A 72,089-nucleotide genomic window follows, 5' to 3' on the forward strand; every position below is an offset into this window, starting at 1 on the left:
AAAACCAGTTAGTCCCTCCGGACATAAATTAGAGATGTCACATCACACACTCCAGACATTGTTTGTTTGTATTGCATACTCTCTATCTATTTATCACCCTTTAACACTTTCCTCTGCTTTTCTCCAATTGCTCTCTTCTAGGCAGATGATGAGCTTGTTTCCATGTCATTCAAGATAATGCCTACTTGCTTTCTTTTACGAAATTTTCTTGCACATGACTCTTCAGCTTGTATGTTCTGCTTCCGTAGAGATATAAATTTTAATTCACGCTCAGATAATAATTAAATAAAATAAGCATTTGTAAAGAAAAGATTTTGTCATTCGATGTTACATATTATCTGACGGAAAGATCCTAGACAATTCTTGGAGAAAGGAAACATCATTGATAATCATTTTTTGCAAATAACACTGAATCAAATAAATAATAAATGTTTTGTGCAATTTTTAAAAGTAGAACTCGTTCAATGCTTTCATTCACTGACGGCAAAGTCGTCTGACCCACACCATTATCCATAATAGAACAAATCAATATAATAGGCTATTATAAAGAATATATACAAAAATATGAAAGAACATTAAATTACCATTACAAACCCATAAACCATTAAATAGTGAAAATAGATATAAATTTGTAAATGTCTCCCTACAAACACCACAACCATAACCAAAACAAAAAAAATTCTTACCTGCAAAAAATAAGTAGTTGGTGAGTTGCAAGTCTATAAATTTGTAAATGTCTCCCTACAAACACCACAACCATAACCAAAACAAAAAAAATTCTTACCTGCAAAAAATAAGTAGCTGGTGAGTTGCAAGTCTACAACATCTCTCAGATGATCAAATTGTTTCTTAATTTTATTCTTCTAATTAGTCAATGGATTTACTTGCATGCATAATTTTTCTATTTGAATCCTTATGTTTCCCTATATTTGAGACTTAATAAAATTCTTGTGAGTAGGAAATTGATTCAAGAGTTACATGTGAAGAATTTGGCAAAGTAAATGATGACAATCAAACTCAAATTTTATATGTCTTGAAAGCCTTTTATCCTGATGGCATTAAATTAAAGTTCTTTCTCTATTTTCTGGTGATCTCTGGAGCAGAGGTTGCTTTGCATCGACCTGGGATACATTTAACTTGTGTTGTATCTGCAGAAATATGTATCATAGGTCGATCCAATGCAACCTCTGCTCCACCAATACCAGATAGAAGAAAAAGAACTTTAATTTAATGTCATCAGGATAAAATGCTTTCAAGACATATATTAGGTATAAAAGGAAGCCTACCCTATCATTTGAAGGGGTTTACCTACAATTCAAGTGATCTCTTAATTATAAAATCAATTCAATTCCAAGTGAACAGGCAATCAAGCATTCGTCAAGAATTGAAGGAGAAATCAAGTTAATAAAGATATTTAATAGAGGAGATATTTCATAGACATATCATCTTTTAAATTAAGAAATGGGTAGGAGATTAAGAATACAAACCTTCCATATTGAACACTTCAAGGTATATTCAAATTACAAGTTACATTTGTAGGGTTTGTCCTATTCAAGCTAGCTACTATTTCAACACATTCTAACACATGTATCTATTTATATGCAATAATTAGTAGTAGTTACACATAGACTAGCATGGTACATAAGTTCTTTTCTAATAGTTCCCTTCATATGCAATTATTTCAAAATTATTTATCTTGATGGCATTAAATTAAAGTTCTTTCTCTATTTTCTGGTGATCTCTGGAGCAGAGGTTGCTTTGCATCAACCTGGGATACATTTAACTTGTGTTGTATCTGCGGAAATATGTATCATAGGTCGATGCAGTGCAACCTCTGCTCCACCAATTCCAGATAGAAGAAAAAGTACTTTAATTTAATGCCATCAGGATAAAATGCTTTCAAGACATATATTAGGTATAAAAAGAAGCCTACCTTGTCATTTGAAGGGGTCTACCTACAATTCAAGTGATCTCTTAATTATAAAATCAATTCAATTCCAAGTGAACAAGCAATCAAGCATTGAAGGAGAATTCAAGTTGGTGCAGGTGCATTTGGAAGACCAAAGGACTCAATGAAGCCATTAAAGACTTTTGAAGGTCTTAGGAGTGAAGATCCAATAAATTATGATGTCTTAAGGTCCATTATGGCGAATGTAAGAGTGGAGAAATTGCTTGCTAAGGAGCAGTAGTAGCAAATCCGCCTTAAGGAGGGGCACATTTTATGATTGACAGTGTTTAGACATTTCAAATGAAAGGTGAATCCATCATCATTTGGATGGTATAGTGTTTGGAAGAGGGGTATATGAGAAACCCTACTTTTAAGGGTTTGTGAGAGGCTAAATAAGGGATTTTGCATCTAAGAAGGTTAAAACTTGTAAATAATTGCATTTCCTTAGTTTTGAATCATATACTTTCCAAAGCAACCTTTTTATAGTAGATTCTGTGTACCATCCTAATCCAAAAAGCATTCATTTTGTCTACATCTAATAGTCATTACTAAAATCAGTTTAAAGTGTATTCATTTAGGGACCTTTCATAAAATATTATCAACTTACACATCATAAAAGGATCTTAAAATATTCATTGTTTATAATGATAAGAATTTGGTTGTTCCATACACCTTCCTTTACTATTTTAAAAATATCATCGACCAAAATATTGTGCAGCAGTAGTATGGAGTGTATTTCATCTATTTTATGCCTAAATATTTCATCATACCACTTTCTTTTCAAAGGCAACTGATCGATTGCCATGTTTGGGTAATGCATTCCAAATAGATACAGTTGCATACCATTTATCTGTCTTGATTAAAGACTTTTATCCTGATGGCATTAAATTAAAGTTCTTTCTCTATTTTCTGGTGATCTTTGGAGCAGAGGTTGCTTTGCATTGACCTGGGATACATTTAACTTGTGTTGTATCTATGGAAATATGTATCCTAGGATGATGCAATGCAACCTCTGCTCCACCAATACCAGATAGAAGATAAAGTACTTTAATTTAAAGTCATCAGGACAAAATCCTTTCAAGACATGTATTAGGTATAAAAGGAAGCCTACCCTATCATTTGAAGGGGTTTACCTACAATTCAAGTGATCTCTTAATTATAAAATCAATTCAATTCCAAGTGAACAAGAAATCAAGCATTCATCAAGAATTGAAGGAGAAATAAAGTTAATAAAGATATTTAATAGAGGAGATATTTAATAAAGATATCATCTTTTAAATTAAGAAATGGGCAGGAGATTAAGAATACAAACCTTCCATATTGCACACTTCAAGGTATATTCAAATTACAAGTTACATTTATAGGGTTTGTCCTATTCGAGCTAGCTACTATTTCAACACATTCTAACACATGTATCTATTTCTATGCAATAATTAGTAGTAGCTACACATAGACTATCATGGTACATAAGTTCTTTTCTAATAGTGTCCTTCATATGAAATTCTTTCAAGATTAATTAGTTGTATCTACCTTCTTAGGTTATGCAAATGGAGATTAGATTAGGTTATGTATCTACTTTCTTGCTTTGTAATTCTCATTGTGTTTAATAAATTTTTATCCCTTTGGTGAAAAAAAAGGAGGTTGATGATAAATATCTATGTTGTCTATTAGTTGATTCCCATTGCAAAAAGTGGTTAATGTTGATACAAAGTAACACTAACAGGAAACTTTGATGACAATCTAATACACATCACTATTGAACTTACCCCTGTCTCATATAACCCTATGTTGGCTAGGCCCCACAATAATTAGAAGATCCTAATTACTATTGTCCTAAACCTTGCATTGACCGTCACAATTTCACAGTGAGTTGAGTTAATTAGTCCATTAGCGAGATTGGGAAAGAGTTTGGTATTGAGTTAGGTGTTGGTGGAAGGTTTAATGTTAGAGAGTGTTGTGTGAAGAAGAATGGCCACGAAAGGAGTGACTGTCCTAAGTGCTTGAGACTGTCACAAAAAGTGAGTGTTGCAGTAGTGAATCCTCCTTTGACCTTTGTGTGTTTGGGAGGGTAAAGACCCATGGGGGTATATGTTGAGTGGTTGGGAGGGTAAAGACCCACATATCAACTATCTACTTTGACGTCCTAGGATGGTGTCCACCTACTCTAAAATCTTGTGGGCACTCTCTATCTGATACTAACATATACATAACATGTGCCTCTCATATAACCTTATGTTGGCTAGGCCCCACCATAATTAGAAGATCCTAATTGCTAAAAACACTAGATTCTCCCCTAAAAGGTTTTTGAGTCATAGAAGGCCTAGCTTGACATCCCTATAGTCTCTCATACCTAAAATATCCTTGTGTCGATGATGGTCAAATGTGACTACCCTATGGCCCCTACTATGCTCTAGTAGACCTTTGTCCCTAATATTGATACTATTGGGTTTTGCTTTGTAAATCATATAGTAAGTCTAGATTATCCTTTGAAGGATGGGGAGGCCTATGGACACTTTAGTCCCTTCATCAAGGTTACAAACTTCTCTCATGCCTCTTGTGTCCTCCCATGTACCTCCTTTTCCATAAGAGACTTTACCATAGAAACCCTAAGGTCACTTGGATTGGCCATGTGTAGGAAAATTGAAATTTTGGGCTTTCCACCCCTAATGAAATAATTGACAAGTAACTTGTCTTGAATGTAATCTACAAACTACAAGAACTCCAAAAACTAACTCTCATGTTGAGCCGCTATGAAACCTTATTATGTAAATTGTGAAACTCATCTATGCATCTCTGTCAAAAATATTTTGAAATAGAACACACTTTGAAGCACTCCAAAATGGTATCTAGAGAGGTTTTCCAATGTGAGTTGGTGCATTTTATCCTCCTAGTACCACAAGGTGGAAGCAAGTCCTCTCAAAAATTGCATTAGGTTGCTCACATATAGATGCAACCCAAAGCATAAGTCCAAGCTAAGTAACCAAGACTTATCCTCAACCCCATTTGTGGATCTTAAAAATGTAGAGGATTGGAGATGAAGCAACTCTCAAATATGATCATTTGGCTCATGATATGTGCTTGCTATAGTCTATACCTCTTGTATTTATGCATGATGAGGCTAGGTTATGTGTATTGATCAATATTCTATCTCCTGTATGTGTATTTCCCAAATTCAAGGCGAACTCGTAATAAGCTCCCAAGATGCAAGTATATGCTCCTCTACTACAAGTGGATCCTCATGGCTTGTAATATTTGAGGTCCATACTTGGGCTACTCATCTTGGTGAGAACTCTCAAAGTGATATGACCCTTCCTTCCATTTCCTACACCCTATTTTCTAACCCACACCTCATAACCTTTACCTCACTTCCTATCATTATTACCTTCCATCTACCTTTCATATCCCCTATCTTAACCTCCTCCACTTTCCTACATCCTATCCTACACCTTAACCTCATACACACTTAATTTTACTTCACCTACCTAAACCCATTCCATCCTTCACATCCTTTTATCTCCCCCATTCACTTTCCTACCTTCCAAACCCCTAACATATCCTAACTTACTCTTTCACCATTACATCATTCATCACTTACCTTCCTGTCTTATCCTAACCCACACCTCATAACCTTATACCTCTCAGCTTCCATTTTATACCACCTTCCTAATGGTACACTTATGCTCCCTTCCAAAACACTGACAAAAAATAGCACTCGATCACTACACATTTCTCTCACGGTTCTGCAATAGGGATTTTCTGTCACAACCATATATACCAACATCCATAATTAGGATATATTTTACATAATGGCACTCGATCATGCAAGTTTAGGTCATCCCTCTCCTTAATTAGGATATATTTTAAATATGGAAAGTAGTGTTAATATGTTTCAGGCTAACTATATTGTTCATTATTTAAAATGCAGTGTTTAATTAATACATGATTGTAGGATTGTTCAACGGTTTAGGTCTTGTAAGAAATTATTCTTTTAAATCGATCATATCATATTACAAAAACCTCTCACCATCTCAGCTATTGGCAATTAATCTGATAAATATATAATAAACTTTGAATCTAAATATTTGAATATGTATAACAATGGCTTTGCTGATTATACCCTACCTTTTTCCTGCAACAATCAAACCATTCCTACATCCTGTAGCGATTAAACCCACAGGGAACTATGTCCGCCTCCCTCCTTCATGTTCATCGGGGTATGGCCCCTACCTGCATGTTCCCTATTGTGATCCCCTAATATGCCCCGAGACAACGCGAACTAAGATACCTTGGGAGGGCCTTTAGGTAGGCACTCGTTCGCTCGACCAGGAAGGGATGCTTACGTGAATAGTTGTGGTTGAAGCCAATGAAGATGGATGGAGATTCGATAGTGAGTATCTAGGAATTCGGGTTGTTTCTAGTGTGGCTCTGCTTGCTTCTTTAGGTCAATAATTCCCATTCGTTGGGAAAGCACAGAACTGAATCATATTCCCTCCACTTCCAACCTGAGCTGCAGAACTGGTTGGTTTCACACCAATGATCTTCCCCGCCATGATTAAACCCACAAGTTCGCTGCAGAGGCGGGATTTTGTAATGGCAGAGGCGGGATTTTGTAAAGAGGCGGGATTTATGAAATGACTTGGTCTTTTCTTCTTTTTTTTAAGTAATGCATGCGGTCGTTGAAATTTTGACGAACGCGGGCACTTTTTCTAAAAAAACCCAAATGTCATTACCAATTCCTTCTCCGTCGAAACCAAATGTTGCATTATCGTCAGAATTTCGACGAAATCGGGCATTTTTTCAAAAAAAAATCAAATTTCATCACAATATACCTTCTCCGTCGGAATTTGAGGCCAAATGTATTAGTGATTGGTCTTTGTTTGAAAAGTCGAATAAAGATGTATTTTCCAATAGGATATAAGGACTCAACTAGGTGTATATGTTCAGCATCTCCAATGCTGATTTTCTTATTGTTTGGATTTTGTTGATCATCAGATGGAAATCCAGCTCTAGAACCCATGAATTCAGGTATAGCCTTATCATTTTCAAAGAAATCCAATTGTGGTAGGTTCTCTTGCCCCCAGTCTATCAAGTGTGGGTGTATGAGGCAAATTGATTCTAGTTCTGAAGTTGTGACATGAGTGGGTGTTATGCCTATTTTTATTGATGCACTTGAAGAGGATGATGAAATCAACCATGCGTTGATCTCATTAGTTGGTGTTATGCTTGTTTTTGTCACTACATTAGCATTTGATGATGGCACACATATAATTGCTAACAAGTTGCTTTGTGTAGGATGATCTAGATTGGTGATTTCATTGATAAGGGGTTCATGAACATCTTGTGTAGAGGGATTGGGATCACTAGGAGAAATGGTAAGTTCATTTGAGAAGGAATATTGTGAAGAACATGGAGGATTATGACATGGAGATGAAGGGATGGAGGGACCTTGATCAAGATTTAGAGAAATAATGGAATCTTGTTTAGGACATGCAGGTAAAGGTATGCTTTGATCTTGTCTTGGAAAGGGATTATCAAGAAGGATGGAAGGGATGTCTTGATCTTGTTTAGGAGGTGGATGTTGGATGGGACTTGAAAGGACACTTTGTTCTTGAGATGGAAGGGTTTGATTATGAATGGAATAGAAAAGAGTGAGGGGATCATCATAAGATTCTTGGTTGGTGGGATCTTGATAAAAAATTGGGTAGGATGGAAGTGGTTGTTCTTGATCTTTATTTTCTTCAGGACTCATTTCTTCTGATTTTGGATCATCATCTTGACACAGGGAAGGAGTTTGGAAATGCATGGGAGATTGTTGGAATGTTTCAACATTTTGCCTTGATGAAGAAGGGTTTTGAATGAGATCCTCTGAATCATGACATGAATTAGATTGGATTTGTACGATGGATAACGATTAGGAGGTTATGTTATTAGATAAAGATGGCATGGATTGGTCTTGTGTGACTTTAGGGGATGATGAAATGGTGGATATATATGGTTGATTTGGGATTTGTTTGAAAGGGATTTGATTTTGGTTGAAAGGAGTATGATTTTGGGTGAAAGAGGTTTGATTTTGGTTGAAAAAGGTTTGATTTTGGTTGAATGAATTTTGATTTGGACTTTGGTTGAAAGGGGTGCGATTTGGGTTGAACGAGGTTTGAATGTTGGGTTGATATGAATTTTGATTTGGACTTTGGTTGAATGGGGTTTTATTTTGGTTGAACAAGGTTTGAATGTTGGGTTGATATGAATTTTGATTTGGAATTTGGTTGAATAAGGTTTGATTTTGGTTGAATGAGGTTTGAATGTTGGGTTGATATGAATTTTGATTTGGAACTTGGTTGAATGGGGTTTGATTTTGGTTGAATGAGGTTTGAATGTTGGGTTGATATGGATTTTTATTTGGAATTTTGCTGAAAATGGTTTGATTGTTGGGTTGATATGATTGGTATGATTGATATAGTGGGTTTAAAGAAAAAGAAGGTCTACATGACTCTAATGTTGGTTGAACTGAGGTAGGAGAGATTTTATTGAAGAATGAAGGTTGGCATGTTTGAATGGTCTCACAAGAAGAAGAAGGTTGGTCTATTACTGATCCCCTCATGGTCTTCACTTCTCTCATCATGTTTTCTAACCAGCCCCTATGGTTGTCAGGACTAGCCATGTCTGTCACTTGTTGTTGCAAAGTTTTGATTTATTGAGCTAATATTTCTATTGATGGCGATGAAATAGGAATGGAAGGGATGAATCCTCCACCTTTACTACGAAATGTATAATTCCAATCCATGGTGTTTGTTTGTTTGGTTTGGACCTAGGATCATAAAATGTAAGATATTTTCTCCATTTCTCTGATTGTCATAATGTTTGATTGAACTTGACCAACTTGTTTGAGTTGAGGTTGAGTTTGATTGATCCTCTGATTGTGTTTTGGACGTTTGGGGTATGACTTTCTAGGATGATTATGAAAATGATGACGAACTAAGATAGACGTATATGAGGTCTAGACAAGGACGTATATGAGGATGATAATGAGGACTATATAAGGACTATGCAAGGATTTAGGACGATAATGAGGACGTAAATAAAGACCTATGCAAGGACTTAGGACGATAATGAGGACATAGGTGGGGACTTATGCAAGGACTTGTGATGATAATGAGGACGTAGGTGGGACTATGCAAAAGCCGTAGGACGATAATGAGGACGTAAGTGGGACTATACAAAAGACTTCCTAGGGTCACAAGTATGTAAGGACTTTAAGTTTTTGGTTTCAAAATGGACTTTGTTTTTGGTAACTTCGTGCATATGACAAGTTTTGTAGTTTTTCAAATCTGAGAACAATTGCTTGGAGGTATGTATAGCTGACTGACTCAATTTTCATACAATCTCAGAAAATTTGGAGATGCATGGGATAGGGCCTGAAATAGCCCAAGGGATTGACTCAATACTGGTCTAGCACATCGATACATAAAAAAGAACGGAATACAATCTTAGGCTTGATAGTGGAAACCATTCAAGTGAGGCCCTTACAATAAAATACCGAGAAAAAATGAACAAATCGAGAGTTTGGTAGCATTGGCTCCACTCCACAGCACACACTTCTTGGGCAAGCCAGTCTCTCTTACCCCGAAGATCCGAAGATCTTATAGTTGATGGATTCCTATATCATAGTGTAAGGTACATGAAGGGTATCTATGGGGTACGATCCGCACTCCCAGAATCACTGAATGTAGGGTTTTTTGGCAACTAGATTGGTTCATAGTATTAGGTTTCGAGGGGTCCCGATCCAATGATGGATTCTCAGAGCAAGCCACTTAAGGCTTTAGTTGAGCTTATCGGTACAGGGAAGGCCCCCACATACGTCGAATTCACTCAACACTCTAGCCGCCTGACCAGTATATTTATATAGCGGCTCGAAAAACCCGCTTGAGAGTATGCTGGGAGAGATGATATCCCCAACGCATCCCAATTCGAAGTACCTCTATGGGGTTATGAAATCCCCAGTTAAAGATACCCCTCACTACGTAGAATAAAAGAAAATTTTGGATGTCGTTGTCACCTTCCTTCTTTCTCCCAAGACCCCCAAGGCGGGTGGAAAGTCAGTTAGTGCAACGGTAGGTCCACCCCAGACATAATAAAAAGTTCTTTACCTTAAGAAAAAGCAAAATGATTTAATCTAATGCAGCCTGATTCAAGTTCATTTTATAGCCCAAATTTAGGTGTTAGATATGCATGTGCATGTCTATTTTAAACACCAAATCCAAGTAAGAAGGCATATATGTCAATTTTAACCATTTGTTGATTTTAAACACCAAAAACCAAGTGTGAGATACATGCATGTCAATTGTAGCCTATGTTCATTTTAAGCACCAACAATGAAGTGTGAGATTATCCATACATGTCCATTTTAACTGTTGTTGATTTTGAGCACTAAAAATGAAGTGTGAAGTGTGCATGCAAAAATACTAATCTAATCCTCTCTGCAAAACCACCACAAGCTGTAAACAAAAGATTAGTAATAAAACCAAACTAACAGAAAACAAAAACTCAAAATTTGACAGAGGCGAATGTGTAATTTTACCTATGAGATTGAATGATACTTACAGACCGAATGCGTGAATCTGACAGAGCGAATGTGTGAATCTGACAGACCGAATGCATGATGATATCTGGTCGATTGTGTAGCACTAAGAGGTCAATTGCATGACAAAAGGCAGACAAAAACAAAAGTTAAAAAATAAAAAATAAAAGGAAACTAAACCCGATCAAGAACCTGCAAAACCAATTGTGAAGCCCTAGCCAAATCCCTCATCATCCATTCAATATTGATTAGATCATATTTAACTATATAAGAAAGAACTAGGCTATTATATCTGTCTAAAGCCAGTTGTTCTTCTGAATCCTGTATCAATTTTTCTACCTGGAGAACCTTTTGATAGAATTTGGCTTCTCTTCTTTGTTGTTTTGTCCTTCTTGCATCTAAAATCCTGAACTGTACTTTTCTTGCCATAAACTGTATTAATCAAATCATAAAATAAAAATCAATTTGATCTCGGATTAACCAAATTTAAGATAGAATTAAACAGAACAGATAACAGACGGAAGAAAAAATTAAACAACAAAGCTTCCTGCGATTGCGCGATCTGGACAGGGCGATTGCGCGATCTGGATAGGGCGATTGCGTGACCTTGTCAAAACGAATGCGTGACCCCGAAGGGTTGAATGTGTGATGATGTCTATGTGATTGCGTGATGATTAATGCTCGATTGCATGATGGAAAAATCTTTTTCTCAAAATTCATGCAACCTGCAAAAAAAAATGAAAAATCTGCACAATCTGCAAAAATTACATAGAAAAATAAAGAAGGTTAAGTTGTTGTTAATTCACGTCGGGTTCACCAAAATGTATACATGTAAAATTCATCTTAAAACAAGTAATCAATTAGAAACAAGGGAAATCACGAATCCCTATCTAATCAAAGAATCTTAACAAATAAGACAATGAAATAACACAATCAATCAAATAGGAATTAAAATAATCAAATCAAATCAAAACTCCCTATCCCAAGATCGCATATTGCTTCCATTTCTCTTCTCCTCTCTATGGTATGATGGCTCTCAGGTATTGCGCTGGTAACCTGCAAGTGACACAAAGATTCGAAGTTCGTGATTATTGAAAATGGAGATTGAATGCTCAATTTATAGATTTTTGGAGAAGATTGATTGAAAGGTAGAACAAATTGATCAAGAGGTGGAACTCAGGTGAGCTCACATGAAAATTGATAGTTGAACTGTTGATTGTAGGAGTGAAACTCAATAGATTGAATAGATTAATTGAGTTAATTGATTGAGATAAAGTTGACTGAAGGAAGAAAAAAAATGATTGGAGGAAATAAAGAAGATGACAAAGAAAGCTTAATTTAGAAAAAGCTAACTAAAAGATGGAAATAGAGATTGGAGAGATAATTGATTTAATTAATTAATTGATTTAATTAATTAATTTAGCATGTGCTTGCATTTAGACTTGGATTTTCAATTTAATCTTTGCATGAGATTTTAATTCAAATAATTGAATTTATTTTAATTCAATTTAGCATTTGAATATATTTAGAACATAACTTTGATTTTCAATTTGGTTTTTGAAATCATGCACATGTATTTGAATTTGGAAGAAATTAGAAGAATATGAAATTAAATGAAATTAGAATTTGGGGATTTGGAAATGGAAGAATTAATTAGTTAATTATTTAATTTAAAGAAACTATTTAATTATTTAGAAATGGCATTTAATTAAATAATAAAGAATATTTAATTTAAAAGATAAAATCATAATTAATTAAATAATTAATATTTAATTAATATTTAGAAGAGAGTTGAATGATTAGATGATTAGAGGATTGAAATTGAGAATTAATTTATTTAAATAATAAAGATTATTTAAATTGGGGAATTAATTAGAATTAATTAAATAATAAATATTTAATTAATATTTAGAAAATGATTAAAATGATTAAATGATAGAATAATAAATAGAATAATTAGTAAAATGATGAGGAAATATGAAATTAGAAGAAATTAAATAAAATGAATTTAGAAGAATAATTAATTAACATAATTAAATAATTAAAGAATTATTTAATCAATTAGAGGAATAATTTTAAATAATTAGTACATGATCAATGAGACATTTTTAGGTGTCTACACTAGCAACTCATTTATTTAATTAAATCAATAAACTCAAGGGCATATTAAATAACAAATTATGCCAACACAAATAACATTATTTACTCAATTTTAGTAACTATTCGAATAATCGGAAGCACACAAAATGAGGAATGATCAAACGATGACTCACAAATGAAAAATACCAAATCACGATGACTCGCATACCGGTAAGATGGGAAAGACGACCAACCGAGAACACTCACATGAGTGTAACTGCGGGTCAAGTTAGCCTCCAACAAGTATCTCCTCCACTCACATTGGACAAATAAGGCACGCTTAGACCTATGAAACCAGGTGGAGTCGATACCTTGTACCTACCTAGTACTTGTACCTACAATGTCCTACATCAACGAACCACACGTGCATATAGACAAATATATATAAACAGACATGACACGCACATCGATGAAGGAGAATCGCGATGTTCCCTGTCTCACCGGAGTGAGTGAAGGAAAAGCATCCCCTCGCATCCCATACACTTGCAAACACGAAACATACAGATAACGCATCGTACATATAAAGTAAATGTTTCAGTCCATGTCAGTAATCCATAAAATCACATTTAACATAAGTAATGCAATACTACATGATAGCATACACCACAAATCAAGTTAAAGCATGTAATAATATCACATAAAGTCTGAATCAAATATAATAATAATGTATCCACTGAACAGTCTACTGAAGTCAAACATAAGTCTAAAAAGTTTGATCGAGAAGGGGTACTACATCTAATCCCTTGGATAGATGATCTTTTGGACCAGCTTAGAGGAGCCAAATTCTTCACTAAAGTTGATTTGAAATATGGGTATCATCAAGTACCAATTGATCCAACAAATGTTTGGAAGACCACTTTTAAATCTAAGGAGGGTTTGTTTGAATGGTTAGTTATGCCTTTTGGCCTAATGAATTCCCCAACCACATTCATGAGGATGATGAACGATGTACTTAGACCATTCATTGATTCTTTTGTCGTGGTATACTTGGATGACATTATCATTTTCAACAAAACTTGGGAGGAGCATCTGCAAAATGTGGAACAAGTCCTTTCAACTCTTCAAGATCATGGACTTTATGCAAATAAAGAAAAATGCTCCTTTGGTATGCATAGCATTAAATATTTAGGATACGTCATTGACAATGAGGGTGTTCATGTTGATCCTGAGAAAATACAAGTGATTAAGGATTGGCCTACTTCTAGAAATCTCACAGAGTTACATAGCTTCCTTGGGTTGACAAATTTTTATCGCAGATTTGTATTTCAATTTTCACATCTGTCTTGGCCTTTAAATCAGTCATTGAAAGGAGGAGTGAAAGCAAAATGTCAATATGTGCTCAACAACAAGAATTCGAGGAGTTACAACAAAATTTATGTTATGCACCAGTTTTATCTCTTCTTGACTTGCAACAGTCATTTGAAATACAAACTGATGTATCAGAGTATGCTCTAAGAGTAGTCCTCATGCAACATGGCCATCCACTTGCATACCATAGTGAGACCTTTTCTGATACAGTGTGTAAATATCCCACCTATAACAAGGAGCTATATGCCATTGTTCAAGCTTGTAAGGAATGGAAACATTATATTTTGGGAAAGGAAACTATCATCCACACAGATCACAAGCCTCTTCAATTTTTGCAAACACAAGGGAAGTTGCAGAATGATAGACACCAAAGATGGTTAGCCTATCTTCAACAATTTCATCTCAATATTCACCACAAGAAAGGAAGCACTAACAAAGTAGAAGATTGTTTGAGCAAGACTCCAATTATAGCTATAAGTATGGTGCTAGAATCATGTGGTCACCAAATTGAAACTTGAGCTCATTTGTATGGGCATGATAATGACTTCACTGATGTTTACAATCATCTTGTGGAGGTTAAACATGTCAAGGATTTCTATTTGTAGGATGGAATGCTTTGCCACCTTGGCCAAATCTGTGTGCCAAAAGAAAAGCACGAGAAGTTGATATGGGAAGCTCACTACAACAAGGTTGCAGGTCATTTTGGAATAGGTAAGACTACGACTATACTCCAGAGATATTTTTATTGGCCAAAAATGAAGAATGATGTAATTTCATACATTCAAGCTTCTACAAGATGTGCTATTGCAAAGCTTGCCAATTGTAAGTTAGGTTTATATTCACCACTTCCTATTCCAAAAAAACCTTGGCACTTAGTTTCTATGGATTTTATGTTTTGTCTTCCTACCACCAGGCGATGGCATGATTGCGTGTATGTTTTGGTAGATAGATTTTCAAAAATGGTAATAATAGTGAGTTGTAAAAAGGCAATTTTTGCAGAGGACACTACAAAACTCTTCTTTGAGCATGTTTGGGTTCATTTTGATCTTCCAAATAGCATTATTTCAGATAGGGATAGTAGAGTTCTCAGTAAGTTCTGGTCTTCACTATGGGAAAATATGGACACAAATTAACAAAGTCTACTACCTTCCACCCTCAAACAGATGGTCAAATAGAGGTGGTAAATCTAATGATCATTCAAATTTTATGCATGTATCATTCCAAGCATCCTTGCACATGAGATGAAAGTCTTCCATATATTTAGCATAGCTACAATAGGGCAATTCGCAGTTCGACAAGTCATAGTCCATTTGAAGTTTGTCTTGGTTATCAACCATAAGCACCCATGAATATTGCCATACCAAACATCCAACTTGATTTGGTTCCATGTGTAGATAAGGAGGAAGACAAGGCAATAAAGTTTATTAATATAATCCACCACTTGCAGCAACAGGTTCATGAAATTTTGGAACACGCCAATAAGAAATATAAGGAGAGGCATGATGAGAATCAAACCCCCCATACTTTTTAACTCGGGGATAAGGTGTGGTTGCATATTTAGAAAGAGTGATTGCAAGGTCCCAATAGGAAGCTTTGTCCTCTTCGTTATGGTCCATACAAGATCATTAAGCAAGTTGGTGACAATGCATTTGAGCTCAATTTACCCCCATTTCTGGGTATTCATCATGTCTTCAATGTAGAGTTGTTGAAACCTTATTTTCCTCCACTATTGGATGTTGTTGATGTTGTTGATATTATTAGTTATATAGAATTGAACCCAAAAGTTGTAGCTCCATTACGAAGTGATTAGGTTATGGAGGTCACTGTGAAAAATTTGAAACAATAGATCATTCATTTATACAGAGTGGTTCAAGCAGGTAAGTTTTCTCATCAAGGTAAGTGGCTTACCCGAGATCAGATTCAAGTTCATTTCCCTCACTTGTTACATAGCATTGATGTAATGGGGCCCATTACCTTTCAAGGGGGGAGAAATGATCAGAAAACAAGCAGTGATGGAAAATATCAAAAAATATAATTTTTTGGTATTTTCTATGTTTTAGTAAATGGCATTTTTGGAGGTCTTCGGAGCACTTTTAGCCCTAGAAACTTTCGATTGTCCTATACGGAAGTTTCCATAGGCACGTCCATAAATGACTGAAACTAGAGCTCTTGGACATCTTTCCAACGGTAAAAACGGTTCGCAATTTTGAGTCCTGAGTGAAAAGTTATGACTTTTCGAAGTTGGACTAAGTTTTTATATAGTTTTGTTAGTTTTTTCTTTTTATTTTGTAATAAATATTCTAGACTGTTCATTTTCAATTCCAAGGGGATTTTGGTGACCCTTGGGATCTCATGAACTTTGTATATATAAGATTTTCAAATGGAATGAACTCACTTGTTGGCTTGCAATAATTCTGGTCGAATTTTGTTTTTGTAATCAGAATTTTCAATAGTGTAGGTTATACACTGGGTGTTGTACTCCGAAGTTATAATTCGAATCATGGGGCCACCTATGGAAATTCCCCCACAAAACCCTTATGGTGATATCCAAAAATAAAAAAATTCCAAACTTAGATTCACACTCCATATATATATAAGGTAACCTCAAATTTGCAACCCCAGAACTCTAAATCTAGAAGATAATAACCCACAAAATTTGTTTTATACCTTTAAATTCTTGAAATCTCTCATGTATTATCATGGGTTTGACTTTGCATCAGAGTTACTCAAACTAGGGTTATAAAAAAACATAGATCTTAGAAACCTCACAACCACAACCATGACTTTGATGCCAAATGATAGGAAAATCACATAGTATGATTAATTTATTTCCTACATAACCCCATGATAGAAAAGCATGCATACAATATTACCTATAATAACAATATGCAAAGATCAAAGACATAACATAAGATATATATTGGGCTCCAAAACTCTTCATAGAGAGAAAAACCAACCTCCAAAAGTATCTAGGATCAATTTATTATTTAGCAATGAAATATTACGATACAATTACATAGTCTCCATAAATACTCCTAAAGCACCAAGACTCTCCAACACATCCTCTATGTGTCCAAGCTTGAATTCACACATCAAATGTCATGCTTCACAAATGCACCGCTTAGAAGAAGACTAAATATAACGACAACTAGTTCCTCAACCACTAAACATGTGCTTTATTTATAGAATCAGTTTCACACGAATACAACCAAGTAGTAAGATAAAATTATGCAACTCAAAACCATGAGTTTACTTAACAATTGACCCCACATTTTACTTTTTGGTTCTAAGTTTCCCAAATATTAAATATTGTTTTCATGTGCAACACACACATAAAACATCTAACCCAATGTTACATATTTATAGGTGGCCCAAAGAAATATAAATATTTATTATGGCTAAATACATCACCTAGATGCTACACACCCAAATAAATATTTATTATGGCTAAATACATCACCTAGATGCTACACAACTACACAAATTTATTTTACATAATTAGAAATGAACTAATGTTATGCGAAGTGTACAACACTTATTCCTAACAAAGATGTTAAATCAGTCCACATAAAAAATTCATCAAGGAGAACATGAACCTTAGTTAACAAGTTACCAAATAATGCCTTGAACATTACGCCACTTCAAGCATAAGAATAGCAATGTGAGGCAATAAAATTCCAATCATTAGATTTCAATCTATTCACTTCAATGGGTCTAGGTTTAGTTATGTATACATCATTTCACATATGCATGTATGTATCTAAACTACGGTGAAACATTGTTAGTTAATGAATTTTGAGTCTATCTTCTAGATAAAACCACAATATTTAACACATTGGTGATTCCATTATAACCATCTTCGATAGTATATTACATCCTTGTAACTCAACCTAAATTACATTTTATTTATTTAAATTTACAAAATTTAAATATGTGTAAATTTAAATATTCATTTATTACTATTCTCAACTATAAAAAACTATAAAAATCCTAACATGTAGATTAGTTGTTGAATAACTTATCCAAAGTTAATTGTAGTGAAAGCATTGAGTTTCATTATAAATATCTTCTTTTATTTTTATGAACTATATTTTACATGTATATTATTGGTTCTCTCTATGACCTAATGTTTTAATAGTCTCTTTAAATTATGATTGAAGCATGGATTATTTCTCTAAAATAATTATGTAATGCATTTATTTGAGAAAATATATTAGTATTGAGGAGAAAAGTGCATACCTTACTCTTTTACCTTTTTGTAAATTACACTTAGATGGTCTTATAAAAACATATTAATATCTTGTCATTAAATTTATTTTATTTACTTTATAAGCTAACAAAGTTCGATACATATTACTCACCAACTTGTTTAAAACCTCAATGGTCTGATATCTCTCCCTTTATATTGGACAATGAGGGAAGATTTGTCCTCTAGATAAAACTATGATTATGACCATTTTTCTAAATGGGAAACTTTTCCCTCCTTTCAAATTTTACCCTTCAATATCTTCCGAGCATTAAGTATTGTGTTGTATGCAAAATATTTTGGATTAATCACTTAGAATCTTGTATTTACAAATAAGCCCTAAGACATTAATGATCATTAAGTACAACCAAAAGATTATCAATCAAGGATTAATTCATCTAAAGAGAAAGAGTTGATTTTGAGCATGCCTATTCTTTTGTATCTACAAATACTATACTAGGAATGTATATCTTTGGTCTTATACATCTTCAATCATTATGAAATTGACAAGAGGGTTTGCCACATTATTAGGAAGTTTCATACTCTTATACATATCAACACTCCATTTATTTTAAACCCAAGTATATAAAAAAACAAATAGAATTGAATGAAATTTCAACAAAAGATTATATTATCTACTAATAAAAAGTCCGAAATTAAATCATAAGCAAAACTTGATCTCAAACATCCCTAAAAATGTAAATTTTTTTTATCATAACTTACTAAGGTGTCAATGCCATACCATAATTTTGAAATTGATTGACCACATTAAATCAACACACAACACATTCCGACTTTCTATTCTTTTATTATATATTTTTGTTTGATCTAAAATTTATAAAAACCTAAATTAATATGCACAAAATATCTATCATAATTTACAGAGTGTCAATGCCATACCATAATTGTGAAATTAATTGACCATCTCAAATCAACACAAAACATTTTATTCTTTTGATATCATGAAACATCCGAACAAAAAGTTTTATTTGATTTAACATTTCTGAAAACCTAAATTAATATATACAAAATACTTATCATAACTTACTAAAATATCTATGCCATATCATAATTGTGAAATTGATTGACTAACTTAAATCAACACACAACACATCTCAACTTTCTATTCTTTTATTATATATTTTTGATTGATTTAACATTTATGAAAACCTAAATTGCCCTCCCCTGAATACGTGTGTCGACGTTGACATCCCACCTAAACGATGTGAGGCTTGTTATTGTCTCTCCTAAAACAAATAAATGACTACACTCATCCTCATGTGCCCGAAATTGATTGTGAAATCCATGACTCCGCTCATCAAAAACTGTCGAAATTGATTGTGAAATCCATGACTCCGCTCTTCCAAAAAATGTCAAAATTGACTGTGAAATCCATAACTCTACCGCCGAACAAATGAATCATGGGATTGCACAGCAGCTGGATCGGTTAAGGTCTTTTATTGAAGCATTTCCGAATGATAACTTCTCCATGGACCCCAAATCCACGGGCTTCCCGGCGACTTTTAACAGCTTTTTGAAAACGACATCAAAAGCCTGCATAAGTGGGCCGTAAAATTGCCGTTGACTGAATTAAATCCGTCAGGGATATAACCAGTCATATGTGCGTTCACCATCTTTATTCTCAGTTGGCCGTTCCGAAAAACCTGCAACTTTTTTGGAGCTCAAAGATTAAATCTTTGATTAATGGCAATGACTTTAGGCTCCTCCCTGCTAGAAAAGATTGAAAATCTTTGCGCAAATTATTCTTCTACGGCCGTGCTGCTCTTCTGGACGGCCGTCTGTGCAATATTAGTTTATTATGTGTCCAGGCCGCCGAGTATTTACCTGCTAGGGTTTTCAGCCTTCAAGCCCGGCGACGAAAGGAAGTGCAGCTATGAACTTTCCGAGTACTTTACGCTGCGGACGGAGCGATTTGATTCGGAAAGCGTAGAGTTCATGCTACGGATTTTTCTGAAATCCGGCATAGGCGACGAAACGTACGGCCCGCCATTTCCTTTCCGGGACGAAGAAGTGGAAAGCCTGGAAGCTGCTCTGGATGAAGCGACGGAAGTGATGTTTGGGGCTGTGGACGCCGTATTTAATGAGACTCGGCTTTGCGGTGCAGATATTGATATTGTCATTAGCGCCTGCGGAATGCTCAGCACGGCGCCCTCCCTTACATCAATGCTTATAAATCGCTATAATATGAAAGAGGATGTTAAATGTGTAGATCTGGTAGGCATGGGGTGCAGCAGTGGGGTTATGGCCGTCCATTCTGCGGCCGATTTGCTTAGGGTTTATATGAAACCATCGTATGCCCTGGTCGTCATGACGGAAAATATTACGCTGAATACCTATTACGGCAACAACAAATCCATGCTGGTGACTAACTGTATTTTCCGGGAGGGATGCGCGGCGGTTATTTTGTCCAGCAGGTCACGGGATCGAACCCTGGCGAAAATGGAGCTGCTTCTTTCTCTGCGAACGCACAGGGGCGCGGATGACCAATCCTACGAAGCGGCATTTCAGCACGAAGATGAGGAGGGAGTGGTGGGGATCAGCCTGAAAAAAGATCTCATCAGAGTCGCCGGCGAAGGGCTTCGAGCGCATGTTTCGTCCCTGGCTCCTCTGGTTCTGCCTCTTTCAGAGCAGCTGAAATATTTGTGGTCTTTTCTGGCCGTGAATGTTGTGAAGATTGAGAGCAAGCTTTATGTTCCGGATTTCTCGAAGGCTTTTGAGCATGTGTGTCTTCATACAGGTGGAAAGGCGGTGCTTAATGAGATCGCCAGGAGTTTGCAGTTGAGTGAATATGCGATGGAGCCTGCTCGGATGGCTCTTCATAGATTTGGGAACACTTCCAGTAGCTCCGTGTTTTATGAATTGGCGTATTTTGAGGCAAAAGAGCGGATCAAGAAAGGAGACAGAGTTTGGATGATTGCTTTCGGGACTGGATTTAAGTGCTGCAGCATTGTCTGGAAGGCTCTCAAAGATCTTGAGCCCTCGCCCACCACCAATCCTTGGTTAGATTGCATTCATAGATACCCTGTTAAAAGCTAGTAGTTATATGCATTTTATATCAATTGGAGTGTGTGCTGAGTTTTTATGCTTAACTATAAGCTGACATGATATAGATAATTTATCCCTTGCAGTTGCAGGAGAAGCTTTATTTGTTTATGGTACAGAACCAGTAAAGGCCAGTAGAAAATTAAGGACATTCCACCCATATGTATACGGCTGTAGCTATACGTAGGTCCAAAGCTTATATAATGTTTCTTTCCATCTCCTAATTTGTTTTTCACACACAAATTTTAGGATTGGATCTCTGTCTGTTTAGTTGATTGAAGATCATTGGTTTATATGTATCCTAATTCAAATTGGTGTCGTCTGTTATCAAAGGCAAAGATGCATGTATCTTTGTATGCCTACTCTTTCCACAAAAGCATTGAAAAGTCTTTGCATCTTTGTATGCCTACTCTTTCCACAAAAGCATTGAAAAGTCTAAGGCAAATATATATCTAAAAATTATTTAATATAAATTGAATTGAAAAGTCTAAATATTTATTACAATGGAAGTAATTCTTATATACATTGATGTAGTATCTTTCGAGGTATGTGATAGAAGTACAAGTTCATAAGTTAATAATTTTATTTTTTTGGGTCAATATAATGATTTGACATGATTTGTACTTTTATTTTTTGTTTAGATTTGACATGACATGACATATTAATTTCATATGTAAATTTTTGCTATTAATTGCGATAAATATTTATATTGTCAATATCAATTAACCTATCAAATAAACAAAAAATAAAGTTAATCAATGCTCAGTCATTTCCACCATGAACGTTTGTAACCATTAATTTTTTTTGGGGGTAAAGCTCACCATCAAGTAATACAATAATGTGGCAAAAAACTAAAATCAACAAAGCAAATAAATGCATCACTATTAGATTCTTTAATCATAACTTATCAACAATTTAGTAACATCTAATAAAAAAGGGCACAAATTAGCAAATATCAAGTTTAGGGGATGACATACTCATAAATGCATCATGTTTTCTATTTGTTTTTCTTCTATAACATTTTATAGAAATTTTTTGTTACCTTTTATATACTTTTTGTCAATGTCATATGGTTTTTCCAACATACTATCTATCACGCCATTATAAAAATGCAACTTGTACAAATTTTATTTGTCTCACTTCCTTTGGCTTACATTTTCTTGTTTCTATAATTATAGTTGTTTGAAAAGACTACTTCTCTTTAACTCATCATTTTTTTTATCTAAAGAAGAGTTACTATCTAAATTTGTAATTGAAAATTTCACCAAATGTATATATGCATTGTTCTTGAAACAGGGCTTGCCTCTAACTCAGTTTTATAATAGAAAATTTTATCAAATATAATAAATCAAGCGTTCAAAAAAAAGAGCAAAATAAAATCCCCATGAACAAGTTATACGTCATGTTTTTGGATCAATGAGGACCCACTTATTGACTTCCAACATATAATTTTTTAACAAAAAAAACTCAAATATATACTTGATAACTATGCAATCTAACATCCATTAATAATGGTGGAACAAAAAAACAAGGAGTTCAACTTCCATTCACAAGTACACAACAATTGAGCACTATGACTAATCTTCTATTATGTCATTAGTATGAGTTGACAAATTCAAGTCATAAACTATTTTTCTTATTCACATATTGGTTGAGGAAGAAGTGTTTTGAAATTTTGTTAATCCTTACTAGCATGTGACATGGCCTACCTTTGAGGTAGTAAGGTGATTTCAACTTTACAGTATGTAACTTGAAGTTACAATTTTATTATATTTGTTGAATGCTTATCAAAGGTTTGAATGTTTATGAAATATATTGTAAAGTTGGTTTCAATAGTGATTAAAATTTGAAACCCTTGATAATGGATGCTACATAATTGAGTTGAATCCTTAAGACTTTTTATAGAGTTTCATTGGGCCTTGGGTGAATTTATAACTATCTCTTGAGTGACCATATAAAAAGAGACTATGTGCTAGTTTGTGAAATAGTTATGATACAGTCTTCTAATGGTTCACTTCTATTATACATTTAAAATTGGTCCTTTGTTCCTTACTAGTGATGAAACAAAAGATCTAAATTGTATGTGGCAATACAAATTTTTCAATGTTGACATGACACATTCATGACCATACAAACCTCCAAAGTTAGGGTGCATTGGTACTATCAAGGCCTCTACCCTAGGCAAAAGTTTGAATATTTGTAAACATAGTAAAATTGGATTCACTTACCATTATTTTGAAGGTTGTGATGATGGTTATGTTAGGAACCAGGAAGGACAACTGAGACGGGGGGGGGAGGTGAATCGGTTGTCAATAAATTACAACCCAAATCTAATTATTCCAACTTAAAACTAAGTGTCGATAAAACAGATTAACAGTTATATTAATACCGGCTATATAAAGAGAAACAACATCCACAACACATGACATAGAGATTTTGACATGGAAACCCTGTAAGGGGAAAAACCACGGTGGGAAACCTTACCCACAATAAGATGATACTATTGTAGATAGTAAGTGTATACAATAATGGGGTTTGCACATGCAGAAAGGCCAACTGCCTAGAGCTCACTGCTCAATCACAAAATAGGAGTCACACTGACTACAATTGGATGGTTAAATTCAATAACAATGTACTGCTTCAAAATAGCATCTTCAATGCTGGATTCAGTACTGGTTTAAGCTCTAACCATGAGTGTCAAACACCTTCATAAACTTTCCTTCAACCTTCATATAATATCTGTGTGATTCGCACAAGGATCTGCTTATTTTCGCTCTTCACAATGACCTTCAATATTCGCACACACTCATACAATATGATCTTCAATAAGATATTACAATTATTTATACAAAACCTAAGACCAAATCATAAGGTCGGCTCCCTAAAGATATTACATTTACAGAATAGGTCTTGATGCGATACAATATGTCAGCCTCAATACATTTACACATTATTCAATCAATAAACCATTTCCAAAACGTGTCGTGTTGATTTGGAATATGATATCTTGTACTGGTCCATAACCTAGACCTATCTGCTGGTTAAGGCAAATATGTGAACCTGATCAGACCAATAAACAAAACACTGAATCCAAACATCCAATCCATGTCTTCGACATAACCAGATGATCTCCAGATGATAACAAGTCACCATCATTGTCGGTGAATCATATATCCTATCGATGAACATATACCCTGCCGGTGAACATATATCGGTGACTATGCATAAGCCAATATCCATGCTGGGACCACAATGTGTCAGTTCAACAATAAACCAATATAACCAGAGTGCTAAATCAACAATGTAGACCTCCAAAAAGATAAGTTTTGACATTAATGACAAAACCAATGCAACACATGACGAAGTCATCCATAATACCAACAATCTCCCCCTTTGGCATTGATGGCAACACTAGATGGAAAAAGATCTAAGTGCCAAAAACAGAATGCCAAAAACCAACAAACCAACAATCTCCCAAAATAGATCAATACAAAGTTCTGTACCAAAAACAGAAACCAAAACCAAAGTACATCTCTCCCCAATCTTAAAAGTACAATGTTTTTACATAGATATCTCTCCCCCTATGACATCAAATGCCAAAGAAGTTAAGAGTAAAAAACATAACATACAACTAACTACTCCCCCTGAGCTGTAGCTCTCCTTCATCAAAGCCGGAAAAAGATTTTTCTGTTAGTCCCTGATGGTTTGATGCCAATCTTCATCATTCACATCTCTGTCGGTGGGGAAATTACCCCAAGCTGCTCTCTGAGATATTCAAATGTTTTCTTAGGCAAAGGCTTTGTAAAGACATTTGCAATTTGCTCTTTAGTATTCACATAAACCAATCTCACTTCATTTGCTTCAACATTCTCTTTCAGAAAATTGTACTTAATAGAAACATGCTTAGTTTTAGAGTGAAATACTAGATTCTTTGATATATCAATTTTTGCTGAGTTATCACAGTAAATAATTATCGGTTCTTTTCATTTTACCTTGATATCCTTCAACATTTGCTTGATCCATAATACCTGAGTGCAATTAGTTGCTACTGCAACATATTCTACTTCTACTGTAGATAATGATGTACAAGTCTGCTTCTTGTTGATCCATGAAATTAACCTTCTGCCAAGAAAGAATGCTCCACCAGTGGTACTCTTTATGTCATCCACATCACCTGCCTAATTAGCATCTGTATATGCACATAACTCAAAATTGTCATCCTTAGGATACCATAAACCAAGATTTGTTGTGCCTTGTAGGTACCGAAAAATCCTTTTTACTGTTGTTTCATTATTTTCTTTAGGATTGCTTTGAAATATTGATACAATACACACTGCATTCATTATATCAGGTCTGGTTTGTATCAAATACAACAATCCTCCAATCATAGATTTGTACCTTGTCAGATTAATAGGAGTTGAATCATCCTTTAATGTCAATTTATCAGTTCTAGTCATAGGAATGCTTACCGGTTTGGAGTTTTCCATACCAAATTTCTTCAAGAGTTCCTTCAAGTATTTTGTTTGACATATGAATATACCTTTATCTGTTTGTGAAATCTACAAACCTAGACTTTTTTTTATCTCTCCAATCATAGACATTTCAAATTCTTCCTGCATCTTGTTAGTAAAGTCTGTACATAACTCTTCTTCACCTCCAAAAATGATATCATCCACAAATACTTCAATAACCAAAATGTCATCATTGGTGATTTTGTAATACAAATTACTGTTAGCATTACCTTTTGTGTATCCAAGCTTTAGAAGATATTTATCCAGTCTAGCATACCAAGCTCTGGGAGCTTGCTTCAATCCATGTAAAGCTTTCCTTAATTTGCAAACCATATCCTTATCATCTATTAATGAAAATCCATTAGGTTGTTCGATGTAAACTTCTTCTTCAAGATCTCCATTCAAAATGTACATTTTACTTCCATCTGATAAAATTTATAGTTCTTGTGAGCTGAAAATGCAAGAAATAGTCTTACAGCTTCAATTCTGGCTACCAATGCAAAGGTTTCATTATAATCAATTCCTTCTTAGAATAACCTTTACAAACTAATCTTGCTTTGTTTTTTATTACTTCACCATCCTCATTAAGTTTATTTCTATATACCCATTTAGTTCCAATTACATTTTTGTCTTTAGGCCGGAGAACTAATGTCCAAGTATTAATTTTTTCATTATGTTCTAATTCATCTTCCATTGCTTTTATCCAATGTTTATCTTGACATGCTTCAACAACTGATACTGGTTCAACTTGAGAATTAAACATACCTCTTCATTTGCCAATCTTCCTCTAGTCATAACACCTTGATTTTTATTTCCAATTATCTGATTTTCTAAATGATTCAATCTTACATACCTGGGTTTATTCTGATTTACATTCACATGTTGTTGTTCTTCAGTCATAGTTGAGTTTTCTGATGATGTCGTTGTGACTGGTTCTTCATTTTGTGCCGGTGCAATCTGTGCTGGTTCATTTATAATCATTTCTACTGCCAGTTCAGAACCTACAGATCTTGATTCTCCTCTAAAATGTTCATCTATTTTCACATTAGTACTTTCAATGATTTTCTGCAATCTTTTATTATAACATCTATATGCCTTGCTTCTAGTTGAATAACCAAGAAATATTCCTTCATCACTTCTAGGATCAAATTTGCCAATCGATTCATCTAGATCCTAATATAAAATTTGCTTCCAAATATTTTGAAATATTTAAGAGTAAGAGTATGACCAAACCATAGTTCATAAGGGGTCTTACTGGTTTCACCTTTGATGTGAATTCTGTTGAAAGTATAAACCGTTGTATTCACTGCTTCTCTCCAGTACACATGAGGTAGATTTGCTTCCATCATCATGGTTCTTGTTGCATCCAGTATAGTTCTATTATTCCTTTCCACAACTCCATTTTGCTGGGGTGTTCGGGGTGCTGATAATTGTCTTTTGATTCCATTCTCCTCACAGAATGCATTGAATTCCCTAGATGTAAATTCTCCTCCTTGATCAGATCTCAAACATTTGATTTTCTTGCCAGTTTCATTCTCTATCGTTTCCTTGTATATCTTGAATCTTACAAAAGCTTCTGATTTCTCCCTGAGAAAAGTAACCCAACACATTCTAGAATAATCATCAATTATTAGCATAAAGTATCTATCACCCTGAAGACTTCTTGTTCTTGTTGGACCACATAAATCAGTATGAATTAAATCAAGAACATTATTGGATATCTCAGAAACGCTCTTAAATGTTGTTCTAACTTGCTTTCCCATTTGACATTCCTTACATACCGGATTATGAGGTTTCACAATCTTAGGTAAATCCCTTATTGCCTTGGTTGAACTGATCTTTACAATGCAATTAAAATTCACACGATAGAGTCTTTTATGCCATAACCAAATTTCATCAATGTGAGCAATCAAACATGTCTTATCATTGGTATTCAAATGAAAGATATTACCTTTAGTCTGATTACCAGTTGCAATCTCCAATCCAGTTCTGTTTATGATTTTGCATTTTCCATTAAATGACCAACACTCAAAAGATTATGCTTTAAATCTTCTACATAATAAACATTGTTAGTATTGTGCTTACCATCCAAAGATATAGTGCCTCTTCCTTTGATTAAACAAGCTTTGTCATCTCCAAATCTTACTAGACCTCCATGACATTCTCGAAATGATAATAATTTGCTTTTATCACCAGTCATATGATGTGAGCAACCACTATCAATGATCCATTCATCCTTTTCTTCAATTTTTGCTGCTAGTGCCTGCTCTACCAGTTTGACAATAGGTGTCGGTTGATATTCTTTTATTGCAAAAAATGCCCATCCACTATTTGTTGGATCTTCATTTGAATCATCTGTAACACCTTCATCTGCATAGTAACATGACTTATCTTTGGTTTTCTTAAATCTGTATCTTTGATATTCAGGGTTAGGTTTATATGTTCTCTTAGTTTCCTCTCTTAGTCTTGCATGTCTATCAGGACACCTAGACACCATATGACCAACTTTATTGCAATTAAAACATTTCAAAGGTGCTTTACCTTCATACTTACTTCCTACTAGACCTTTAGACATCTTCCTTGCAAATAGTGCTTCAAGTTATTCAAGTTCTTCATTTTCTCTCCTGATATCTTCAAGTTCTTTTGCATAAAGTGCTTTCCAATCATATTTGTCAGATGATGATGATGATGCTTTGAAAGCTATATCAGTTTTGACTGTAGCAACAGGACCAAATTCTTCAATCTCAAATGTTGAAAGTTTTCCAACCAAAGTATCTTTAGAAACTGATGTATTAGGCATTATTCTCAACTCATTAATAGCTGTCACTTTCATTTTGTAAGCCGGTGACAAAGCTCCTAAAACTTTAGAAACAATTTCATCTTCAATTAAAGATCCTCCACGACATTATATTCCTAAAACAATTTTATTTACTCTTTCCATAAATGCAGAAATTCTTTCATCTTCTTCCATTTTTAAATTTTCATACCTGACCCGCTAAAATTCCAGTTTTGCAATTTTGACAGTGGTATCTCCTTCATTCAATGTTTCCAGTTTATCCCAAATAGATTTTGCAGTAGTTCTGTCTGATAATCCCATGATTTGTTGATCTGATAATGCGCTTAGAAGTGCTTCTCTTGCTTTGCAATCATTCTCCAAGTCTTTAGCCAATGTCGGTAGATGAGGGTTATTTAGAGTAGGACCAACATAACCATTCTTTATAACATCTGATATATCTCATCCAATGCAGTTCAAATGTGTTTCCATTCTGATCTTCCATATACCATAGTTAGTTCCATCAAGTTTCAGACCGTCCTTCCTGAAAATATTTGCTGCCATAGGATCTCCTCAAGCTGTTAGGATTCTGCAAAAGGAGGACTAGGCTTTGATACCAATTGTTAGGAACCAAGAAGGACAACTGAGAGGGGGGGGGGGGGGGGGGGGGTGAATCAGTTGTCAATAAATTACAACCCAAATCTAACCATTCCAACTTAAAACTTAGTGTCGGTAAAACAGATTAACAGTTATATTAATACCAGTATAACTTAATGCATGAAACAAAAAGAGAAACAACATCCACAACACATGACACAAAGATTTTGATGTGGAAACCCTGTAAGGGGAAAAACCACGGTGGGAAACCTTACCCACAATCAGATGATACTACTGCTGATAGTAAGTGTATACAATAATGGGGTTTGCACATGCAGAAAGGCCAACTGCCTAGTGCTCACTGCTCAATCACAAAATAGGAGTCACACTGACTATAGTTGGATAGTTAAATCCAATAACAATGTACTGCTTCAGACTAGCATCTTCAATGTTGGATTCAGTACCGGGTTAAGCTCTGACCATTAGTGTCAAACACCTTCATAACCTTTCCTTCAACCTTCATATAATATCTGTGTGATTCGCACAAGGATCTGCTTATTTTCGCTCTTCACAATGATCTTCAATATTCACACACACTCATACAATATGATCTTCAATAAGATCTTACAATTATTTATACAAAACCTAAGACCAAATCATAAGGTCAGCTCCCTAAAGATATTACATTTACAAAATAAGTCCTGATGCGATACAATATGTTGGCCTCAATACATTTACACATTATTCAATCAATAAACCATTTCCAAAATGTGTCATGCTGATCTGGAACATGATATCTTGTACCGATCCATAACCTAGACCTATCTGTCGGTTAAGGCAAATATGTGAACCCGATCAGACCAATAAGAAAAACACCAAATCCAAACATCCAATCCATGTCTTCGACATAACCAGATGATCTCCAGATGATAAGAAGTCATCATTATTGTCGGTGAACCATATATCTTGTTGGTGAACATATACCCTGCCGATGAGCATATACCGGTGACTGTGCATAAGCCAATATCCATGTCGGGACCACAATGTGTTGGTTCAACAATAAACCAATATAACCAGAGTGCCAAATCAACAATGTAGACCTCCAGAAAGATAAGTGTTGACATCAATGACAAAACCAATGCAACACATGACAAAGTCATCCATAATACCAACAAGTTACTATATTGTCAAGTTGAATGATTAAGATACCACTAAAATATTTGCAAACACAACAAAACTAGATTCACTTGTGATTATCTTGAAAGCTATGATAATGGTTGTTATTGTAGACAACTAAATTTGGCTAATTAATTTAATAAAATTTAAATCCTATTCTTCCAATTAATTAATTTATATCCCTTTCTTCCTATTAATTAATTCTTAATTAATTAATCTCCCAAATCCCTTTCTTCCAATTAATTAATTCCTAATTAATTATTTATCCTATCCCCCTAATTAATTAATTAATTAATCTAATTAATTGATTATCCCATCCTCCTAATTAATTAATCTAATTAATTAATTATCCTTGTTCTTCCATCCCATTTGATTAATTACCTTTAATTAATTATATATCCCTTTTCTCAAACCCCCATAGATTAATTAATTCAATTAATTAATTAGACTCAAATCCTATTTGAGCACATGGCTCCTAACTTTTCTCCCTAACCTCTTTCCAATCCTATCCTAAACAACCCTATCCTTCCAACCCACTTCCCCTACCTATTCAACCCTCCAACCAACCTTATCCTATCCCTTCTAACCTCCCACACATGTGTACACATCCTAGCCACTTTTTCCCCTTTTGAGGAAAATATCCTATTTTGGGTGGCTTTGCCCAAAATGAACGTGTCCCTGAGGACACATGTCACTCTTCCTATTTTTGGGTGGCTTTGCCCAAAATAAACATGTGTCCTCATGGACAAATGTCATTTCTTTTCTTTCTAGTTGAGCCACTTGTCCTTTTTGGAGGACAAGTGTCTCCTCTTCACCTCTCCTTCCCTTCCTCATCTTGCCTATTTAATCCCCCTCATTTTAGACCAAATCATCCACTTTTTTTTAATCATACCATCATAATGCCGAAATAATCCCTCTCTGATCCATTTTTCATACATCATACCGTTACTCTACCAAAATCATTACTCAACCATATCCATTATAATTTTTTTATCAAATCCATTTATAATTGCATCAATATCATGGAGAAATATCGAACATCCGAAGCTACGTCATGAGCACACATCCAATCACGGAACAATGAAATTAAAGCAAGAATTATGGTTTGAATTTGTTTATCATTTTGTTCTCTATTTTAGTTTTACCATTCTAATCTTGGGGTGTATGATGTATTGTGTATGTTCGATTAATTAGCTTGCTTTTTAGTCCTTAGTATTCACATGCACATTTTTCATCGCACAGTTGTATTGTCAAGTTGAATTATTAAGATACTTTACCAGAATATTTGTCAATATAGTAAAATTGTATTCACTTGCAATTATATTGAAAGCTATGATAATGGTTGCTATATTGTCAAGTCGAATCATTAAGATACTTCACTAGAATATTTGTAAGCACGGTAAAATTAGATTCACTTGAGAATATCTTGAAAGCTATGATAATGGTTGTTATATTGTCAAGTTGAATGATTAAGACACTTTACCAGAATATTTGTAAGCATAGTAAAATTGGATTCACTTGCGATTATATTGAAAGCTATGATAATGTTTGCTATATTGTCAAGTTGAATGATCAGGATACTTCACCTAGAATCTTATTTTATTAGCTTTCATATTGAATACATGACTACCATTCTAAATCTAATAATGGTACATATTCTAATTATTTTATAACTATCGTAATTGTAATCAATCTAATTACTTAAATTATAGATAATTTATATAAGATTTACTAATCAAACATTAAAAAAAAAAAATTAAAAAATATCTTATTAGTGGAGTTTTGGATTAATAAGGTATGACTTACCAATTTTTTTTGTTTCCATTTTATTTTTTATTGAAAAAATATATAAAAAAATAAAAAATAAAACAAACTCACTACTAGCACGAATTATTCAATAGTGCAAGAGTCATCATATCGAATGGAGTGTGTACCAAGTATCAATGCATGACTATAAGCTGACATGATCTAGTTATTCTCTTTGCATTTAGTAGAGAAGCTTTATTTGTTTTTGGCTAGGGCTGGAAAATGCCAATGAGAAAGTTAAATAAAAATATTAACATGTATACGTGGAGCATGGTCCAATAGTGGTGATGCAAATGGAACACAATTAGTTTATTAGTGGAGCACAAAAAGTGTCATGTCAATACTTATCCCCAAAAAGATTCAACTAAATTTAAAAATACAACCACTTATGTGAGCCACATCAACACACCAATAAATATATCTTAGTGCACAACTATGGGTCTTACATTTCTTGGGGACCATTTTGGAAACCTTGGAAAAAAAGGCATGTGATGTGGCATCATATTTGACCATGTGGACTTGAAACCAATTTTTTAAAGTAGGTGACATGACATGTAAGCAATTATACAAATTTCAAAGTGAGTTGAAATATCGAAACAAATTTTTGGGAAGTGTGAAGTTAGGGTGCTCTACTATAAGGCCCTCTCCCCTAGTCCAAAGCATATATAATTTTTTTGCATCTCTTAATTTATTTACCTCATGAATTTACATAGACAAAATTATATCAAATGTGAATATGGGACACCATACAAACTAACAATGTTGCAACCTCATTATTTTTATAGAAAGTTAAAATCTTATGTAAAATAAAATATGAGCTCATAAATTATTTAATATAAATTGAAATGCAAAGTGTAAATATTATTTACAATGGAAGTAATTCTTATTTAACCACATTGATGTAGTATCTCACATAATAGATGGTAGAAGGTTCGAGTTCATAAGTTCATAAAATTTTGTCAATATTATGATATGGCATAATTTGTATTTTCATTTCCTATTTATATGTGACATGACAAATTAATTTTAAATGTAGATATCAACATTAATTGTGAAAAATATTTATATAATTGATATCAACTATCTTATCGGATAAACAAAAAGTAAATTTACCCAATGACCAACATTTCCACCATAAATGCTTGCAACCATTATTTTTTTGGTGGGGGTAAAGCTCACATCAAGTAGTCAAATAATGGGTCATAAAACTAAAAACGACAAAGCAAATAAATGCATCACTATTGAATGCTTTAATCATTACGTCATATTTACCAATGACGTGATGGAGCACAATTAAAACATCATCTAATAAAAATAAAAATGGCACAAATCAGCAATAGAAAGTTTAATGGATGCCATGCCTATAAAATGCATCATGTTTTCTATTTGATATTTTTCTACAACATTTTGTGATGCTAAAAATGTGGTAAATAGGAAAGGCATACACATATAATTAGACAATAAAACATAATGGAAAGCTTAATTGAAAACTAAATTAAAGATGCAAATAATAAGCCTCCCTTGAAATGTCCCATTTTCATCTATTCTTGAGGACCTTGAAGGTGTTGGATTGTTTGGCTCTCAACAGATAAATGACCTCCAAAGTGGCAACTCAAGAGTTGAGTAGCTACTTGATCATGATTGATTATGCAAATGATATGAAATGCATGATCTAAGAAACTAGATTAACATGCTATGATTAATCCAAAATGCTAATTACTAGATATTTGAAATGCAAATTGCCTATAGTAATGATGCTAAAACTATGAATGCAAGGGATTCTTATTGCTCCAAAATGAGGGGTATTTATAAGAATTCCAAGGCCAAAGCTGAGGTGGCAGGAATCGACGGTCCAAATTTGAGCTGAAGATATCAAGAGCCAAGATTGAGGAAGTTGGATAAGAGGTTGGAGGAAGTGACACTTGTCATCTCTGTGGTCACAAGTGTCAATGAGCCTTTGTCATGAGAGGGAAAGTGTCCAAGGGAGGAGACATGTGGCAAAAGTGCCATGTGTCTCAAGGGGAGAATATCCACACCATAGGAGGTTAGGATGTGCAAGATAGGATAGGGTTAGTTAAACCCAGGGTTAGGTAGAATGAGTTAGGTTAGAGGGTGGTTAGGTTAGGTGGTTAAAAGTTAGGAGCCATGTGCTCATTTGAATTTAGAAATTCAAATAATTGAAAAATGGTAATTAATCTCAACAAACTTGAGTTTTGTTAATTTTAATTAGGGATTAGAAAAATTGATTTAGATGGGGGTAGGATTAATTAATAAAAAGAGATATGAAATGAACTATATAAATAAATCATGTAGATTTATTTAGTAGTAGATGAATAAGGGAAGTAATCAAATTTGCTTGTGAATTCGATTAATTGGAAACGAGGATTAATTAAATAACTGCGTATTTAATTAATTATCTTTAGACCATTTTTAGGTGTATACATTTTGCCCCTCTTTGAAGCGATGTGTGACGACGCGTTGGATCAAAGAAGACTCGATTGATGATGTTGCTGATATTGATTTTGATAGAATGTAGATTTGATCTTGATTTCAATGTGGATTCGGTTTCGATATGATAATGATTCGATTTTGAGATGATAAATCTCGATATGATGCAGTTTCGATGTTTGAGATGATAAATCTTGATATGATGCCCCAGACGCTAACTGGTAGATTCTGATGCGAGGATGCCCCTCAAGAGATGAATCGGATAAGTTTTTCAATTTTTTAAATTTTTCGTGATTTTTTTTTGAAAATTTTACAATATTTAGATTTTGAATGATTTTCTGATTTTTAGATATATTTAGAGTTGATCCGATTCATTTCCCGATAAAAAATTTGAAAATGTTTCCCTGTCAGAATGATTAGTTGATTAGATGATTAAAAATTAGTGGAATAAAAATCTCACTTAAATGCCCCATTTTGAGTTTAAAAAGGTGAATTCCTTTTACCACTCTTCATTTGTGCACTTCAGTTGTTTGAAAAATTTTCTCTGGAGGAAGGAATGAGAATCCCGTACCACCAGCATAGGTTCGAGCGAGTTCAGCGACATGAGTGTCCTTCGGTCTACAATCCACCGGTACGTACTTTGAGAAAACCCAGCTTTGTCAAATTTTAAGTGATTTTTGAAAAATTTAGCCATTTGTAGAAAAAATCATTTTTTAGCATTTTCACCATGTGGGTTTGAAAAAAAATTGCATTTTTGACATGGGTTTTTTGAACTATAAAATGGGTTTTTGGGGTTTTTTGACTTTTTTTTAACTCACATCCCAAATTTTTTTTTATTGATTTATTATTTTGTTTTTGGTTTTTGTTGCATTTGGGGGGTGGCAGGGGTGGTGGTGCCATGGCGGCGCCACCACGGGCACAACAGACACCGTTGGTGGTGCTGCCGGGGCCATCGCAGGGGCTCGACCCGACTAAATTTTTTAATTTTTAATTTTTAATTTATTTTTTTTTTTGGTTTTTTCGATTTTTGGGTTTTTTTGGGGTTTTTTCGGTTTTTCAGTTTTTTTTTGGTTTTTTTGATTTTTCAGTTTTTTTTGTGTTTTTTTTCGATTTGTTAAATTTTTAGACATGATTTTCTCGATTTTTGACCATGTTGGATTGATTTTTTTTATTTTTGAGAAAAATGATTTGATTTTTCGATTTTGGATGATTGAGTTGATTTTTTGGTTTTTTGATTATTGAGTTGATTTGATTGCGATCGAATTTTGGATGAATTTGGATGATCTGATGTAATATTGGAAGGTTGATTTTGATGATTTTGATAAAAATCTTGCTACCCCTCTGACCCCCAAACGTCACGATTTTCGATAAAGATGTTGGAATGTTGCCAATTTGATTTTTTATTTCGATGGGGTAAGATAGATTGAAATATCTATCTAATTGATAAAATTAGATACCCTTGATTGATGAAATTTGATGATCAGTTCTGATTATCTCGATGTATGTGTGAGATGAGATGGGATTGATAATGACCTCATGATAGATGAGCATTATTGATAAGGGCTCAACGAAATTTGATAAAAATCTCAAGTGAGAAAGATGGGCTGATAGATAGATAAATCAAGAGACTGATATGATGAGATGATTTGATTGCAGGAGCACTTTAGTGTCCTCTAGTCTCAGTAGTGCTTCTCGAAGACATGGATGCTGATACCCTGCCTTAGCCAGGCAGAGCGAGACCACATTGACAAGTGTGGTTTATCTCCAGTTATGGGTCTGGGAGTACCTGCCTATCACACGACCATTGACTGATAGAGATAGACCTGTAAGCAGGCCTTATGCTGACGGGTATCCAGGCATCATTGTCCAATGAAAGCTGGGCAAATTGGAGTATTGGCGACGGACACTGGATGATCTGGATACTGTGATATGGAGACTTTATAGAGATTGTGAGATCTGGACTGAGGATGCAGTGGAGATTTATGTATTTGTAACGCGATACCTAATTAAATCGATACCCTATGTTATCGAACGATTCTTTTGTATGTGTTGAGACAGTATGGCAAGATATAGGGAATACCACAGGGTACAACTCATTATGCTCGCAGGAGACTAGATGTGGCTACTTAGGGGCCCTCCATTTCATATGACTAGGCATGTGCAAAGTATCGATCATTGGGGCCACTGGATTGGGATTATCTTTCAAGTATGATAGATAGCGGGATGACATATGAGTATGTTGTATATTTTACTACACATAGGTTTCCTAGGCTGACATGTCTAGATGAGAATGATGAGAGGCTACGACGTAGAGCTCCTAGAAAACCGAGGGATGGTGGGGGGAGAGGAGGTGGGGGCAGAGATGATGGCGGAGATGGAGGGGATGATAAAGATGGATATGGAGGAGATACAGGAGATCATGGTGTTGGAGATGACGATGGAGGAGATGATGATGGGGGAGATGGTTGAGCAGTGGTAGTGGTAGTGGCAGGCACACCAAGAGCCAACAGTTCTAGATCTGCTAGAGATGTATATATGGATTGGATGACCTAGTTGGTTAGACGGAGGAGATCAGGTCTAGTGGATCAAGGGCATCAGGTCCCAGAGAAGGAAATTCCCCAAATTGAGAAGGTACCTATGAGAGTATCATAGGTTGAGCAGCCATAGGAAGAGGCACCTTGACGAATCCTCATTAGGATGTCGTCTCATCAGCAGCAGGCTCATATTACTAACTTAAAGGGTCAGGTTCAGAAGCTAGAGAGTTGACTAGTAGAGAGACTCTTAGATAGCCCAACTGGAGGTCTAGAAGACATGGTTACAGGTACAGGAACAAGCCCAAATTGTCTAGGTAGAGGCCCGAATATCCTCTCTCATGGTCGAGAGAGATGTAGCTAGGGACAGGTGTCGGTAGGCTGAGGTGCAGGTATAGATGTTAGGAGTGTCTAGTTCAGGGAAGGCTTCCCCGAAGATGATGCGCCAGGCGGTCCGGGAGGCTGAGTATTACAAGACATTATAATATACTGTTGTTCCCATTGATTGAAGGGCTCCAAGATTTTTACAGCTGAGCAGGAAATTGAGATAGAGCCAGTCTGAGATTCAAGGAGTGACATGGCCACTTCAAAGAGATCACCCAGGCGGGGACCCAGGTACAGGGGTATCGGCTGGTGTTACCAGACCTACTACATCAGGACAGAGTTTCACTCTGTGTCCTAGTGGTCACACTGATATGGGACATTGATCCATTCATGTACACACCTTTTGTGATGAGATATTGATGATTCCCATGATGTATATTTATGATATATCTCATATATTTTTGTGATATCATTGTACCTTGGACATTGATCTTTTTGATGATATGATATGCAATCGATCCTATTCACCCTACATGACCTAATGAGATGACATGCACATTCTATTTGTTATATGATTATGTTGTGTAGTTACTTTCATGATGTATGCTTTATTTTCTATATGATTATGGATTCTAGATGATGGATGTATGCTTCTTATATGATGATGCAGTATTTACACGATGTTATGCCAATGTGAATATGTATGGTGATGCTTATAAGTACTATGTGATGTATGTACAATGCAATGTTTTCTATTTTTATGATGCTTTGATGATTTTCTCATGCATGTTAATATGAGATGGATGCAATGATGCTACTTTATATGATTGAGATGAGATGGATGCAATGCAATGATCTAATTAAATGAATGAATGATTGGATGTTTTATATGAATATGTCTTAGTATGCGATGGTTACATGAGATGAACTAACTTGTCATGCAGGATGAATGAAATGATTATTTTTGTTATTGTCCAATGTACTCAATCACGTAATAAGAGATATAACACCATGTTGAAGCCCTTGGCCTTCGAAAAGATGAGTGTTGTGATACCATGCAAAATGAAATGCAAATCTACTTTAAAAATGCAAATGCAAAATGAAATACACTGCGACGATCGGACTGGTCATGTGGTCATTGCTTTGTTTCATCATTGAGCCTTTAAAATGTGGGAAGTGAGTGAAAACATCAATGGTATAATTGAACCATGATGACCTGAGCACTACTTTCCTGGGTTTTGATATTGCAAGTTAGCACAAGCATCGAGGTATAATTAAACCAAGATGACTTGAGTGTTGCATGCGTAAAACAAGTAGTATTAACCATTTCTATATGCAAGTTTGAAATGTCTTCTATGATACTTTGATGATCATGTCCTGAGATAGCTTTACGCATATTAATGATTAATTTACAGACAATAGACAAGAAAAATATCATGTTCCTTCCTTGTTCCTCTAGTCAAAGACATCCTGGAGTCACTCAGAAATCATGATAGCAAAAAATCAAGATAAAATAGTTGAACCATTATTGTCAAAGTGATAAATCATTAGTCAAAAGATATCATCCATTGATATGTGTTTGTCATGTTTAGACTGATATTTGATGGTTTAATGGTTGATAATTTGATCTTGTGCTCAACGTTGGATGTGTCTCAGTTTTTGCTAGACAAGTGCTGCCTAACTGTTGTTCTACCTATTTTATTAAGCTTAAAACGATGAAAATTTTGCCCCCAATGAGGTTTAGGGTTTTTCCCCCATTCTAGAAACAAACTTTATTATGACATATACAATGGTCCAAACCATGGCAAGAAATCACCTGGGATGCCTGCGTATGTACAAAGGCTTTATTATGGATATGAATAGCGCTAATGGAAATGAATGCAAGCGAAAGGATGCATGAACCAATAGATGGAAGAGCTAGCTGACAAATAATGCATGTTTTCCAGGTTTTCACTATCTGTTTTTATTTCACTTTTTCTCATATTTGATTTTTTTTTCTCTATTTTTGTTTTTTTCATTGTTTTTGTATTTTTGTATTTTTCATTGTTTTTGGATTTTTTTGCTTTTTTAGACATAGTTTCTTTAGATACATGCTATTGATGGATTCTTTGAGCTGATCCCCGTCCTGTGTTGATAGTTGATATGCTCCTGATCCAAATACTGTTGTGACCACAAATGGACCCAACCAGTTTGGTTCAAACTTCCCTTTCTTTTATCAATCTGACTGGTTGTGTGGATTTTCCTTTAGTACTAGTTCTCCAACTTGAAAGGCTCGTGGTTTGACCTTGTGATTATAACTTCAACACATTCTTTGTTGATACACCTTCAAATGATCAAAGGGATTTTGTCTGCATTCATGAGTCAATTCTAACTCTTGCAATCTAGATACTCGTTGTTCTTCATCTGGGATAAGGCCTTTTAATGATACTCATAGAGAAGATATGTCTACTTCTATTGACAGTATTGCTTATGATCCTTAGACAAGAGAGAAAGGTGTGGCACCTATTGGTGTGCGAATATTGGTATGGTAGGCCCATAGAGCAGGGCTCAATTGAATATGCCAATCTCTGCCAACATCATTCACTATCTTTTTGAGGATTTTCAAAATAGTTTTGTTTGATGTTTTTGCTTGCCCATTCCCTTGTGGATAGTAGGGTGTGGAAAATCTATGTTGGATATTGAATTTATCACATAGCTCTTGTACATCCTAATTCTTGAACGGTCGCCCATTATCAGTGATAATGGTAATGGGTATTCCATTGCGACAGATGATGTAGTTCAAGATAAGTGCAACCATTTTTTTTCCTGTGATATTGATGAGAGGTACTGCCTCAATCCATTTTGTAAAATATTTTGTAGCTACAAGGATGAATTTGTGACCATTGGATGAAGAAGGATTTATCTTTCCTACTAGATCAAGACCCCATTGGCAGAAAGGCCAAGATGTTGCCAAAGCATGAAGTTCTTGTGCTGGTGCATGAATTAAATTTCCATGGATCTAACATTGTTTGCATGTTTTAGCTATCTGAAAAGAATCTCATTCCATAGTTGGCCAATAATATCCCAAGCGTATGAGTTTTTTCGAAAGGGTAAGACCACTTGAATGAGTACCACAAATGTCGTTATGAACTTTATTTAAGGCCTTCTTAGATTCTTCTTGCTTGAGACATCTTAAAAGAGTACCGTCCAGACCTCGTTTAAAAAGGGTATCCGCGACAAGAGTATAATGGGAGGATTGACGAATAAAGTTTCTCTTTTGGTTTTTTGACAAGTTGGGAGGGAGGGTGTTATCTTTCAGGTATGTATAATTTTGGCCATAGTGAGAGGAATCATGCCCAACAAGGTGACATATAGTTTGGGAATTAGGACAATTAATGTGATCCTAAAAATGTGGTAAATAGGAAAGGCATACACATATAATGAGACAATAAAACATAATGGAAAGCTTAATTGAAAACTAAATTAAAGATGCAAATCATAAGCCTCCCTTGAAATATCCCATTTTCCTATATTCTTGAGGACCTTGAAGGTGTTGGATTGTTTGGATCTCAGCAGAGCAATGACCTCCAAAGTGGCAAATCAAGAGTTGAGTAGCTACTTGATCATGATTGATTATGCAAATGATATGAAATGCATGATCTAAGAAACTAGATTAACATGCTATGATTAATCCAAAATGCTAATTACTAGATAATTGAAATGCAAATTGCCTATAGTAATGAAGCTAAAACTATGAATGCAAGGGATCCTTTTTGCTCCAAAATGAGGGGTTTTTATAGGAATTCCAAGGCCAAAGCTAAGGTGGCAGGAATCGATGGTCCAGATTTGATCTGAAGATATCAAGGGCCAAGATTGAGGAAGTTGGAGAAGAGGTTGGAGGAAGGGACATTTGTCATCTCTGTGGTGACAAGTGTCAAGGAGTCTTGCTCATGAGAGGGCAAGTGTCCAAAGGAGGAGACATGTGGCAAAAGTGTCAAGTGTCTGAAGGGGAGAATATCCACACCATAGGAGGTTAGGATGCGCAAGATAGGATAGGGTTAGTTAAACCCAGGGTTAGGGAGAATGAGTTAGGTTAGGTGGTTAAAAGTTAGGAGCCATGTGCTCATTTGAATTTAGAAATTCAAATAATTGGAAAATGGTAATTAATCTCAACAAACTTGAGTTTTGTTAATTTTAATTAGGGATTAGAAGAATTGATTTAGATGGGGGGAAGATTAATTAATTTAAATTAATTAATCAAAAAAGGATATGAATTGAACTATATAAGTAAATCATGTAAATTTATTTACTAGTAGATGAATAAGGGAATTATTCAAATTTTCTTGTGAATTCGATTAATTGGAAAGGGGGATTAATTAAATAACTGCGTATTTAATTAATTATCTTCAGACCATTTTTAGGTGTATACACATTTTATATAATTTTTCTATTATCTTTTATAGACTTTTTCCAAACCTCGTATAATTTTTCCAACATATAATCTATCACACCATTATAATATGTACTTGAAAAAAATTATATTTGTCTCACTTTTTTTGGCTTACATTTTCTTATTTTTATAAATATAATTGTTTGAAAAGACTACTTCTCCTTATCTTATCGTTTTTTAATGTAAAGATGAATTACTATTTAGTTTTGAAAATTTCATCAATTGTAATAAATGTATTATTCTAGAAAAGAAAGCTTAATAGAAAATTTTATCAAATATAATACATAAATGTTCAACAAAAAGAGCAAAATAAATCCCCATAAACATGTTACATATCTTGTTGTTGGATAATTGACGATCCACTTATTGACTTCCAACATATATAGTTTTTTAACTAATAAAAATAATCTTCAATATATACATGATAACTATGCAATCTAAAAGGAACAAAAACAAATGAGCAGCCTAACTTCCATTCACAGGTACTCAATAATCAAGCACTGTGTCTAACATTAGCAGAAGAAGCTTTTTTTTTTGGGTACACAACCGCTAAAGCTGAATGAGGAAATTAAAGAAAAATAGTGGACGTAGATAAGTTAGTCCACAACATATAAAATATAATCTTTTTCTGCATCTCCTAATTTGTTTACCACATGAGTTTACATATACAAAGTTATATAAAATGGTGCATCCTTCACTAATTTTATAGAGAGTCGAAAATATTATATAAATAAAAATTTATGTTTGTAAATCATTTAATATAAATTGAAATGGATAGAGTAAATATTTATTTAATGGAAGCCATTTATAATTAGTAATTTAACTTAATTTTACAAAGGCCTATGGTAGAGGATTCAAGTTTCACATGTTGATAAAATTCACCAATATTGTGATATGACATAATTTTGTGTTTATATTTGATATGATACATAAGTTTTAAATGCTGATATGAATGAATTTGATATATATCATAAGAAACATGTATATAATTTTTGATATTAAAACAAGATTATGATATAAAGTTATAATTCCTTTATACTAATATGACATATCATTGTCCTATTCAATAAACAAAAAGAACAAAAAGTAGAGTTGCTCAATGACTAGTCATTTCTGTCATAAATGTTTTGTAACCTTTGATTTTTTTGTGCGCAGAACAAGCAATCAAAGAATGTGGAAAAAATTATAAACAACAAATCAAATAAATGCATTAATCTTGGAGCTCACTAAACAATCTTACAACCATTAATTTTTGGGATAAAGCTCACTAAATAAAAAACAAGTAGTCAAATAATATGTCAAAAAACTAAAAAACAACAAATTAAATAAATACATCAATATTGGATGCTTAATCCTAATTTCATCATGTTGACTAATGAAATGATAGAGGGCAATTCAATATTATATAAACAAAATATAATTGCACAAATCAACAATAGTATTTTTAGTGGATTATATGTCTATAAACACATCATTTTTTAACTTATATTTTTCCACAACCTTTTACAAAAGTAATATATAACCTTTTATAGACTTTTTCTACAAGCTCATATAACTTTCTCAACATGTTACCTATTACACCATTAAAATATGTAAGAAAAAAAATTATTTGTTTCAATTTCTTTCATTTAAATATTTTCTTATTTTTAAAATTACAACTGCTTGAAAATGCTACTTCTCATTATCATATCATATTTTATGTAAAAAAAATATTTGTCTAGTTTTTTAATTAACAATTTCATCAAATGTGATAAATATATCATTCCATCAAATAAAGCAAAACTCTAGCTTAGTTTTATAATTGCAAATTTCATCAAATATAATAAATAAAGTGATCAACAAAAAGAAAAAGAAAAAAACAAGCTCACATGTAAGCATGTAGCATGCCGTATTATTAGAATAGGATTCATTTGTTGACCTCCAATACACATAATTTTTTAACCAACAAAAATAATCTTAAAAAAATACTTGATAACTATGAAATCTAATATCCATTAATAATGTTTCAACATCCTAATTTATTACATAATTTATAAAAAACATCCATTAATAATGGTGGATCAAAAGAGGAGCAGACTAACTTCCATTCACAAATACTCAATAATCTAGCTACTATAACTAAGATTCTATTATGCCATTAGTATGAGTTGTCAAATTGAAATTATAAACTATTAATCATATTCATGCTCATTTGTTCACATATTGGTTTTTTGAACATTTGATAATGCTTGCTAGCATGTTGCATATTCTATCTTTGATGGTAGTAAAATGAATCCAACTTTACAATATGTAAGTTGAAGTTAATTTTTTTAATATTATTTAGATGCTTATCAAAGGTTTGAATATTTGTGAAATATATTGTAAATTTGGTATCACTAGCGATTATATTGAAACCCTTGATAATGGGTGCTACAATATTGCCTTGAATTCTAAAGGTTCTTGATAGAGCTTCACTAGACCTTAGGTGAATACATAACTATCTCTCAAGTGACATTATAAAAAGTTACTAGTTTTTGAAATGGTTGTGATACTCTCAATGTTCATTTACCTAATGTTTATAGCCTATCTAAGCCTACTTAAGTCTTCTATGGATTCATTCATACTATACATTTATAAGGTCGTTGATGTTCTTTGAAGCCATTCTCTATGTTGAAGAATTATATCCCTCCTCTCACAGATAAGAGAGATGTCTTTCTTGATTCCGATGTCTACAAGATTGTTTGCTCTTGTGGCATGCCTTATATAGGCGAGACTAGATGCTCATTTTGCACTAGAATCAAAGAACATAGTGCAAATATCAAGCATGAGTGGACCCTCAAGTCAACCCTTGCAAACCACTCCCTCTCTACCAAGCACCATTTTTGTCTTGAGAGCACCCAAATCTTGTTCAAAGAAGATAAACTTCTTCGAAAGAAATCTCAAGGAAGCTATTGAGATCTACAATCACCCTTCCAACCTTAACCCAGACAACGATTGGAGTCTTAGTGTATCATGGAAACCCTTATTATCCAAGCTCCATTAGTCTTCTTTTTCTTTCTTATCTTGTCCTTTCCTCCTTGCCCCTCTTTGTCTCCTGGCTTGTCGATTTTGTTCTCTAATATTTTTAATCCCTCAGCTTCCCTGCACACACACACACACATAGAGATATATTTGTCTATATCTATATTTATATTCATATTTTTATTTGGTTTTTGGTCTATTTATTTTTAGACCTTCATTTCTTGCATGTGTTTGTGTGTACTTATTTTTATAAATTGTCACACACACACACACACACACACACACACACACACACACACACACACACACACACACACACACACACACATCAATATATGTATGTATACATACATACATACACACACATATACATACATACATACATATGAATACACACATACATATATATACATATGTGTGTGTGTGTGTGTGTGTGTGTGTGTGTGTGTGTATATATATATATTTATATATATATCTATATTTATATATATATATTTATATATATATCTATATATATATATATATATATATATATATATATATATATATATATATATATGCACATATGCATATACATATACATATACATACATATAATATTTTAATTTTTTATACTATTTATTTTTTTGTCATTTATATTTTTATGTTCTATTTTTATTTTTAGTTAATTATTTCTTTATTTTACTAATTAATTTATTTTTTAAGTTAGGTTTCTTATATAATTTTTCATTTTTCTTGATTATTTTTTGACTTTTTTTTTGTCTTCATTGTTTATTGTTCTTGGTTTGTTATTTTTGTTCTTTCTATTGGTGTCATTTTTTTTAAATTATTTTTGTTTATTCTTTTTGCATTCTCTTTCTTTTTGGTTCCTTCCCTTTGAACCTTCAACCATATTGATCTCTTGATTTATGTGCCTTATTTATCTCTCTCATCCCTTCCTTCTATTGTGCTTGGTCTACAATTAAACATCTTATTTGATTCCTATGGCTCTCATTATCTTGATGATGGATCACAGAGTGCGATCTGAAACATTGATACACAAAGCTTATACACGATTAAATCCAAAAACTAATTTCACTCTATTCTATGGATTGTGGAGATCTCTTAGCATTGAAAAATATTTAAATTGTCCACATCATTGTATATTTGACAATGTAAATTTTCAATGTCGACATGACACATTTGTGTCCATGTCAACCCCCAAAATTAGATTGCATCACTATCAAGAACTCTGCCCTAATCATAAGTTATAATAATCATAGTAAAATTTGATTCTCTTATAATTATCTTAAATGATAAGATAATAGTTAATATTTTATAAGTTAAATGATTAAGATTGTCTACCTAGAATTTTATTTTATTAACCTACTATTGAATACATTACTTCCATTCTAAAACTAATATTGAATATATTCTAATTATCTTATAATTATCTTGTATATAACCATTTTAATTATTTAAGCTCACTAATCAAACATTCAAATATGAAAAATAATATTCTATGATTATAGATTTGGATTAATAAGATATGAATTATGATCATTTTTTCCCATTTGATTCATTTTTCTTGTAGTATGAATTATTCAATAGTGCAAGGATTTTTGTATCGAATGGAGTGTACACCAAGATTCTATGCATGACTGTAAGCTTATATGATCTAGCTAATATATGTCCATTAGTAGGAGAAGCTGAGACTATACAAATTGACAACGTTGGAACCTTCACTAATTCTATTGAAGGTCAAGATATTATATAAAATAAAATATCGATTTATACATTTTTATATAAATCGAAATGGAAGTGTAAATACTTATTACAATGGAAGCAATTCATATTTAGCAGATTGATTTAACATTTTTCAAAATAGGTGGTAGAAAGTTTTGTTGAACACAAATACACTGAGAACGGGGGTTGAATCAGTGTATACATTAATACTTCTAAAAACACTTTTCAGAACTCACAAGTAATTAATCATATAATGCAGAAGAATGTGAAGATAAATAAAACAACACACAACACTAGGATATACATGGAAAATCCATGATGGGAAAAACCATGTTGGGAAAATGTTGCTTGGAGCTATTGTCCAAATCCAGCCTCATAAATGTATCAACTATTTACAATTAATTTGAAGGCACCAATCTTTAGGAGACACCAATCCCCAAGAATTTATTGGTACCAATCCAAAGGAGCACCAACCCCTACAATTTATGGACACCAATCCAAAGGAGCATCAAACCCCTACAGTTTATGAACACCAATCCAAAGGAGAATCAACCCCCTACAATTTATGGACAACAATCCAAAGGAGCATTAACCCTCTACAGTTTTATGGACACTAATCCAAAGGAGCATCAACCCCCTATAGTTTATGGACAACAATCCCTTTACAATATACAAGACTACAATCTTGATGTAATAAACCTAATGCCAAGAAAATGAATCAAAATGAACCTCTGTATTTTTGCTCCGTCTCTTCAAAAATTTGGTTTGAACACCCTTTTAGCTCTGCAACTCTCCTTCTCTACTGCTTAGATTGATGAAACAATATTTTCTCTCACTCTGTTATGCTTCTCTACACCTCCTGAGTCTTTCCTCTAATTACTACTACTTCATCAATATCAATTTTCATTCTATTTGTATGCTCTATATTAACCTCCAAAAATTCGGTCTATACCACATTACAAATCATGCAATAAGTCGTTTGCATCGTAATTATGTAGCATGATCTATACATTTTTTTATGTTGCATTAGGATCATTCATTCAGTCATTTTGCACTCTGTTCTTATCATCACAATATAGAGAATCTATCTCGTTTTGTAAATTATCACAGTCTATCCAATTGGCTTCTAAGTCAACTTGTGCAAGTTCCTAGAATGATTTGTTATTGTTCCAAAGCAATTTCCTCTAGATTCTTTAAACCTGGACCGTTGATCATCATAATTTGACTGAAACATTTTGTCATTCTTACCATCGTGGAAGTTGTATACACCACATCACATTACAGATTGCACAATCTCCCTAATGATCTCAAGTCTGTTTGATGAGGTTACATTCCACTTTACCTTACCCATCAAGGATACATGACATTGGGTCTCAACATCATGACCTAACATTTTCTTACATCATCAAACCTTGGAAAGTTATGCTTTGTTCATTTCTTCTAGCTCTGTGGGCCTTGACACAACATGTGGCATTTGGTTGCTTCATTGCAAGCCTTTCTCGATATCATCACCTCTCCATACGATGGCACAATTTAAGTGACACATGGAAACCTCTTGCCACTTCACAAGCTAAATTTCCAATGTTATCTCCAAGCTGTGAGGTTGCAACATATCTTCTTCTATGATTATTTATGGTTAGATCGCAAGATTGCAGGTCATAGTGACGGTTAACCCTAATTGCTACGATCATGCACCCGATGGTCCATCACAACTTTGCAACCTCCTCTACAAGTCTGTCTTGATAGTTGCAAACCTATGCCCAATAATTCATGTCACCTTGATGCCCACTACCTTAGGACACACTCCAAGTCAGGTGGAAAAACATGTGAGTCATTTCTCATTTAAGCTACACTTACTGGTTTTATATAAAAACTCAATACGACCACCATACTACCAATGTGGGATAAAAAGTTAAAACCATTACACACACAAGTCTGTCCAATTAAGCGCTTGATCTATCTTTTCTGGCTGAAGGTACACATCTACTCTATGTCAGTTAGCCTCATGACATCTCAAAGACTTCTTTTAACTTCTCTATGTCATGTCGACCCATCTCAGTACTGATTCCTTCATTCAATACATATCCTTTTGGCATCAATAACAAGATTATTATACCAAAATCAATGATATCCTTCTTTGCCATTGATGACAAAACTCAACTCATTGTTTGTTGTTCACTGTTCTGGCTCATTATTTTGTACATTGCACACCCCCTTTGATATTTCCTCCTACACTATATCCGCCGATACTCCCATGATCAGCAGACAAATCTCTCCCCCTTTGTCATCAATGAGAAAGGACAGACTAAAACTCTTCTCTAGGAACAAACTAAAATCACGTACACTCCCCTTGAGCAGAAGCTCTCTCTTCAAGAACATTTCACAAGGAAGAAAGGGGTAAAACCCCCAACTTCCGCTCAAAAAGACAAATGTCTCTTTGAGAAGTTTCTTTGTAAAAATATTACAACTTGGTCCTTTATTGCCACATACTGTAGCCTAACTTCTTGATCTGCAACCTTATCCCTAGAAAATTGGTGCTTGACAGCTATATGTTTCATTCTAGAATGCATCACAAGATTCTTTGAAATATTAATAGCTCACTAGTATTGTCACAAAGAATCGGTACTAGGTCTTCATACTCTACCTTGATCTCCTTCAAGGTCAGTTTCATCCATATAATAGTTGAGGGCAACATGAAGCAACAACTATATATTCTGCCTCTGTAGTTGACAATGATACACAGTCTTGTTTCTTGTTGTGCCAAGAAACCAATTTGTTCCCAAGAAAGAATGCACCACCACTAGTTCTCTTTCTATTATCAACACACCCTACCCAATCCGCATCTATATAAGCATGTAAGCTAAAGTCTTTGCCTTTAGGGTACTATAAACCATAGCCTTTTGTATGTTGCAGATACTTGAAGATCCTTGTGACTGCCTTCACATGAGTTTCCTTTAGAGAAACCTGAAACCTTGCAACCATGCACACAAAATGCATTATATCAGGCCTAGAAGTAGTTAGATACAACAAAATTTTAATAATTGTTTTATACCTTGTCTGATTTGTCAATGGAGATTCATCTCCTTCGCTTAGTTTACACTCTGTCACTATGGGTGTGTTAGCTAGATTTCAATCTTCCATCTGAAACGTCTTCAACATTTCCCTCACATACTTGGTTTGACAAATAAAAATACCTTTGTCAGTTTGAGTGATCTACAAACCAAGAAAGAGTGACAATTCACCTAGCACAAACATTTCAAATTCATTTTACATAGCTTCAACAAACACTTTACACATCTCGTCACTACTTCCCCCAAAGATTATGTCATCAACATACACAACCACAATCAATTGATGATCTTCCTCAGTTCTAATGTACAAATTACTATCTGCAACACCTTTCTAAACCCTTGTTGTTGTAGGTATGAATCCAATCTTGCATGCAAGGCTCTAGGAGCTTGTTTCAGCCCATGCAAAGTTTTCTTAAGTCTTCATACAAAATTCTAATCTTTTGATATTAATATGACATTTGATGAAGTTTCGGGGGTTGTTGTTCTGATATTTGGATGTATTGTGTTGTTACTCTACATAAACTTTGTGCATTCTGCTCTATAATACTATCTTTTGGGAGGCTTTGTGGTTTTCGTATTGCTCTTGGAAATATTGTTATTTTTCTGCTATGTGAAACTCGTGAAGCAACTAGTTATCATAGTGTTTGGGTAGATATTTGTATTCTATGAATTTAGTACTTCATGAGAAGTTTGTTGTTTGTGAGAGGAGCCAAGCCGATTATCTCGAGCCCGTGGAAGACTTGAGACATTTCCTCCTCTATCAATTCTTAGGCAAGAGATGTTACTCTACTTTGTTTTAAATGTCGTTCTATTATATTGATGAGGAGGCAATAGACCGGAAGGATAACCTTGAACCAACCAACCTCTAAGGCTCACAAACTAACCAAAATCCCTAATTCCAAAGATCATTACACAACACCAAGTCAAGAAATGGTTCAATGACACTAAAAAACACCTTGGAAGACCCAAAGGCTCCATTATGTCCACTCACAAACAACTAACACTTCTCAAGTTCTTGTGTGACTACCCACACCCTTGCATACATGAGTGGGCTACTACTAGGCTTTAGGGGTTTGAAAGGTCCACTTGAACAAACCCATACAAAAACCCTTGGAGGGGTGTTCTCACATCACCTTAACACAAATGAAATAATATTTCATGGTTTAGACCCACCGAAACACCAATTTTGACTCACTTGCCCACAAACAGAATCGGTTGCAATTAGGCCTCCATTTGAAGGAATCGGGTGATAACTTTTGACACCTTGAGGATATAGGCAAAAAAATTATATTTTCAGATACCCTTTTGGGATTTCTCAACAATATCTCAGTTTCCAGTACCGGACCAACTTGCAGTTATCCCAACCAATACTGCACTAACAGACCTAATAGGGCCATTAGACCTATTTGATTGAACACCTTCCACAAACTATTGGTTCTCCTAATGGATGACCATAATTGACCATGAAATATTATGTAAACCTCCAAAGTACTCTTCTACCACATTCAAACCCCTTTCCAATGCTCTACCACTCAATTCTCACGCACTGCACTCATCAAACCGATTTGTCACATAGAGATGCCAGACCTAGGGTTAGTTCTCCATCCTCTTCGCCCTGTTGTATCCTCTTAATGGATTTTGGAACTAACATATGATACAATGGTCTATCATCTCTTATAATGGAAAAGTGTTCAGTTAAGGATTGATAGGCCAAAACCCATTATTGCAGTCAAACCCTAGGGGTTTGAGGGTTTTAGGCTACCCGGTAGAGATTTGCTTGTAGAATGGGGCAGCGATCACTTCAAGAATTCACACTGAAAAAAACAAAAATGTAAAACACTCTAGTTACAATAACTACACCATGAGCATTCTTGCCAATCCACCTTCAGTATGCAATAAACAAAAATTAGACGGGTTTTTGTAAAAGAACTTCTAAAGGAAAATAGGAATAGAATAACATAGTTACAATTCGATCAAGATAATTTCCACTATTCATCGATTTCTTTTTATTCATAAGAGGAATAACACTTCGGTCGTTGACACTTCGAAGTGCTATCTACAGAAGTCATTAAGTTCATATAGTATTATAAACACACAATATAAATAACATAAAAACAAAATAGAAAAAGAAAAAGTAGAATATTTTCAATGAGTTGTATTTATAATGAATGATACTCCTTAATCTTCTTACCAACAGTTCTTGATGCTTTAATTTCTTTTCCAAATCAACCAACACACATCCTTTGGTGTTTGGGGCCATTAAAGGTATTTCCCAAATGACCACAACCTCCTCCAATTATTTTTCAAACTGAACTGACCTTTAGAGAATCACAACTTACAAAAAGGTGCAAAATTGTCATGACAACAAATTGACAATATGACAACTTTTGCATAATTCAACCAACTTGGACTCTAGACTATCATAGTCCCCCAAAATGATTAAATTTAATTATAAAACATAAAAAATGACTCAAATAGACTTGTGGTCATTTGATCCCTCAATTTAGACCATTGTGACCCTATTGACTCAATTTGCTCTACAAGACCCTAGATGACAATTTGACCCAAACATGGACAAACTTGTCACACTCCTAGGACATTGAATTACAAAAAGGACCCATAGGGTCTTATTACATTCCTTCTAGGCTAACTAGAAAATCATCTTGTTCTTGGTTCATGTCTTCATAGGTAGGTGCTCCTGCACCATATATGCCTTATCATTTGATGTTTACTTTATTCTGAAAGAAACATGATCAAATATGCAAAGCAATTTTTTATTTTGTCGATAAATTCTATTGTTATGAATCATGAATTGTATAACCAATGAAAGAAGGGTTGGATTTCAGACTTCCTTTAAGCATACTAAATCATAGTATGGTTAGAAGGAACTCTGCAAACTCCATTCTAGCCACTATTCAGACAGATATGTTTATCATTGTGGATAAACTGAATGTATTATATAGAGTACAAATCCTCTATTATGGAATTGTAATTTCTATTTAAGTAGACATATTATTTTTGAGTTGCTTGTTTTCTTTATCTGATTATGGGTCAAGATAGACTATGTTCTTGGGATATGTTGTTCAGTTTGACTTATTGCATAAGTCCAATCCAATTTGAATATGAGTTAAATTTGTTTTGTAGAGCTATTATTAAGGAATTGGTAGTGAGCCAAACTTGAATAGTGTGAAGAATCTAGAATAGTCATTAAACTTGATATGAATTCATGCTTGAGTGAGTAAGACATTCATTGCCTAGGAAAGTATAGGGTAGTCTTTCCTTTTGAGCATAACATAAACAATACTTCTCCGGTTGAGTCTATTGAAGGCTAGTCAGACCCATGTGCTAGTTGCAAGTATGCATCCTTTATATGTAAGTCGAGCAAGGGTGATGAACATGGACAACAATCAACGTGATAATTATGAAAACCTTGGCCAAGGTAGTGAAGCAGTTTGCATGTGTCTTTCTGTTCATAAGAGTCATGTGCACTACTAGCCAAAGTGTCATACAAGTTAGGAGTTGCCTTCAGTTTATGACTAGTTAGTAAGTGTATATTCTAAACACTAAGCTCAGAGGCTCATTAGTATTATTCCATTTTTTATCTACTTCCCTTGTGAAGGGTTAAACCCTTCCAATAGGAAGTGACATGAAGGACTTAGGTCTGTGGTTGGGTGGAATAGTCCTTGATGATGCTCTTCCTCTTCCTTATGTTCTGTAATAAGAGTTTGGCATCAGAAAGATAAAATTATATAATCTCTTAACTCTCTATCTCTCTCTCTATTTTCTTAAGTTGTGAAAAATGAGAGAAGTTAGTTAGTTTACCTTTCATTGATATGGTTAGTTATTTTCAGTTATGTTAATTAATATGTTTTCAATTTCAGCTGAACACGTATTTAAATAAGAATTCAATTTTTTTGTTTAGACAAGTTAATTGTTTTTTCTATTTTAAAATTTTTTGGTTGTTACACTCTTATTCACTCCATATCTCCCTCAATGTCTCCTACTCTGTATCACTATATATATTTCACTCACTCTCTATATTTTCCTCACTCCTCTCTCTATCTAGTTATATCCATGTTTTTCTATACCTCTATTTTCATATATCTTTATCTCTCTCTAGAGTCTTTCCCTATCCCTCTCTATCTCTCTAAATCACCTTCTCTCTCTCTCTCTCTCTCTCTCTCTCTCTCTCTCTCCACCTATATCTCTCTCTATCTCTCCCTACTCTCTCTCTCTCTCTCTCTCTCTCTCTCTCCCTCTTTGTATCTATTTTTCTCTCTCTTCCTCCCTCCCTCTATTTTATCTCTACCTCTAGATATGTCCCCCCTCTCTCCCTCTCCCTTGTAGATACCTCTCTCTCTCTCTCTCTCTCTCTCTCTCTCTCTCTCTCTCTATATATATATATATATATATATATTCCATCTCTATCTATCCCTTTATCCTCTCTCTCTCTCTCTCTTTATCTACCCTCATTCTATCCTAATCTCTTCCTCTCTCTCCCTTATTTTGGACTACTATAAACATAACATGAGCATGTTAGTGATGGAGCTTGATTATCTTCTTGATTCAAAAGTTTTATTTTAGTTATGTATGGATCCCTATTAGTGGATGCATAGTAGATTTAAAGCTATTAATTCATTGTTGGCATTGTGTTGTCATTGATGTCAACCGCCAGATTGTGTTGTCATTGATGTGAACCAGTATGGGATATTAACTGGGGAGTAAGTATTGGAGACCGGTATGGTATGTCAACCAGTGAGTGATGTGTTGGCAGTGTGTTGTTGCCAATCGACAAGTATGTGACCGGTAAGAAAGAAAGATTGAACTAATGAAGAAGGGAAGACAATCAGTATGTAGTTTGTTTAATGTCATACAACAAGACTCCCACCGGATGAAGATGTTGTCACATAATGAAGAGAAGTCTAACAGAAAGTGTGTTGTCTAAAGATAGCAAGGAAGACATATGGGAAGTCTATCGGGTTATATGTTTTGATTGAAGATGTGTCTTCTCAAACAGGGAAGTCATGTTTGTGCAATGTCAGAAGCACAATGAGAAATGTAATGTCAACTGGTTCCCATCAGATGGTTGTCCGCAAGTAACAAAGATCCACTTCTACTGGTAAGTGATAATACTTAACTTATCTCACAACATGTAGGGAATGCATCATAGGCAAGTTATTGAAGGCTCATACTGGATGACCTAAGTGAAACATAAATATGCCTCAGGTGTGTGAAAAAAGAGATATGCACTGAATCAACAAGAGAAGGCATGATGAGCTACCAGGGACAGAAGAGGAAGAATAAGAAGTGATGAGTTTGCCTCTTTGGCAAACCAGTTGAGATGATGTCTGGGTTAATGAAGAAAAGGAAAGGTTTAGCCTTGCAGACATGGAGTTATACCGAGATGTAGATGGAGATTGGAATTACCACAGTTGGTGGCAGTTGAAGATTGATGGCGTGGAGTCATCAATGATGTTACCGGTATGCAGGCAAATATGTTGTCTACCGGTAAACAAGAACAAATTCATGATCAAGCAACTGGTACAGATGATTGGAGAGGATTCAGATGTTGTGGTTATGGATATATATTCATAGAATTGGCATGAGTCTTCAATTGAAACCGCATCAAGATTGGTAAACCAGAGAGCACATTTATAATTGACTGATATGCACTCTGTAAAGAAGAATGAGTGCAGATCCAGTATGCAAGTAAATGATGTATCATTCGATAAGTTCATCAGTAAGCTGCAAGGGACAAGCTGAGCCTAGAAGGAACAAGGTATCATGACCTAGCTAGCCAAACAAAGAGGGCATGGCTTGAAGGATAACCAGTTATTGCATGACCGGTAGCATAAGGTGAAAACCGGTAGTGTGTTTTTTGGTCGGTGACTTATCCTAAACCAACATAGTGAATAGAGGTGGATGCCGATAAAGAAGACACGTGATCTCTAGGTGGTGAACGTATAGTGGTGATTTGTACGTCGTGAAGTAGTTGTCGACTAAGTCCATGTTTAATGTAGTCGGCGAAATTCACAGGTGGATTGCAGAGGTTTGCGGCTTGATGCAGACTGAAAGGCATAGATCTGTGATGCGTTGATCAAAGAAAGATATCTAATCATCTTGTCGATCTGGAGAAGGAAGCCGCTAGTTCATTTATTGTGATTGATAGATGCAGGGTCGGTGATTAGTTTGCAAGTTACTAAGAATAGAAAACGTGTACTAGAAGGAAGACAAATGGCGGAGTTGAGTGATTTGTTGTAGGTGGTCAATCCCATGAACAAGATCTGATTGGATTTGGAACACCTCGTGGTCGATGAAGAAACCCTAGCACGCCAAGTTTGAATGCCCATCTTGGCGGGAAAGCTCAAATATAAATATGTCGACCAGAGACCTTAGTTGATTGATGTTGCTAGATGTTGTGGTGCCGGATATTGAAGATCAGAGTGTGAGAGTGCATCAAAGAGTTAACCAGTCAGAGAGCTCATCAAAGATCATAGTGACTGAGTGTTGGAAGGAGAATCGGTAAGATGGGTTTAACCGGTAAGGAGCAGAGTAACCGATGAATTGTCTTAGAGTTGACAGTCAAGTGAACCGACAGTGGTTGAACTGGTAAGAAGGCAACAACAGTGAGAAAAGGTGAACAGAGTATCGATGGTGACAAGTAGCAGTGGGTCAAAGTGATCAGAGAACCAACAAAGAATAGAAGCAACAAGATTGAGAAGAGTGAAACCGATAAAGAGATAGAGTGAGTAAGAGGAGATCCAGCAAGGCAGAAGCAGAGCTGGAGGAGAATTAGAAAGAGAGGGTGAGAGGAGAACTGACAGAGAACAGAGCAGGGATGAACTAGAAGAGAAGTGTTGAACTGAAAGAGAGAATTAATTACAGAGGTTACAAGACTCATTTGTAACCGGGGTATTACTTTTGTATTGTTTGTATTCATTGTAATCACTGACTTGGTACTCGGTGCTCCTTGGGTTGGTGCCCTAAATCAATAGGGGTTGATGCTCCTTGGGTTGGTGCCCTAAATCAGCAGGGGTTGGTGCCCTAAACGTTGTAACCGTTTTATTTGTGAGGCTAGATTGGAGCAGTAGGCTCCAACAACACTTCTCACCGAGGTTTTTCCCATATTGGGGTTTCCTCGTATATCCGGTGTTATATGATGTGCCTTTTGTGTGTGCTTGCATTTTGGTCTTCCCCTATCTCACCGATACATTCACTTAGTGTCTGAACGGCTAACTGGTACACACATTTAGGATTAAAAGGTTAAAATATTGAAAACCACTTATTCACCCCCCTCTCAGTGGCATCTTGTGTTCAACATTCACCATTCAGACCTTTGTTAGACAAACAACATCATTTGCTAAATAGCCTTAACCAATTTACCTCATGTACTACACAATTACATGTAAAAAAATAGACCAAATATTTTTCTAATCAACCTTCCACACCTCTTCGACATACCCATAACACACCAAAATATGATTGATAATTACTTTCAAGTTATGTTCTCACTCTTTATTTTTGTTCCTTGACCCTTGACCTTAATGATGACTATCATCACCATCACTTTTAACCTAGCTCAACCTTTCATATAAAATGTGATCACATTACAACCATTGACAACATATCGTTTCCACTTTCCTTGCTGCACATGTAAAAAGCGTGGCAACCACTAAATCTATATTACTTTGGATGGCAAAGTACAGCTAGGGTAGCAACATTAAATCCATTATCTCTCTCACTAATTTATTGCCACGAGAACCGCAAGAAGTCATTGGTCCGGGGGCTTGTGCATTCAATGTCTCAGAACTAATGGAGTTGGTAGATGGTTGTGTATCCATCAATCAGGTCGATCTATTCCCGAGTAACTATCTGTAATGTCGATGTTCACGGGAGGTATAGATAATAACGAGTGATATATGGGGCAAACCTTACTGGATCCTGTTCCTCCGGGGAGAAGCCTTCTTCCCTTCATCGTGGCTGTGTCCATTTCAAATCCTTTCAGCCATATTTAATTGGCTGTCAACGTCAAACAGGAAATTTTTAGTTTTAATTTTTTTTCAGTCGCACACTTACTATTGGCTTATACTACCTCTTTTGGCATCATCATTTAGCCTAATACTAGTACTCAATTTTTAGTTTTCATTAACTTTAGCGAGGTTCCACCTCTTGTTTTCAACATGGGTCATTGTCATTCATGTGTATATTTTTAATAGGTTAAATATTTGATTTTGTTAGTTTACAATGACTAATTTTATGGATATCATTGTAGTAACATGCATGTATGAAGAATGGAGACTGCTACTCTGCACACAAAAATGCAATGCTTATAGGAAAATTAACATGATCATACATAAAATTACATATCATGCAAATCAACCATCACATACAGAGTAAATTAATTATAACAAATAAAATAACATTTCTAATAAGGTAATTCTTGAACAAATAAAATAACTTTTACGTAATAAATTAATTGTAACATATAAAACTAGCAGTTGCAGGGGGAGTGCGTGCAATAGGAGGCCGATACGTCTGATTGTAAAGACATTATGTTATTAGATGAATTAGACTTGTCATATTCAGAGGTATATTGATTTACATTCATGCCATAGAAGTATTAATTAAATGTACATGTGAATAACGAAAATCTATTAAACTCAAATAGATAATTGTACAGTAACAATGTTTTGGTGTACATAACCCAACCAATGGTTGTTCCCAAAGTTGAAAGTTTTCCACCCACCATCCCCCATGCTGCTGTATGCAGCATGATGTACCTCAAGAAAATGTCATGAATATTTGATTTACAATTTTTTTTTTGTAGGCTATATTGTTCCCAACCAAATGTTTTTGTTGGACCCAGAGTATTGTTGTTATCCACCCTCCATCCCCCATGCTGGTAAGACCAACATGTTATATAGCCTTTTGTTCAAATGCATGTGATCTATATGATGAAAGACTTGCATCATTGTTTCATTTATATAAGTTAGATTCGGAAAAATTGTAGAAGTGGTGAGGCTAAATACTTTTAAAAACTTGAAAATTTGAAATGTAGTAATTTTTAGTAAAATAATACCTTGTGGAATGTGAAATGGCACAATGACACTCTGACCTATCATTCATGTCAGTATTTGTGTGTTGTGGGAGAGGTTTTCTGTAGATAAGTTTTTTAAATCAATAATTAAATTTGGTTGAAGAAGTGAAAGCAAGTTAATTTTTCTAAGTGGCTATGATATATTGAGCTACCTAATAGCATTCTATATTCTGAAAAGGTTTACATACCTTGATATTAATGAGCTTGGTGTATTGGATGTTGTTCTTTATGGAAAGCTGAATTCTTCAATCAATATAACTTGAAAGTGTGAAGGGATGTTAAAGAGAGAAGGTAGTTAATGTTAAATAGAATAATAGTTTGGTTAAGGTTTGCATACCGTGAAAGTAATGAGCTTGTTGTATTGGATGTTGTTTTTTATCGAAAGCTCAATTATTTAATCAAGAGAACCTGAAAGTGTAAAGGGATGTTAATGAGAGAAGGTAGCTAATGTTAAATAGAATAATACTTACCAACTGCAAATAGAGACAATGAGCAAACAAAATGACAAACCATAAGACGTGTAAAAGTGAATAGGTGCCTTGCAGACTGAAAGTGGTCAAATCCACAAACAGTTAAAGAACATAAACAAAGTAAGCAACCTGCAAGCACACCACGGAAAATCTGAAGAGTGTTACAAATAATATGTATTAGAACATTATTAGTTGATATTAAATGTATTGAACAAGTGGGTAAGGTTTACATACCTTGAAAGTAATGAGCTTGGTGTATTGGATGTTGTTCTTTATTGAAAGCTGACCTCCACAAACCATAATACCTGTAAAAGTGAACAGGTGTCTTGCAGACTGAAAGTGGTCACGTCCACAAACAATTAAACAACATAAACAAAGTAAGAACCCTGCAAGCACATCACGGAAAATCTGAAGCTTGTTGCAAATAATATGTGTTACAACATTATTAGTGGATACTAAATGTATTGAACAAGTGGCTAATATTTGTAATTGTTATATTCATATATTTTGTAGCTTTCTTTGTTGGGTTGCATTTGGAACCTATGATAAATAACAATGTATGAGAAAGTAGTTTTGGCAAATATCAGGAAAAAAAATTGTTGACAGCAATAAAATACTTGAACAACAAATGGTTGATAGATGTGTACCTTTTGTTGCAAAGTTGGGACATGTAAAAGGGCTCTTCAAATTCATAGACGTTAGTTGTGTTGTTGATCCTGAAAAGTATAAATATTGTTTTGGTTTGATACATTGAATAGAAGATATACAGCACATGGAAACATAATGAAGATGTGATTTGCATACCTGATTCTGTTTGTTTTGTAAGTATGTTTCTTTTGTTGTGCGTGAAAGCTTTAGCAAACGGGCTTCCTCGGTCTTCCGTAGAATTATTGATGTTGCACCTTTCAATCTTGAGTACCTTTGGTAGGTGAAGGCTGGTTGTATGCGTAGGTGTTCAATTTCTTTTACTCTTGAAAGTGTTGTGAATGTGAGGCCTTGTTTCTTTGTTTTGCCGATGTCAACTGTGGCAAAGTCTAATGTTAGCCCTAGTGATTTGTGAATAGTAATGCCCCATGCCATTCCTAGTGGAATTTGTGTGCGGTTTCCTCTAGTAATTGGTGGAATAGGCACATGTTTTGGATTTTGTGGATCCCATGAAGGCCCAGTATAATTTTTGAAAAGAATGACCACACATTTTGGCAAATCAGGTGGTTTAGAAGCTACATCGTAGACAATTTGTTTGATTTGACCCAAAGCGTCATTTACAAGGCCAACTTATATCCATAACTTTACAATAAGCATAATTTCCTGGTCTATAGAAAGAAGAATTTCAAATGCCAGTTGTTCTTATTGGTGTGCTTGCTTATCTCTTTGATGGGCAATGATTGTTGTTGCACGTGCAATGGGTGAGTGCAATTGTGTTAACATTTTTATTCGTGTGCACTTGAAGCTGCAGTTGTTGCAAACAAATGCTTCTGTTGATTGAAGTGGTTATTCTGATCAAGTGTCAAAGCATGGGTTGACCGCAATTGGAGGGATTCCTAGTCTGTTTGCAATGGTGTTGTGCTACGGATATTAAACAACATTTCACGAAAACTTATTTGTGAAGAACTTGTGCCTTGTTGACGAAATGGAACATCCAAGGTTACAACAGTATTGAATGTGTGCCATAGAGCCAGTGTCATTGAGTGAGATGCATATAATGGCCTATCCATAACGGGGGGAAGCTGCGCAAGATCACCAACCAAAATGATTGATATAGCTGCAAATGATTCATGTTGTCTGCTGGGAAAAGCTTCTTGCAATATTTTATCAATCTTAATGAGTAATTGAGGACCAACAAAGCTCATTTCATCTATTAAAATGTAACGTAAATGTTTGCATTGCTCTTGAAACACTAATAGGGAATGGCCTGTTAAGGGTTTGTATTCTTGAATGGTATACAGAGGGCAACATGGACTGTGGTTGCTTGGATATTATATGCGGAAACACCTGTTGGTGCTAGTACAAGAAAAGGGTATTGCGCATGTTCTAAATTTGAATTTAATTGTCTACGTATGCAGTCAATAAGAAATGATTTTCCAGTGCCTGTTGTGCCTTGAATAATTAACTGTAATGGTGAAGTAGACAAGTTCTGTTCAACATGAGTTTTAATGATATCAAGTGCAATAATTTGGTTTCTTGCAAGCTTGTAGTTAGTAGGCGCATTTAAATGCGGGTTGGCAAGGGTGTGGGGTGCTTGGCTTTTCTCCGTTAAAATAAATTGAGATTCTTTTGAATGCAGTGCTTCATCAGGTATAGAATCAGTCCAATTAAAGTTTAGATCAAAATCACATCTACCAAGCATTTGAAGGGTAGCAAAGTCAAAGTTGTTTGATGCTCCCATTTGTGACAAGAACTCCCACTCGTACAGATCTTCATAAGTAGATTGTTGAATTTGTTGTGGTTTGAGCTCTTCACTATTTTTTGTTGTAATGTGTTCTTCAATACCATTTACATGCCAGTGGATGTAATCTGTACTTTGAAGATGTTTGCAATTTATTATAATTTCTTCAGTTGAGTTTCTTATATGTAGAGGAATGATTCGAAATGGCTTGTAAAGAAGCAATTCACTCCAACAGAAACTTTCAAAACTTCTTAAAGATTTGTGTTGTGGGTAGACATTTACAATTGCAGGTAGCTTTCTTTTCATCCATTTACATGATTTACGCTGGTCAGAGTATATATATAGCTGGGCTGAACAAAGTAGGGCTAGGTTTGCTAATTATGATGGTCATTTCATGTAGTTTGAGATGTAAGATATTGAGGTTTGTGATCCTTCATCACAATTAGCTATGCGTTGGAAGATTCTTTTGCCAACATTGAGCGTTACAAACTGGCATGTGCAAGATATCAATGGGAGTTTAAGCAGCATGTGCCAAGTTTCTTGTGAGCTAATGTCCCTATGAGCAAAAATTCCCATCAAGAGTCTTTGGTATGCTAACAGGATTGTATCGTCTGAATTTGTTGATCCAACTATGCGTTTCAGTATATCAGTATAACTTTCCGACTTGTGTTCAGTTTTGGATCATATTTTGAGATATACTGTAGAACTGCTTTTTTGGAGTAGACAGGTTGACAGTCAACATTAGCCCTCCATATGGCAAGCATTGTTGGGTTGTGTACATTTAGACGATTGTCATTCCTTGCTAGCTTGTATGATGGGTTATTGTTGTAGTCTAATATGAATGACAATTCATGTTGTTCATGCCAAGGAGCTTTGTACCGACATTGAAGTGTTGAGTTTTTTTTCTTCAAGTAGGTATACTCTGAACACTTTGTATGCCATTGGACAACATTGACCAATTCAGTATAATCAGTGGAAGGATCGGACTTGGATATGAGCTCTATATCTGCAATACATAGATCTAAAATTGCGGGCATATATTGTCTGTTCAAGTGAGCTTCTTCGGTACGTGGATTCCATCTTGTGATGTACTGGTCAAACAAGTGTTTAACTGATTGGATACTTGCATGATCTAACCAATCAAGGTTATCAATATTTGGTGCTTCTGGTAACCAAAGAAAGCCATGTATATGTGCATATCCTTGGTGTTGCCATTCATATTTGTACCAGTGGTCAATGGCTTTTAGTTGTTTGACAATGAATTCATCACGAAAGATTTGAAATCTTAAGTGCAAGTATAAAGCTGTAATGTATGGATTATTGACTAAATTTTCAATGAATTGTCTTCTGTTGTTGGGTACAGTAGTTGACTTTGTTTTTGGCAATAACTTATGCAAGTCTGGCCATTTTATATCAGCTAAGCTTAAGGTAAAGAACAATGTAGGTGCACCTAACTGTTCTATCATTATTGTAAGGTCTCGCCGGTATTTGCTCCAAAATGGTCGTGTACCACGCAACGAGGCTGCATATCTCATGATATGATTTAGCAATTCATTTGAGGGTGTATTTTGTAAGTATTCTTTTAGACCATGAAGATTGTGTGGAAGACTATCTTCTAGATTAGTAATGAACACAACAACTGATTGTTGGGATCGATGTCTCATCATAAGATTTTAGATATAATATCTAAAGCGGATATGTTGCCCAAATCTTTGATCATAATATTTGATTAGGTGCAAAGCATATTCATGTAAATGTACTTGCCTTGTTCTTTGCTGTAGTGGTAAAGCGATTCCAGAAGGGAAGAGTGTTGGGAATGCCATGGAAAGGAGGCCCTCTTTATTGTACTCATTGATAGGCGATGTACTGATTTGTGGCCAAGCAACAACGTTGTTGTTGCTATTATCTAGATGTAGGATGGTTTTTATGGCATCAAGTTCTGGTATTGATGATGGTAGCCATGGAATAAATAAGGAAGTGTTCTCTACTATTTTTTCTTCATTGTTAATATTCGACAGAGTTGGATTATCTTAAATAACATCTTCTTGAGGTAAATGCACTGAATGCAGTAGCTCTGTAATGTCAGTGGTTTGGTCTGGTAATAGATGCATTGCATCTAGATCAATGACTACATCCTTGTAGTATTGATCATGTTTCATTTTGTAAGCCAATGCATCCATGACGTGAAATCTATTCACGTAATAGTCATAAGTTAATCCTTGCAAATTGGTTCTATGGACAATAAGAATTTCTAATTGCTTAATTTGACACGACAATGTTATTGCAATTTCGGAAATATCTTGTGGGAAGTTAATTGTATGGCCAGAATATTTGTATTGTCCTCCCCTTGCATGCGTTACTTGCAAAACATGGGCAATTCTTGATATGAGCATTTCTTCTACTTGAGAAAGAGACTTTAAAACAAAAGGTTGCTCACCTAGGTCCATATTGTTTGATAATGAGAAACGGTGGAGAGCTTTTTCAGCACAACATCTCATGCACATAAGTACATGATTGAGTTTTTTAATAGTCATGCCTACATACATTTCTTTACAAATAGTACATGGCTCTGTGACCTCCAACATATCAATCCTTTTCCAGAAATTAGACAATGCATGTTGAAATGAAGGAGTCTTCAGAGCAAGTCTAGGAGCAGTAGAATGTGTTTGATTGACATTAATTTGCTCAAGATCATTGTTTTTTGTTTGTAATAACTTTCCTAAGTTATTACCAGGTCTTTGTCGTGCATGACGTCTCAATTGTCGTTTCTTAGAGATATTGCCTTTGTTCTTTGCATAGTAAGTTCTATTGGTCTAGCTTCTCTTCAATTTGATAGCATCAATTTCTTGAGGGCAAGGATGGATAGATATCTAATATTTCAAAGATCGTAGAGGTATGTCAGAATTTTCATAATTGAAGATAGTTAACTTTGAAGTTGTAGCGTCCTAAAATTGCGACACTTGCAATTTCGACTGCATTTCGGTCTTCACGATGGCGACGCAACACGGAACCTGAATGGAGACCCCGAAACCTGATTATGACACCAAAAACTGCATTTTCTTGCACCCTGGCCTGAACCTCCTTTGCACCCTGCTGTCCCGGGAGGTGGGACCAGAGCGCCCAGTGCCCTGGTCCCCCAGGACCATGGCGCCTAGCGCCCTGGTCCCTGGGTCCTATTTTGGGCCCGGTCTCTTTTGGACTTCGGGTCTTTATGTTTGCAAATTGGAAAATTGTCTTTCCTGGTCGGCCTAAGGTCGGGAAAATCAGTCTATCAGCCCTAATTGACAAGTATATAAACTACATTTTCCTCTCTCATTTGGATAGAGACATACATGAGGGAAAAAGCGTGGAAACTATACTCAAGCATTCAAGCATTCAAGCATTCAAGCATTCCTTCAAGCAATTGATCATTTCAAGTCTCCATTCAAGGCTAAGTGTTGCATTCAAGACAAGGATTCAACCATTGAAGAGGAGATCACATACTACATGCTACATACAACATACAACATACAACAATACAACAAACAACAACATCTATACCTTCGCATATAAGGATACAAACATCCTTACAACAAGGTATTAGTACTTGTTTTACATTACAGACATTTACATTTACAGCATTGCTCATTTCTTGGTTAATTCCAAAACCGGGGTTTGACCTAAAGGCAAACCCCTAATCCCTAACCCCCCAATCGTCTTCGCTTTTCTATGTGTAGGTTGCAGGTACGCGGCTGAAATTGAAGATCTGGAATCCTTGTGCAGAGACGAACAGATCCCCCTTCGTTTCATGAATTTTTCGGAGGACCGTGGAGCTCGGGCGCCATCGTCCCGACAACTTTTGCTCAAATTTGCAGGACAGCGCCGTATCGACATTTTACTGCTAATTCCAGGTCCGCAGCTTCATACTGTATTCCTATCTCAGTTTATAAGCGAATCTTTGTCACTTTCTATGCATTCCTAGCTTAATTCTTCTATCAACATTCTTTACAAAAGAGGGTAGCCTTGCTTTCTTAACCCTTGAAACACATTTAGCATCCAATCTTGCATTGTGTGGGATTGGATCTTGTGGGTTTCAACCCCTCTTTTGAATTTAAAGTCTCTCCCTTAAGTGAAAACCATCAACCCTAGTGAATCTCCCTTCTCTCTCCTTGGAGTTGGAAGAGGGGAGAGCAACTAGGGTTCGATCGTGATTTTCCACTTTATAGAAGTATGTATTAAGAATGTATAAGAATTGAAAATTGCTTGATCTATGATTATGTGGTTTTAGAGGATTAGTTCTGTATGTAAAGTGGTTTTCTGATGTTTATTTGTATGTGTAGTGATCTGTTTTGTTGTTTTGTTGCTTTGATTTACTCAACTTATATGTATACATATTTATATACATGTAAATGAAGTATACAAATACTTCTACATGTAGTTATGCACATTTATAAATATAGGTCCATATATGTGAAATGTTAGAATCCTGTGTTTGTTACTGTATATATGCGAGGTTGAGATTTTGTTTGAAATGTATGGGTTTTATAAATTGCTTCACTTGAAATGTATGGGTTTTGCAAAGTCGTAAATTGACTTTGTAGTGTTCTTCTACCTACACTTGTTGTTGTTACTGACTTGGTTTTTCAAAAGCATTATTGTAATATAGGTATGCATAGATATAGTAATTTCTGATACATATAGATGTATGTATAGATATACACATGTATATATACATATTAATTAAATATTTGAAGTTCTATATACAAACATATGCACATATATAACTACACATGTATATATCAAAAAATATAAAACTATGAATAATTCTAATATAGGTATGCACAGATATAGTAATTTCTGATACATACAGATGTATGTATACATATACACACATATATATACATATCAATTAAATATTCAAAGTTCTGTATATAAACATATGCACATATATAACTACACATGTATATATCAAAAAGACTAAAACTATGAATAATTATATATAGATATGCACATATATAAGTATACTTGTATATATGCAAAATTCTATAACTATGAATAAACAGGTGTTGTATAGTTATACAAATAGATATTAAAGAAAAAAAGAAGATATATGTGCATATATGTATAAATTTTCTGCAAATAAGGTAGACCACAGTACATTTAAAAGTAATGAGCATGAGTGAAAATAACTTATGTCAGGAGGAAAGACTTCCAAAGAGATAAGAGATAGATGTAAGAAATGTACATATAGATATTTATAGAAGCAACCATGTGTTCATAAAAGGTAATTGTTTGTATTTGTAAAACTATTAAGTATGTAAATTATCTAATGTAATAATTGTATTGTAAACTGAAAGTTTAATAATTAGGTAAGATGCTTTATAATTCTAATCCTGTGTACTTAGGTGACCAATTTCTGCAAGTAGTGCATCACACTCAGCTTTGAAGTCAACAGGAGAGACTTTATTGACTGTGACTTTCATCTTTGATTCCGAATTGTATGTGTCAGTGGACACCAACAGTGTGAATGAATAGTGACATGACAGAAGTCTTTTAATCACTGAGCAAGGTGTTTCTATTGTTGTTGCATCATTTTCTAGTGCACAAAGCTCTTTTGCAGTTTTGTGTAGCAAGTGAATGCCAACCTCATCAAATGCAGTGGCCTAGAGAGTACTTGTGGAATCTTGTAACTTTACTGGCAAGAGGTAACTATAGTTACAGTCTTGCATAGTCATTTCACATCTAGGGCAGAACCAAGAATCATCAACTTGTTGTGTACATTTTTTTTTTCAAGGCCTTCCATTGACTATTAGTGGACAAGCTGTGTAACAAGAACTTTTATCAGTTACATTTACAAAATGCAGAACAACCAGCAAAGTAGTTTGAATTGTTTCTGGTTTGATACTCATCCTCTCACGGATTGAAGAAATAATCATTCTACTATATTTCCCATCTATGTGGATAGTTTCTGCAACAAAGGTTACAACAAGCAAAGGGTCCTTTCCTCTTAATGTTAGAGGTTCCGCTTTTAGAAAAGGTGGGTTGATATGTAATGTGGTCACAACTGTTATGTTTATAAGCTTTCCATTGAAATAGCCAACATGAGCATTACGCAAAGCAAGGATAACCACACTATCATTGGTTAACATATTTTTCAATTCCAGGCCTTTTTGTTCTGCCATTGGACCCCATAGGTTGATGTCAATTGTTGATCCAGACAGATCATTAATTTTCACAACTTGCTTTTGTGTTTGTCTGCCATCTTTCCTGTGTATTGGAATGATATCTCCAACGTATAAAACAAGGCCAATTATGTCAACCAACGTGTTATTTGTTAGATGAAACAATTCACTAATGGGCGTGAAAAGAGAACGTTGTTGATCTGCTTGATCTTCATTGCTGCAGCGTTTCAGTATGGATGTATCAGACAAGATGATTTCTAAATGACTGTTTAGTTTGTTGTACCTCGTGTTTGCTTCCTTAATGGATCCCTTTGAAATAATGTAATGTGAACCTACTTCCACACCGTTAGAGTGTAACTGAGCTATTTCATCAAAACATGTGACTCTAATTTCACAGCTCTCACAGTCAACAAGGTCAAAGCTAACACATGCCCATTTTTTGTGGCTGTGCTATATGCCTTAATAGGGCATTTATGAGTAACTCTGCCTTTGATTATCCATTTATTTTGGTATGGATTCAAAGTTTTGATAGGGCTTATATTTTCAGAAGTCGTTGTTTGCGGGGAGGGCAATTTAGTAGAAAACTAAAGAGATCGTTTAGATGTTGATGGTTTGTCCTCAGACATTATTTCTGGTTGTTGTTCTTTGAACAGGTATACTGGTTTACCAAAGAATGGGCAATTACTTTGTTTCACTTGCAGACTAAGTATTACAATAGTCATGTGAAAAGAAAAGACTTGTTTTTAAATTACTGTCAATTATACTTAAAAATAATTAAGTAGAGATCAAACATATCGTATTTAATAACCATAGTTTGTTTCCTACCTTGTGTTCCATATGTATCTGCATGTATAACTCGATAACTAGACTATTGTGCCTATTTTTAGAATATCTGAATCTATCATAGTAGCATATTTAGAAGGCAAGATTGCTAACTGCATGTATGTGCCATCATATAACACTAATTTATGTCTGTCAGTATCATTTGTGTTGTTCTGCATTTTCTGAAATGACAAAACTTGTAGCAATGTTGAAGGAAGCTCATCCCCAGCATTGATAGATTGAATTGTAAAAGGGGTAGGGGCATACTCTTGGGTTTTTTCCTACAAAAAATAATATGAATATAGAGGATTTAATTTTAACGCTAACTAGGTCATATATGTGCTTACTTGTTAATATAAAGCATGTGTTAGTAGAGTATGTAATCAGGCTATGTTAGCTATCGAGTATTCATCTACTTTTCGACTATGCTATGAAAAAAGGATGCATGTGCTAATGAAAAGGATGGTATAGAAAAGAGAGATGTATTGTCAAAAAAATGAACATAAAAGATTTCTATTTTGAAAAGGTTTGATAATTTAGCTTACCAAACTATCAATTGTGGAGTGCTCTATCGGTTCAGAGGTGGTTGTTGGAGATGCCATTGTGCATATAGACCTTTTTTGTTTGAGACAAATCTCACAACTTAGCGTACATGCCCATTCATGTTATGGTAGAAAGTTAATTTATTTAATCCTAAAAGTTTTATTTATTGGAGGATTTGAATATTGTACAACTCGTATGAAATAAACAGAACGTCATGCAAGGATGTTGTATTTACCTGTTTGTTAGTTTCAAAATCCTTATAGATTTAATCTGACGATAAATTTTGTGTTTCCTTGATTGGTATATTGAGTTCCTATTATGATGTTTAAAATATTTTGTTAGGGTAGATTGAGTGCCATAATGGGCAGAATAATTCATTGTAGTTGCTAAATATGCAACAAAATCCTACTAAACAAAAAAACTGTTGCTAATTGAAATTGAGGATTGGAGATCTTTTTCCTGTATTGTGTTATTCAGTAGTTCTTCAGTTTGGGCAAGTTTAGGTAAGTGATGAACTAAGCATATTCAAGATGGGGAAATTGTAGCTACATTAAGGCGGATTTTTTATTTATGATTTTGACAATTAAAAGTAAATTACAAGCATGATGAATTGTAGTTCTTATATCAGAATACAATCACAACACGATTTAAATTGATCAAAGGCATATATTTACAAGAACAACAAAATTAACTCAGCATAGAGTAACAATGCTAGAGTTTAAATTTTGTTTCAAATGGTAATGATCTGATCATAATGTGATTGAAACATGTATTCAAAAGGACAATTGGTCATATGCTGATAAGCTTAAAAAACATAAAGTATCACTTTATGATTTACATATTTGAGAGCATGTTAACAAAATATGAGTTCATCTTATCAAAGATCATTCAAAATATGAGATGTATTTGTTTGTTTTGAATGTTGATCAAAATATGAATGTAGCTTTTCAAAGATTCATTAATTACAAAAACACAAGATCTACCCAAGCAAACCATCCAAGCTCGTTATCAGTCCATTTAAATACTCCGTCTCCCAATGTGAAAATAATCGTTGGATTAGTTAATTGTTCAACACTTGGTATTGGTAAAGGCGCTAATTTGATACTATGTATGGTTGTTACAACACTACAAGATGTAGAGAGGTTTACTGTTGTTTGGTTGGGTAATTTATGTTCGTAGTGTTGAATTATCTTTCTGAGGTTGCTCTTTAACTTGTTGCTCTCTTGCAACATCCTTTCAATGACATTGTTAATGTCCTCTGTTTCTTTCAACATTCTATCCATTGTTGAAATTTGATTGTGTTAGTGTGGCTGTTTTCTGTTGGAATGACAGAATGAAAATGCATTACTAAAAAAAGTGAACATAAAAGAATAAGACAACTTATCTTTAAGTGGATCATATTTTTTTTGTAAATCGTAACGAATTTACTATTGACTAATTATAAAAACTTGTAATAATTAGTTGAATACTTTAAGTTATGTAAATTGACTAATGAAGAAACTTCGACATGCCATAAATTAGATGGATTTCAACAGAAGGCTATGTAAGATGTTGATGTTGGCAGCATGGGCGATGCAGGGTGGATAATAAGAATTTCATGCCTGCAATAAATACTTTTTGTTGGGAACAATATAGCCTACAAAAAAAATAATTATCAAAAAAGCACTGGATGACATTTTCTTTTAGTACATCATGCTGCACACAACATACTACAATAGAGCATAGCCATCAATGGCATTATAGATTTCTTGCTAAGACAATTAGATCTCTAAAATGTAAAAAAACTTGCACCCTAGAAGAAAACTGTCCAGTTTCTTGTTACACTCTCTTGGTTTTTGCTCTTTCATAATCTTGTTAATGATTACTCTCTTTGTGGATATATAAATTTTAGAATGGATTTACATATATGTATACTGTAGACACCTAAAATTGTCCAGTCTAATTAAATAAATATTTTATTTATTTAATTATTTGAGCCTAATTCTTCTATTAATTAAATAAATCTTTATTTATTTAATTAATTCATTTATCCTCTTCTAGCCTTATTTCTCATTTAAATAAATACATTTATTTATTTAAATTATTCCTTTTCCTAAATTAAATAAATATTTTATTTATTTAATTTGATCCCACTTCTTCTATTAATTAAATAAATCTTTATTTATTTAATTAATTCATTAGCCTTTTCTACCTATGACACATGTCATTCATCTCTTAATTCATACACTACCTACCCCTTTCATTATTTTATTATTTTCTCTACCTACCCTCTAATCATAGCCGACCTCTTTTACACCTCTCAATCTTATCCCTCCATTTTTTATAGTGTCTTCTATATAAGGAGATGCTTCCTTCATTATCAAACCCTGGCTAATCAATTTATGCAATTGACTACACTACGCTTTTCATATGAGATCCTACTTGCAACCACATTTCTGTTCTTTGTTGAGCTCTTGTGCACATAACATTTGAGAGCAAATATATCAAGCAAGATCAATGGAGATAGAAAGAATGAAGATTCAAACCCTATTGGACATGTGATGGTATAATCTTTGTGATTTCATTTGATTTGCATTGTCTTAGGTAATCTTCATATGTTATGGTGGATCTTTGTTGTTGTTAGGCTAGGGTTTTGTGGTTGAATTCATTTAGTCTTTCATCATTGTTGTATCCATTTTCACCATATACATTTTGGCACGCCCGGTGGGACTCTTGTCCCTTTTGCATTTAACATCTTTGTTGCAGATTTTGTGTTTTGAAGTTGTAGATCTGACATTTTCGACAGTATTTTGGTATTTTCGCGTCTGCGTACTTTCGGATCCCGTTTTTGGTTTTCTGCCACGTCTGCTACATCTAGGATTGCGTCCACACTCTCGACAGTATTTTTTTTTTTTTTTTGCAGATTCTGGAAATCGCGTCTGTGTTCCCTAATTGTGT

General features: G+C 34.5%; 1 protein-coding gene across 1 annotated transcript; it reads left to right on the plus strand.

The window, feature by feature from the left end:
• The first annotated feature begins 19,517 nt into the window (after window positions 1–19,517).
• On the plus strand, window positions 19,518–21,791 carry LOC131054807 (3-ketoacyl-CoA synthase 17). Its single transcript, XM_057989416.2, has one exon. It carries the CDS (start codon window positions 19,924–19,926, stop codon window positions 21,274–21,276), a length of 1,353 nt encoding a protein of 450 aa, XP_057845399.2. The 5' UTR covers window positions 19,518–19,923; the 3' UTR covers window positions 21,277–21,791.
• The last annotated feature ends 50,298 nt before the right edge of the window (window positions 21,792–72,089 follow it).

This window comes from Cryptomeria japonica, chromosome 3 (assembly GCF_030272615.1).
Source record: "Cryptomeria japonica chromosome 3, Sugi_1.0, whole genome shotgun sequence".
In the NCBI taxonomy this organism is placed as follows: domain Eukaryota; kingdom Viridiplantae; phylum Streptophyta; class Pinopsida; order Cupressales; family Cupressaceae; genus Cryptomeria; species Cryptomeria japonica.

Coding starts and splice junctions, on each gene's coding strand:
- LOC131054807 (XM_057989416.2), top strand. CDS start 19,924: ATGGCAATGACTTTAGGCTCCTCCCTGCTAGAAAAGATTGAAAATCTT.